Raw genomic sequence first — 72,089 nt, 5'->3', positions numbered from 1 at the left:
CACAGGTCATGGGGTCATTTTACTCATTTGTGTCAACCCCCACAGACTTTTGAGTCTGTGACTCCTTGTGTCCTCCAGCTCCTTCAATTCAGAAAAGAGGAAGCATAGACTCAGGGAAGTCTAATGAACTTGCACAAGGCCATGTGCCAGACTGGCAAAGCCAGGTCTAAAACCCCACATTCTTGCCTCTCAAGCCCCTTAAAATACACTGTATTACAACTGAGTACAAATGCTTTTATTGACAAATGAAGAGATTCCTAAGGGTCTTTTGTTCCCCTGTAAGATTTATTTATTTTAGCAGTAAGATCAAGTTTAGTGTCACAAATGAATGCAGTGTTTTACGATGGGGCTAAAATACAATTTGTCTTATTTATCCCTGTGATTAAAAGCACAATTCTGGGGTCAGACCAAACTTGGCTTTGCCATTACCTTGGGCAAGTTTCTCAGTTTTCTAATAAGTTATACATATCACACAGTGTCAGTGGTGAGGATTAAAAGAATTATTTCATGTTAAGTGCCCAGTACGATGTCTGGAATACAGTAAGCATTCTACAAATGTTGTTGAATTAAGACCTCAGAGGAATTAAAATAAATATGGCAAAATTAGCATTGTAGCTAAGTGATTTTTGCATCTGCAAACATGTATGAGTTCATAGTGACCCACACACACAAATTCAAATCCAACACCCTGGTATTTTCCTCAGCTTCTCCTCTTTTACACGTGTTCATGGACTCATTTGGTCTAACCTGCAAAACATGAAGTAGGTCCATGCAAACCTATTGGTTAAAGTTCAAGATTTATTTGGGGTAATTTTTGCCCTCGGAATGTACTTTACTAATACGCAGTCAAGGCATTATGTTCAAAAAAGACAAGTCTTGAATTAATTCCCATTGTCTGGGTGGTTGAGTTATCAAGGTGATACACAATTGGGTTAATATCTGTTCATTTTGATTTTAGGATCTGCTTTATTTCATCCATAATGGTTTCATGTTGGTTTTTCTAAAATGTTACACTTGAGTTTCAATCAGTACGTTGAACTATGTTACTGTACAGTACTGTGTTACTGGAATTAGAACAATGAAAAGGACAGATGTCTTCTAAAAGCTTAGCCAGGGCAGAAGACCAGGCATGTAAAGAGACCATTATTATAAGCAGTGTCTTGGATGTGTGCACAGAGAGCTGAAGCAGGTCTTGCCGAATGAATGAATGAATGAATACGTGAATGAGTGAATTTGTGATTCTGTTTGTCCCCTCTAGACTCTGAATTCTTTAAGGTAAAGACTCGACCTAATTCATCTCTCTAACCCAGGTTTGGCCAGAGCTAGGCCCCATCTGTGTTTTTAGAGTGGAAAGCAGTTATCTAAGGGTCTCGCATGCAGCACTAGGCCCAAATTAATTCCAAGACTGCCAAATTTTTCAGTTGCTGGAGTACTTGTCCTTTCCCGACTCTTTCTGAACTCACCACTTTCTGCCACTCCCCTCTGTTCTGCCCTTTGCTCCCATCAATGAGGAAGCAGCGTCCCTTCCTCCTCCCGGGGCCCACACTCCCAACCTCCCTCAGGCCGAGGACCGACTAACACTCTCTGGCCTCCTGGACTCTTTCCTCTGCAGAATCTCTGCCTCCGGCATGGCGTAACCGGTAAATGCGGGCAAAGCCCAATGACCTTGCACCCAAGATTCTCCTTGTCCCACCTACTCTTCAAGGTCTGAGATAATCATCTCCTCTTCAGTCCTAAACTGACCCTGACTGCTTTTTATTGTACTTCTCACGAATTGCCAAATTGCCGCTCACTAAATGCAGTTTACGCACAAGGAAAACTTACCGGGCACTAAGGACTTTGTTTCATCCTGTCTCCCTTTCACACCCTTTGGTGGAGGCATAATATGCTGTAAGTGTTTCATAGGTGAAAAAGCTGAAGCCCAGAGAAGGAAACTGCCCCAAGCCCACAGCCAGCAAACAGCAAAGGACGCGTGTGTCCGCTGCCTCCGCTCTCCACCTCCACCCCTGCAGCGTGGTGCCCCGCAGCGCCTCTCTCCCCTGCTGAGCGGACCAGTGGCGGGGGGGGGGGGGGGGGGGGGGGGGGGGGGGGGGGGTCTCCGCAGCCCATCCTCCTGAGCTCTCAGCAGGTTTTGGCACTGCTCCCCTCCTTCTCCTTGTGGAAATATAGCCACATCGGTTGGCACAGCACTACATCCTGCCGTCCAGCTCCTCCCTCCCTGGTTGTCCCTCTCCTGCCCTTCTTCCTCCCATTTCCTGGAACTGGGCAGTCCTACCAGGCTCCGTTTCTGGCTGTGCTCTCGCTGCACTCTGTTCTCTGATGATCTCAGGGGTGCTTGCTTCTGTAGAGCTCCGACCCCGGGCTCTGATCCTAAGTGGGCCTCTCCAAATGCATGTTTTTCATCTTGTCCACACCTATCACATTCAAAACCAGTCTCTTCCTTCTCTCCTCCAACGGGTAGCTCTCTTCACTCTGCCACCCCTCTGCCCATGACTGGCTGGTAACCCTTTCTGCTTTCATTGCCTCTTGCTTGGATCTCATGGCAGCACCTTTGTGGGTCTCCTCCCGCCCTCCTCGTGTCCTTTCCAGTTGACAGCAAAACACACATGACCTTGCAAAATGCTCTACCAAAAACTGCCACGCCAGGCACCGTACCAGCCTCTGGAGATTACCTGACTTGTCTGTATTAAATCATCCGTGATCCTCTTCCTGAACATTAAATGAAAGAAAACACAAATGAAAGACGATGCCAGCTTGCCAGCTGGAGGGAACTTAGAGGCCACCTTCTTTACTGATAAGAAAGCTGGAACCTATTCACTGTTTCATCTGAGAATACCTATTGAGGGCCATCTCCAGGCCAACCACTCTCTAGGCACTGGGGTTTAAGAGCAAACAAGACGGACATCCCCAGCCCTCAGGAACCTTGTACACTCTTCATTATGTATTGTACCCATGGTAAGTTTATTAATCCCTTCAACAAGCACTTCCTGAGCACCTACAGTGTGCTGGCCCTTTCCAAGGAATACTGCAATGAATAAAACTGACAGAAGTCCTTGCCCTCTTGGAGCTTCCATTCTAGTGAAGGGAGACAGAAAAGACATTAAGTATATTCGTAAATTCTCCGTCCCATGGTGCTGAGTGCACCAGGAGGCAGCCTGGCCGCGCACAGCCTCGCTCCCCACTACACGAGCTCCAGAGCTTTGGTCAAGCTACATAACTTTTCTGTACCTCGCTTCCCTCATCTACAAAAGGCAAAGCATAATAAGGCCCACATCACACGAAATGTTGTGAGAAGTAAGCAAGATACTTCGGAAGTGCTTCGGAAGGTCTCCAGCACACAGGATGCACTACAAGATTTTACGTAAGTGTACAGAGAACGGGCAGAGGGCTCTGAGATCCCTGGAGGAAGACAGTGTATGGAGGGTGGTTGAGGAAGACTGCACAGTAAGAGAGGCATTTCAGCCAAGACCAAAGAAGGGAAGAGAACTTACCATGCAGACACCTAGCGAGTGTTGCAGGAGGAGGGAGGAGCCAGCACAAGGCCCCAGCAGTGAGGAGGCCAGTGTGGTGAGAGCAGATGAACCAGGGAGAGCAAGGAGAAAAGGAAGGCAGACAGGCATGGAATGGGGGAGCCGGAGAACCCCGGGGGGCTTGGAGTCCATTTTGGCTTTCATTCTAGTGCACCAAGGAGTCTTTGGAGAGCGTTCACCTGGGGAGGGACGGGATCTGTTTTGTGTTTCAGAAGCACCATTGTAGCTGCTCTGGGGAGAGACTAACTTCAAGGGGGCAGAATCAGGACACTAGTCAAAGAGGCTTTTGCAAGAACCCAAGGAAATGAGGGGCTCGAGTAGGATGGTGAGGTGTGATTAGGATCCAGGTATATTTTGCAGGTCGATGTTCTGTAGGTTTGGGTGTGGGTTTGAGAGAAGAGTCAGGGAATGTAATAAAGGAGAAGTACTGGGCACTATGAAAGCACAAAGGAGTTTTGGGAGAGGACTGGAGAAAACAGACAGGGAGAAAGGCCCCGGGGCAGGAATTCGTAAGGGAGAGCCCTGAAATGTGGGGTCTGAGATGACCATTCCATTTAAACATCAGCCTCCTCAAGTCGGTTCTTGTTCTAATGCTTAATCCCTTGACTTCCCAGAGCGTATGGAACAGCCAAATCAAGCATGTGGATGACCTACGGTCTCTAGGAAAAATGGGCTATTGCACTAACGTAATTGTCTGTCTCCCCCTGCTGGCCATCCTTGTATTTCAGCTTACATGCTGGCTGTTATTTGCTGGGTATTCTGACGCTATGCTTACCTTGAATATTTGCCATAACTTTCTTTTACATATTCAGTTTTTGTAAGGGCATTTTAGATAGATTCAGGTTTATAAAAATTCTATTTTTGCCTTAAATTGCGAGATGTTGATCGAAAAATCATGATGTCATTATCAATGTCATCATCACCACCACCACCACACCCATCATCCACTTCTGTCCTGTGATTTTCTCTACATTTTCTCCTGCATTATCTCATTGGATCTCATATCCTCTCCGTGAGGTAGGTAAGATGTTATTCCCATTTTATACAAGAAAAAAGTGAGGCTTGGAAAGGTGGGACTTTCTGCTCCAGGACTGAGGACTGTTTTGCCATGAATCCAATCTTCTTGTCACTGGACAATGTGCCCCAGATGACTGGAGACCTTGGATAACATGAAAACCATAGACAGTCACCATCGTAACACTTCTTAAGATCTTATGTAATGTTTTCCTCAACTCCCTAATGATAGGGACTATGTATCGCCTTCTAAATCCACGCCAGGCACAGCACTAGCCGAAGGAGGTACAGGAGGCCATTTCATCCCCTCCACATTCCTATGAAGTAGCTGTCGTTACTGACTCCATTTTACACATGCACTCGGAAGAGCAGACAGGAATTGACTTGCCCGTGGTGCCTGAGCTGTTCACTAAATGTCAGAGCTGAGGTTCGAACCTAGTTCCAGAGTCTCTACCATTTTCTCCCTGTCACCCCAGCCCCAGCTTTCTCCTCCTGTCTGGACATCTGAGCCTACAACCACCTTGTCCTATATAGAGCATGACTCGGGGCATTTCCCTCTCTTTCCCCCCCTTCTCAGGAAGTGTTGCACCTCCTTCCTCCATATGGTCTTCAACTCAGAGAACTTTGAGTGTTAATTAAATGTGACCGTGGAGCCCCTGGGTGGCTCAGTCCATTAAGCCCCTGACTCTTGATCTCAGCTCAGATCTTGGTCTCAGAGTTGTGAGCTCAAGCCCCTCATGGGCATAGAGCTTATTTAATAAACAAACAAATAAATGACCTTGTGTTCACTCATGGGACTATTTAGTTTTGGTGCCTACACTGTGTTCTGAGATGTGTTATAGCTGTCAGGCAAGCAGGTAGGTGGATAAGTATGGTCCTCAAGGTAAGGAATCTGAAGCTCACGTAATTTCTGGGATATTTCTGGGAAATCTCTCTCTCTCTTCTTTGGGGGGGGAGGGAAATCTCTCTTAACTAAGCGTCAGAAGACTCACATTTAAGATCTAAATTTTGTTAATGATCTGTCTGACCTTGGACAGTTGGACAGGTCTTTCTACCTCTCTGGGCTTTTAGTTTCTCATCACAAAACAGGAACACTCATTCTAGTCACAGAGTGCTTCCGAGGACCAAAATGCATGTAAAAGCTACTGGCATCCAGAAAGTGCTGCATGGTTGACATTTTCTGTGCCCATTTATTAAGACCTTCCTACGGACTCAAATATGATTAAGCATTGGGCTTTGGAGTCTGACTTTTTGGGATCACTTCCAAGCTCCTGTGTTGGTGTTGGTATGCTTGGGTACTTTATTTAATCTTTTTTTTTTTTTTAAGATTTATTTGTGGGGGCACCTGGGTGGCTCAGTGGGTTAAAGCCTCTACCTTCTGCTCAGGTCATGATCCCAGGGTCCTGGGATCGAGCCCCGCATCAGGCTCTCTGCTCAGCAGGGAGCCTGCTTTCCCCTCTCTCTCTGCCTGCCTCTGCCTACTTGTGATCTCTGTCTCTCTGCCAAATAAATAAATAAAATCTTAAAAAAAAAGATTCATTTGTGTATTTTAGGGGGGAGGGGCAGAGGGAGAGGGAGAATCTCAAGCAAACTCTCTACTGAGTGTGGAGCCCCACAGGGGGCTCGATCTCACTACCCTGAGATCATGACCTGAGCCAAAGCCAAGAGTCGGACCCTGACCCGACTAAACCAACCAGGCACCCCTTTATTTAATCTTTCTAAGCTTTGTTCCTCCCTTTTTTCCTTTTTAGAAGGAATCACAATACCAGACACTGTGTAGGACTGTGGCAAGGATGAAGGGAAAAAATAAGACAATTGAGGAGTCAACACTGGGCAGTCCTTGCTGTTTGGTTATTATCGTCATGATTTGGATATTCTTCAAGGTCCTGTGTTGGACGACAGGAAAAGACAGAATCCCTGGAGAGGTGGCTGGACAGGGAGGAAGAAAGGGAAGGTAGCTGATTCCTAAGAACGTACTCTGTGTCATTCCTTTACCACGTGCTCTCAACTACATTATTCATCAGGATATATGGATAAGAAAACTCGGGGTGCCTGGGTGGCTCAGTGGGTTAAGCCTCTGCCTTTGGCTCAGGTCATGATCTCAGGGTCCTGGGACTGAGTCCCGCATCGGGCTCTCTGCTAGGCAGGGAGCCTGCTTCCTCCTCCCAATCTCTCTCTCTCTCTCTGCCTGCCTCGCTGCCTACTTGTGATCTCTCTCTCTGTCAAATGGGTAAAATCTTTAAAAAAAAAAAAAAAGGAAGGAAAGAAAAGAAAAGAAAAAGAAAACTTAGATTAACTGCTAAGTTTTGAAAGTAAACATTTCCATTGGCCATTAAGGAGATTTCTAAGTCATCCAAGGAAGTTTTTTGGGGACTGTGCTGTCAGCAAGAGTCTGGCTCAGAGAGCTACCAGGTCTGGGAGAGTCACCTTTGAATGGGGGAGTCTATGCTGCAGGTAGGTGACTGAATTTAACCTGAGTCACACAGAAACAGATTCTGGAGACAGAGCAAGACCAAGGGAAAACGTTTTCTTCTGAGCTCTAAGGCTGGTGCCAATTTCCAGCTTCAATATTCATCTCCCTTAAATCTGTATACTGCTTGCTACATATATACACATTTTTAAATTTTTTATTTATTTTTTCTACCAAGCTACATTAAGTTTTGTTCTCTTTTTGTTTTCTTTTTCATTTTATGTGGAGATGATGAATTTTAATCAACCACTGAGCCTTTCTGGACTTGAATAACAGTGGGAAACTGTAAAATATTGGATTTGGGAATAACAGACTTTCTCAACTATAAGTGGCCATTAATTGTTAAATGTTTCATCATTAAATAACAGCTTTTCAGAAAAGACACCAAATTTAAAATACTTTGAACTTTTGAAATGTGAAAATGTAAAATGAATGAGCTTCTTGGATTTGAAGAAATGGGTAAGAGCTTATCTTTGTTTGCATCTTAACTTTCCAGAATATTCTTATATCCAACTTCTATATACTTGGGTCACATACTCAGCCAATACTCATCCTCTTCTTTTCTGGGTTTTCATCCACTGGCCCTTACTGAAAAATAGCCATTAGTCTTCAGTAAAGAAAAGACATTTAAAAAAACAAAGCACACAGAAAACCTGACCACCTGCCCTTCAAATCAACCCCAATATTTGCAGTAGATCCAGTAAACGGCTCCCAGGATGATGCTTTTAATGACTCAGAAAATGGAAAAGCCCAAATCTCTTTCTCCAGTCTGACACTCAGCCTTGCTTCTACTGACTTTCTTGAAAATCAGATGATAGCCATGTTATAACTCAAGAACTCAAAATGGTTTTCTACAAATCCATTTAAACATCAATAGTGTTTCTTACAAATCCCCCTGATGTGACATTGAATACATTAAAAACTCAAGGATATACTACAATCCCATAACCAAACACAAGATACATTTATCACCATAATCAGATGTCAGGCTTCAGGTGGGTAATATCTCAAACTACCAAGGCTCAGAATTATCTTTTAGTAAATAGGGGAAAAGAGTCCTCGGGTTACAAGTAGCTGAGTTACAAACACCTTACATATACAAGTCAGCCAGTGCTGTAGTGGTACAGAAGACCCCATCTCATGGAACAGCAAACCATCACACTGAGTCCCTGGAAGTGAGCAGGGCTTTGATACCAGAATTCAAGGATGAGGCACTGTTTTCACCCAGCATCTTCACAACAAGCCTGAAAGAGACCAGCCTCTCTCTATATTATACTGATGAGGAAACATTCCATGAGGAAATGAAGCCTGTGCTCAAAGTCATACAACTTTAATAACAGAGCTAGGACTTAATCCCAAGGTAGGATGACCAGCAGTCCCATTCACCTGGGACTGAGGGGATTCTCCAGATGAGGGGCTGTCAGTGCTAACGTTGGAACATTCCTGGGCAAACCAAGGCAAACTGGCCAGCCTGTATACAAGTCCAGTGCTCCTCCTGCTAAAAGGGACTGCTGTGAGGTGGCCTGGTCCTCCAAGCTGTGTTAACAAAATGAGAATTGCAAATGGCTGGTTAAAAACAAAGAGGCAACCCACGGAATGGGAGAAGATATTTGCAAATGACAGAACAGACAAAAGATTGATATCCAGGATCTATAAAGAACTTCTCAAACTCAACACACACAAAACAGATAATCATATCAAAAAATGGGCAGAAGATATGAACAGACACTTCTCCAATGAAGACATACAAATGGCTATCAGACATATGAAAAAATGTTCATCATCACTAGCCATCAGGGAGATTCAAATCAAAACCACATTGAGATACCACCTTACACCAGTTAGAATGGCCAAAATTAGCAAGACAGGAAACAACGTGTGTTGGAGAGGTTGTGGAGAAAGGGGAACCCTCTTACACTCTTGGTGGGAATGCAAACTGGTGCAGCCACTTTGGAGAACAGTGTGGAGATTCCTCAGGAAATTAAAAATAGAGCTTCCCTATGACCCTGCAATTGCACTACTGGGTATTTACCCCAAAGATACAGATGTAGTGAAAAGAAGGGCCATCTGTACCCCAATGTTTATAGCAGCAATGGCCACGGTCGCCAAACTGTGGAAAGAACCAAGATGCCCTTCAATGGACGAATGGATAAGGAAGATGTGGTCCATATACACTATGGAGTATTATGCCTCCATCAGAAAGGATGAATACCCAACTTTTGTAGCAACATGGACGGGACTGGAAGAGATTATGCTAAGCAAAATAAGTCAAGCAGAGAGAGTCAAGTATCATATGGTTTCACTTATTTGTGGAGCATAACAAATAACATGGAGGACATAGGGAGATGGAGAGGAGATGGGAGTTGAGGGAAATTGGAAGGGGAGGTGAACCATGAGACACTATGGACTCTGAAAAACAATCTGAGGGTTTTGAAGGGGTGGGGGGGTGGGAGGTTGGGGGAGCCAGGTGGAGGGTATTAAGGAGAGCACATATTGCATGGAGCCCTGGATGTGGTGCAAGAACAATGAATTCTGTTATGCTGAAAAGAAATTTAAAAAAAATTCGAATATACTCAGAAAAAAAAAAAAAATCTTGTGTGCCCCTCCTCCTCAGCTAGTCCCATTATGGTGGCCCACAGCACTGCATCACAACTGGTGATACTTAACCAGTCTATGACCTAGATTTATTTTGTATATCTAATCATTACACTGGGGATTTAGAAAAGGTGCTTATTCCTAAAGGACTAATCATGGACAGAACAAAATGGCTTATACTTGAAAATCTGTGAAGATAGGAGGCTATCACATGGCAGCCCAGATGGGGTATCTATAAATTTTCTACTGACTTGCTGGATTATGACAAAGCACTGAACAGAAATAGTAATATATCCATCCCCTGACTGCAGATTTTATGAGATGGAAGAGCTATGGTAATGACCATTCAGTTGGGGCAATAAAATAAATTTATGGAGATGATTTTGCAACTTCAACTGGAAAGAATGTCTTGGTTGCTATAGACACAACTGGCATTGGCAAAACAATGCAAATCTTGCTTTCCTGAGTCAAGCCATATAATTCAAAGATGGTCAGCATTGCCAGTTTGCTGATGAAAAAGCTCCCCAAAACTATTAGATATAGGCCGCACTGTGTTAGGTATGAAATTCCAGGCTGATTTGTTGGAGAATGTGTCCTTGACCACAATTAAAACATCAAGGATTTAAATCATGTTTCTGTCATTAGCAAAACTGGAAAAGCCAAATATTAAGCCTAAATGGAGAGCTCAGGTTGGGTGGTAGAGATTGGTAACATCTGGAGTCCCATTGCCCTCACCAGTAAAATTGTCAGATGGTCATGTTCTGTGGCCATCTGCATGGTAGAGCTTTTTGCATGTACCTTCTAAGAATTTTATCATTAGAAATACCAATGGCCACCATCCTGAACTCACTCTTTGGTCTGAGCTGATAGGCTATCTGTTCCCTTTGGAGGGATTGTTGTTTGACTTATGAACAAAAAACCTTTAACAACAAAACAAAACACTTCTGTAAGAAACATTTAAAGAGAAGATATATTGCTTTATGAAATGTTTTATTAATTTTTATAGTCATGAATTCTGAAAAGAACAGGCATAATTGAACATTGTTAATTATTACACCACTTCAAAGAGTAAGAAGTAGTCAGTTTTCATATCTGACAGTGTCTAAGCAGTATTATCACAAACTGAATCATGTTTCCTGGAATTATGTTAGGAGGATTTCAGTGATATTTACTGAATTTTCTCATTTGTTGAGACTATTTCCGGTGAATCTTCTCTATGGTTCCTTTAAATATTAATCAGTATATTCCAAAAACCTTTATACATTTTGAAATTGTCAGTGCAGAATCCTTAAAGACTACCTCTTGAATCAACAACAACAAAACTTTTTTTTTTGACATTGTCCTTTGATAAGCCACACATTGAATGGCAGGGGACAGGACTAAGTGGGGCAAATGTGACACCCAGGGAATTGTAAGGTCCAGAGAGTGACACCTCCCTAAATTTTGTGCCCTCAGTGACTTTTTACTTCAGCGTCGTCCTGACTCTGCCAAGTAGAACAGATAATGGATAACACTCTTTACCTGGCCTCCATTTTTAAGTTTCTGATTGAAAATAAAGGTGTGCATGTCCAGTTGGGTAACATTGCATGAATTTAATGCCTCACTTGGGTTAAATTAACTCAAGAGGAAAACCCCATGTTGATATCTACATTTTCAAACACTTTGTCATTTATGAAGAGTTCCATCTACTTCTATCAAATTTTTTTCTTCCGTACATAATTCATTCAAATAAAATATATTCCTATAAACTATTTTTAAACTACATATTGACATTTCTATTCAATTCAAATATTAGATCCTATTTTAAACCATAATGACCAGAGATCTCTCTACCCCAATACATCCCAGTTTATAGAAATAACACAATTTTATTGATCTCTTCTGATAATTTCAAACACATGGGTGAAGCCTTTGGAGGACACCTTGAAGAATATATCTGGGTTCGCAGTCACAAGATTGCTCCTGACTACCAGGGATCAGAACAGTGGAGTGCCAGGAATGTCAGAGCTGATGGTCTTTCTCCTGAGTCCTCAGATGAGCAAAGTGTACTTAGATGGACAATAAGAATGATAACAGACATCTGTTATCCAAACATATTTACCTCCAAGCATGCACAGCCTCCCACTGCAGACAGACTCTTCTATTATAGTTTAAAAAAAAAAAATTTATCTGGGCATCTGGGTGGCTCAGTGAGTTAAAGCCTCTACCTTCGGCTCAGGTCGTGATCCCAGGGTCCTGGGATGGAGCCCCGCATCAGGATCTCTGCTCAGCGGGGAGCCTGCTTCCTCCTCTCTGTCTCTCTCTCTCTCTCTCTCTCTGTCTCTGCCTGCCTCTCTGCCTACTTGTGATCTCTGTCCATCAAATAAATAAATAAATAAAATCTTTTAAAAAAATTTTTTTAAAGATTTATTATTTACTTGAGAGACAGAGCCTATATGAGCACAGGGTAGGGGCAGAGGGAGAGGGTGAGAGAGAGAAAGTCCAAGCAGATTCTGTGCTGAGTTCAGAGCCCCATGCAGGGGTTGATCTCATGACCCTGAGATCACAACCTGAGCTGAAACCAATAGTCGGACACTTAAACAACTGAACCACTCAGGCAATCCTACTATGGTTATGCTTTTAATGGAAATAAAATAAATGTAGCAAAATAAGAGATGGACAAGCAAATTATGGTACAATTACGTGGTGCAATATTCTTTGCCAATTAAAAATGACAATGTAAAACTGTTGACTTAGGGTGATGTTTGCAACATATTAATTGAAAAATTCAGGTCACTGTAGAGTGATAACATTTCTCTAAACATGTATCTATTTCATTAGATCTCAAATGTCATCAGTTGTAAGATGGGCTTTAATTTACTCATCACTAAGAAGAAAGATACTGCCAATTAAACCATGACATGCAGCTTTCTAAGTACATTGATTCTAAGACTTACTCTGATTTCAGAAATTCAAAAATGTAAAAAAAACAAAACAAAACAAAAAAAACCTTCTTAACTGTGAATGTGTGAGTTATATGAAAAACTTGATTTATATGAAAAGTGTGTAATATATACATAAATGTAAAGAGTAGTGATTCCTGGGTGGTAAGATTATTGATTATTTTATTTTCGTTTTTTGTTATCTGTATTGCTTTACATTGAAGAGAGGGCAGCTTAGCTAATAAAACCATTTTATTTTATTTTATTTCTTTAAAGATTTATTTATTTATCTTAGAGAGCAAGAGTGAGCACATGCACGAGCTGGGGGGGAGGGGCAGAGAGAGAGGGAGAGAATCCTCAAGCAGACTTCCCACTGAGGTGAAGCCCAACACAGGGCTCAATTCCAGGGCCCCAAGATCATGAACTGAGCCGAAATCAAGAGTTGGACACTTAATGAACTGAGTCACCCAGAAAGTCACCTAAGAAAACCATTTTAAAGGAAAATTTATAGGAAAACTAATCAAACCCCCTTTGGGAGAAGCTTTCATCCTCTGCTTCCTGCCATCCAGCAATGTGCTTTTTGCTCACGGAGCACATCTGTGCTCTCGACAGTGCTAACCATCTCATCTTCAACTCTCTTGAGAAACCGGTTTCCCAGTCTGTACAGTGGGCAACTGTGAAGCAAGGCAGGGTAATGACCTCTAGACCCAAGCTGCCGCTAACAGCCTCCCCCTTGAACCCACGGGGACTAGGCTATAAGCTCCATGAAGACAGCCCTTGTCTGTTTCTGTCAATATTCCATCTCTGGCATCTGGGATAAAGAAAATGATCAACTGATAGTGGTGACTGAATGAATAAACAGTAAATCAATTGTTTAATAGTGAAGCTGAAGCAGGCAGCAAAGCCAAGTCTGGAAGAGGGAACTGAGACGCAGAAGCAAGAATCAAACAGGGTGCAAATACAGGGAGGGGGAGCCAACACTTTCTGAACTTCTATGACATGCCCAGGGTTGAGGATAAAGCAGACAAAGTTTTGCAACCTGGCATGAGGTTCATGGTGAACATGGCTGGGGATGGGGAAAGGGATTTGTTGTCCTCTGCCTGTGACTTCCATCTCTAGGTCTAAGGCTGCTCCTGGAGTTTCAGTGTCTTTCAGCAAAGGGAAGGGGGTAAAATGGAAAACTGGGGCAAGTGGCTTTGTCTCTAAGATGATCAGGCAATTATATTAATCATGTCTATTTATATCCCAGTGGTCAGACCCAGACCCAGCTGGCAATGTATTTTGTGGTCGAGAAACCATGTTCCCAGTTGATAATGGGGGTGGGAGAATACTATTGAAGAAGAGGAGGAAATAATGGACACTAGACAACAGTCAGCAATCTCCGCCATTTCCCTTTGTGGGTTCTTTGGCTTTGTGAGAAGAAAGGGAGACATCAAGGGAGGACCACCTTGACTCCTAAGCTACTGCCTACAACTCAACACCCACCCGCCATGACTCCCAGGAGAAGGACTGTTTCCTCACTTATTAAGCGAAGGCGCAGACTCACTGCTCTGCAGCAACAATGTTCCATAATTCTTTCATGATTCTGTAGTAAGTTATTACAGAAACGTCTACTTTGTTACTTTCATTGTGGAAGCATTTGACATAATAATGGTCATGGGCAACACTGAAAAAATAACCCATCTTTACAATTACTATCCTGACAGCACAGACTCAATGACTCATCCCCGTGTTCCAGAAAGCTGTCAGCAGAAGGGACACCTAACACCACCACACGGAGCTTCCTTCTTCCCCCCTCACCAGTCCAACCAAGCAGTGCCTGAAGAAGTTTCCAACTTCCATGGCCATGAGCCAGACAAAGTCAGGACACTGGGCAACACAGAGTAATCTGAGACTTAGTGGCTCCCAAAGGGGCTTTTCTCCCTCCAACAGCCAATGTGGATCTTATTCTACCCATTCAGGGAAATTCCTGGAAGGCAACTCTGAGGAACTGGACTGATTATTGTGTCATTCACAAAGGGAGATTTATTCCATTCCAAGTGAAGTCTTGGGTTGGCTATCCCATTTCTTCTCAGTCTTACCCTTTCCAGTGTTCTTTCTGTTTGCTCATTAAACAGGAGACAGCATCTACTTCCAGCACCTTTTTCCTTCTGGTTTCATCTACCAAAAAGAGCTGCACACCTTTATTATCACCAGAAAGCAAAGGTTGGGTTGGCAACACCAGAGGAGCCTGGTGAACTCCTGGTCGGCTTGAAAAATGAAAGTTACAAATGTCAAATTCTTAGACTTGAGGTTGTGTGGAGGTTGGGGGGTTCCTGTTGATATTGTTAGTCAACATCCAGCTTGGGATGGGAGAACCCTGCTGGTTGGCAAGAGGGCCATCCCTACCCTCTTCTCCATTGCCCCTGGGGTCTCAGCTTCTAAACCAAGTAGGCTTGTCAAGGAATTTCCTCCAGAATAAAAGCAGTTCCAACCTTTTTTTTTTTTTTTAATTAAAAAAAAAAAACTAGGGGTGCCTGGGTGGATCAGCGGGTTAAAGCCTCTGCCTTCGGCTCAGGTCATGATCCCAGGGTTCTGGGATCGATCCCCGAGTCGGGCTCTCTGCTCAGCAGAGCAGGAGCCTCTCTGCTCTGCCTGCTTCTCTGCCTACTTGTGATCTCTGTCTGTCAAATAAATAAATGAAATCTCAAAAAAAAAAAAACTAACCTTAATAGTGCTCTTACTATATATTAAGCACTATTCTGAGAGTTGTACACCTATCATCTTGTTCAATGCTCAAAACAACACAGACATAGGCACTATTATTCCCTCACTTTATAGGTAGAGAAGCTTAGCTCTGTTCTAAGCATTTTACATGGATCAGATCATATCACAGAGGGATCTGCACAGCCATGAACCTGAGTCTAGTTAGCCAAGGAGGCAGGTGCTGCACTTGACACACCACCCACCATGAGCCACCCACCCTGTCATCCACCATATGCCATCCATCGCACCCTCTGGTTACAGCAGAACCCCCTTACCCATGGTTTCAGTTACTCTGGTTGACCACAGTCCTGAAGCAAGTGATCCTCTTCCTCACCTATTGTCAGAAGGTCAATAATAGACCTCACTTCATCTCATTACTCAGGCATTTTGTCATCTCACATCACCGCGACAGGTGCGAGTACAATGTAATAAGGTATTTTTAGAGAGAGACCGTATTCACATAACTTTCATTATAGTATATTTATAATTATTCTATTTTACTCATAGTTATTATTGTTAATCTCTTACTGCCCTGAATTTATAAACCTTACCATAGGTACATGTAGGAAAATCATAATGGACATAGGGCTCAGTATTATCCACAATCTCAGGCATCCACTGGGGGTCTTGGAACATATCTCTCACAGAGAAGGGTGGAGAGCCTACTGTACTGCTATTCCCAAAAGCAGAACTGGCACTGACAAAGTGACAGTGAACTGTCCTCAGGGCAAGAACTCCTCCTCTATCCGACCAGTCTATGGAGTAATTTGGGGTGTTATTGGCTAAGCAGTTTCCAGTTTTCTTGCCCTCATGGAGAACCTATAAGCTGCTGATATTGTCTAGAAATTTATTTCCAGCCAGAGTTGCATTCTGTTTTTGTGGCTGAGATCACTGGCTGATGCAGTGCCTGATACAACACACATTAGTTTTCTCTTCTCTGCAGGTCTGCGTTGTGCATCAAGCCTTTAAATGCTGTTTCATATCTGTGTATCTCATTAAGAATCACACATTGCACTATGTTATCACATTAAACTCCCAGCAGGTCCCAAGGTGAGTTTTCTTCATAGAGAACAAAGGTGTTTCTCAAAGCTGAGACTCTTGCTGGAAAACAAACAGCACTATTTCTTCCTCAAGATCTCCAAGGATAAAGAGGGGTGAAGACTTTTGGCTTTTCAATAGAATGTAAGTTCAGACCATTCTGGGCATCTATTCCCACCTCCCTCTCCTACAAGACACACTCAGGATGATGATACATCCTGTTTCCAGCTGCCCAGCTCCTCTAGTCATGGGATGGGGTGTATGAGAGCACTTACTGCCTTTGGCGGTGCATCACTTACTTGATTCTCTCTTCAAACCCAGAAGTGATTGTGAGGTTTTGTCCAGCTTTATTGAGGTATGATTAACAACAACAACAAAATTGTATGTAGGGGTGCCTGGGTGGCTCTGTCAGTTAAGCAATTGCCTTTGGCTCAGGTCATGGTCTCAGGGTCCTAGGATCAAGCCCTCTATCAGGCTCCCTGCTCAGGGGGAGGCTGCTTCTCCCTCTCCCTCTGCCCCTCCTCCCTGCTTGTGCTCTCTCCCTCCCTTAACTGAATAAATACTATCTTTTAAAAAATTATATGCATTTAAGGTATACATGTGATACTTTGATATACATATGCACTGTGAAACAATTACAATTAAGCTAATTAACATATCACCTCACATAGTCGTGTGCATGTGTGTGTGATATGAACACTCGAGATCTACTCTCTTAGCAAATTTCAAGTACACAATACAGCATTACTAACTATAGCCACCATGCTGTACATTAGGTCTCCAAAACACATTTCTCCTATAACTAAAATTTGAGACCCCCCACCAGGTTTGTCTCCCTTCTCCTCCTACCTCCAGCCCCTGGCAACCACCACTCTGTTCTCTGTTATGAGTCTGACTTTTTTAGATTTCATATATACATGCAATCATCTGGTACTTGCAGAGATAACTTTTTTTTAATGATTCCACAAAGTCTTTTATTATTCTTTTATTGTTTGTGTAATTTACGTCTATCTTAAGTATATTTTAAACCTGAGATTCACAGAAGCCATGAATTTGCCCAATGGGTCAATTCCACAGTGTGGAATTAACACTGTGTGTTAATTCCATGATTTCCACTACCTTGGGCTGTTTGCCCTTCAATCAGAAGATGAATGGCACTGTACATCTATGCAAATCGAGTTCGAGGATAAACGCCTTGTCAGATACCAGTTCAAAGCCTTCTGTGTTTTGTGAGTATGAGCTGAAAGCCAGCCAACCGCTGCCTCTCGGGGCAGCACACCCAGCTACTGAGTTCCTGATGAGTTGTTTAAGAAGATGTATGTTAAAAATGACAACTCGTACTAGTATAAATAAAGTAACTGCTTTATTATTTTTGTTTTGTTTTGTTTTTTAACTGCTTTATTATTTAAAAAAAAAAACCTGTGGGAAAATGCCTGGGTTAACACTGCATTCACATAATGCCTTTCAAAGTTAGAGCATACTCTAGGTTGACTTTAACATTTTATAAACTTCATACAATTTTAATTTGCCATGCGTACATTTATCCTTGGCTTTTAAAAAAATCAACCTTCTGTGTAGTATGGATTCTAGCTAAGAAACTCAAATCACAGTCTTGGGAATTGTTTTATGGAGAAATGAGATGCCAGGAACCAAATCGAACACTGTTGCTGCTGGGTATCAAGGAGTATGCAGACACAGGTTGAGCCTGTTTCCAGCAAGAGCTATATATATATATATATATATATATATATATATATATGCGTGTGTTTAGGTGTGTCTTCAAGTATTCAAGCTAAAATTTCAGAACTGTATTTGAGTGTCTCATATATTGTAAGGTCAAGAACCACTATAGAAGGAAAACAGTGAGCTTTTGGAAGTGAGAAGGGGAACTTAGGTCCTGGGTCACAGCCTTTGGGTTATGTATGACGATGGTGGTACAAATTGGGATGGTAAGAGCATATTCTAGAGCAAGCACAAATGGAGTGGGGAGACAGGGAGCAGCAGGTTGGTGAGCAAAATATGACGCTATGAGCAGTCAGTAATTCAGTGAGGATGTCACTTATAAGAAGAGGGATATGAAGGATGTATTCGTGTATGTAGGGCAGAAAAGTCCTTAGGACTAGAAATGGCTGCATGGTCACGGTCACGCAAAGATATCCAAAGCTGCAGAGAGACAGGCAGGGACAGACATCATGGGAATGAAGATACAGAGATGACATACAAGGAAAGAGTGCCCCAGCCCCCTGATACTCCCAGAACTGGAGGGGATGCTCTGTGCACAGTGTGAAAACCCTGGGACCAGCCTCCTTTCAGTCTCCACCAGCTTTAACTTGAACATTCAAATGAGTCTTCTTAGGGAAAGCCTCTTGCAAACTGACTGCTAACTCTATCTGTTTCATCTGTGGAAGGGGGTGTAAAGAACCAAATTTTTCTGACACTTCAAGGGGTATCCTGGTCAAGAAGGAAGATACATTCAAGAATCCAGAAATCAGCAAGCAAGCCCAACCGTAAGGCAGAAAGTGTCCTGAGAGGAAAACACTCAGGTCACCCAGGGGGTCAGCAAGGATCTATCACTGAAGACATTCTGCAGGTGGATTTCACTGAGCCCTGGGGCAATCCTGAATTTGAATCAGAACTAGTCCTGAGCATCCATTTTCCTGTCCAGCCCAAACTAAAGCCTGTGAGGATGTGCCTATGTGGACATGGGTGCCAGTGAAGAATCTGTGGACTGGCCACAGTGGCTACAGCTGCCATGGCTCCTGGAGGAAACTGGATTGTCAAGATGCCCAGGTGGCTTAGATGGTAAAGCATCTTCCTTCAGCTCAGGTCATGATTCCAGGGTCCAGGGATGGAGCCCTGCATCAGGCTCCCTGCTCAGGGCAGAGCCTGCTTCTCCTTCTCCCTCTGCCATTCCCTCTACTAATGCTCTCTGACTCTATCTCTCTGTCAAATAAATAAATAAAAGCTTAAAAAAAAAAAAAAGGAAACTGGACTGCCACCCAGGGGCCAGCAGAAAGGGGCCAACCTTGGTGCCTTGGTGGAATGCTTGCTTACCAACAAAGCACAAAGCTACACTGTTCATTGCTGTCATCATTTAGTCCCACCACACCTTCAGGGGAGTAAATGATAATCCTTATTTGAGTGGCAAGGAAACCAAAGTTCAAAGAGATTAACTATTTCATTCAAGATTACAGAGCAGTGCCAAAATATGAACCCAGAAACAGCTGACTTCCAAATTTATGCTGTTTTCAACAAACCTAATGGGTTCCCTGAAAGATCCCTCAAATTAGTTTATTCTTCAACAAATCTACATTTTAAAAAAAAATCTAGAAAATCTCCAGATGTTTGAAAATTAGGCAACACATTTCTCTTCCTTTCTTTCTGCAGCAAAGCAAGGTTTATTGAGCGATAGCAAAATGATAGTAGGAAGCTCCTAAGGAGGGAGGTGACCTGAGGGCGTTGCTCTAGGCAACACATTTCTAAATAACAATTAGAAAGATTTCTAACTGAATGGTAATAAAAAGAGACACACCAAACTTAAGATCTGTAGCTAAAGCAGCACTGAGAGGAAAATTGATAGTACTAAGTGATATATTAAAAAAAAAAGAAAGTATTCTCAAAAATCAATGATCTAAGATTCCATCTTAAGAAGCTGATTAAGGGGGTGCCTGGGTGGCTCAGTGGGTTAAAGCCTCTGCCTTCGGCTCAGGTCATGATCCCAGGGTCCTGGGATGGAGCCCCACATCAGGCTCTCTGCTCAGCAGGGAGCCTGCTTCCTTCTCTCTCTCTGCCTGCCTCTCTGCCTACTTGTGATCTCTGCCTATCAAATAAATAAATAAAATCTTTAAAAAAAAAAAAAAGAAGCTGATTAAGGAAACTCAAGGAAATTAAAAGGAATTTTTATATCCCTAAAAATAAAGAGAAGAGTGCAAACCAATTAAATAGAAAGAGAAAACAAAGGTTAGTTCTTTGAAAGAGTAATAAAAGTGATAAATCCCCAAGCAAGACTAATCAAGGAAAAAAGGAGAAAAATTGCCAGTATCGGGAACAAATATGTATTTTAATGGCCTATGATATATGTAAGACACTGAGCATGAGGAAGAGGAAGAGAATGAAGAGGAAAAACAGTGTATCTGTTTTTGAAGCTTCCCAGAAAAGCTACCCAGTTCAGATTCTATTATATTCAATTTAATCCAACATGCATTTATTAGAAGGGAACATAAAGCATGTTAGCTGGTATTATAGGCCTAGAAGAGAGCATATATACTCTGGAGTCAGAACTGAGTTGAAATCCAGCCTCTACCTTGAACTAAATGTATGACTTTAGGCAAATTATATAACCTCTCCGAACTTCCATTTCTCATCTAACAAATGGGAGATAATAGTACCAACCTCACAGGGCTGTTGGAAGAGTGGGAGGTAAAGCAGGTGGGTAGCTTATATCCTACAGAATTCTTTTTCCAGCATGACCCGTGACTATAGCATTTATACTTTATTTGTAGAAAGGGTACAAAAATAGATCCTGAGACAAGGTCATTCATGAGCATTTACCATCCCTTATTTATCTGCACCAATAAGAGAGGTTTGGTATAGTCATTTTCAGTAGAAAGGATGCTACCAACATATAAACCACATAAAAGCACCTATGAAAATTAAAATGAAATAACTTAATATAAAATTTTCATTCTAATTTTATACCATAATTTTTTTGATTATTAGGAAATCAAAATAAAAACTATGGCAACAACATGTTATTTTAAAACCCTGGGGGAAAGGCTTCCAACTCTAGTGTTGGCATTATGACAGAAGATCCCCCCAAGTCCTCAGCTTCCCAACAGCGTGTCTCCCGAGTCACGTGTGCGATGGGTATGTAAGGCTGAAAGATCTGAAACAACTATGCGGATTGGCTCATACTTAAAATCTGCAAGATGAAGGCTCAGGATTTTTCACACACTGGAGAAGCCTGATAGGCCTATGACAAGAAAGAAAAAAAGAGAAAAAGAGAGATCAGTTAGCAGTACAATACATCTATGGTTCAACTGCCCAAAGCAAGTAGCCCCTTCATTAGCAACAAAAGTATGCATGGGGCACTCAGCTTCCTTTCCTGCAGTGACAACACAGAGAAAGGTCAACTCCGGGAATGAACAACTTAAAATATGGCCGGTTTGGTTTCATTTCATTTGTACAGCCACAGAAATACGGGCACCTGGGTGGCACCGTAGGTTAAGCATCTGCCTTCAGCTCAGGTCATTATCCCACAGTCCCAGCATCAAGTGGGCTCCCTGCTCAGTAAAGAGTCTTGCTTCTCCCTCTCTGTCTCTCTGCCCCTCACCCCACTCAAGTCTGCTTCTCCCTCGACTCCTTACCCAGCATGGGCTCTCTCTCAAATATATAAAAAAAAATCTTAAAAAAAAAAAAAAGCCATTGAAATAAATAGTGAGAAGGGATGTTTGATGATAATGTGTGGAGATGAAACAAATGTCTGGCTCAAACATGTCACAAATACACGCTATGAACATCAGCTGCTGATCACGACACGCAGAGGCAGCAACCTGACAGGAGGGACCTCCGCATTTTCTGTTGGTGATTTGCTCTCTTCTCTTCAGAAGCTTCCTGAGAGAGAATTGAGCCTCAGGGTCCGGGGCAGAGAGAGGGTGGAGACTCTCTACAGGATGGCTGGCAGCCTTCAGCAGGAAGACCAGAAGTCCTCTGCACAGAACAAATCCTAGATAAGAATCTAGCCAAATCTAGGTAAGAATGACTCCGTGAGTAAAAATGAGATAAGAAAGTGGCAGGGTCCAATGGGAGTGGCTGGCCTGTAGAAAAGGATGTGTAGTAAGGAATGTGGTTCATTAAACTGTAGCTGAATCTGGTTTTGCTATATTGAGTCAAGAGAGAGAGAGATCCTTAGACGCAGCTACCAGCACCCCTGGGCTTCTGGAATGGGCTATCTAAGGCTCATTTCTAGCCAACTATCATGACCAGCTGGGCACAACGGTTCTAAATGTGGACTCGCTCCATCCTCACCAATATGACAGCCTGGGATCCCCCACATGAACACTTTCCAGGGGAAAGCAATTATTAACAGCAATTACGCTGTTAAGATGATCTCTCTCCACAGATATGTAAATATTAACATCCAATGTTACAATAAAATGGACACACTTTGGGTATGTTGGATAACACACTGACAGAGAGAGAGGGAGTGTATTTTGAAGTAACATAGAGGAAGTCCACCCTTTAGGTTTTTAATAAATATGTCACAAGGGGGCACTAATGAGAAAAAAATGCTACATTTTTAAGGTCATGAAAAAAGGGCTGTTACTCTCTGTTCATTCCACTGGTTAGAACACATGTGAAGAAATTCTGTATCTATTTCACGGGGAGTATGAGCATGTGTATGGGAAAGAGGAGAAGGACTTGAAGGATATACAGCCAAATGTTAACAGCATTTGTCTCCAGGTGGGGATTTCTAAGGGGTTAACCTCAGAATCAGCAGAAGTCTAACCTATATAAATGTATTAACACTTCTGTTTGCCTATTAAACAATCACACCAAAACAGTGGGACAAAAGTTTGCTAAAATGGAAAGTGTGTCTGGCATGGAATGAGTTCACCTTTATTCTACGTCGATATCCCTGACATTCCCTTTAGGTTCCTGTGGGGACAAGCATCTTTCTTACAAAGCCACAGAACTCTTAAGATACAAAAAGGGGCCCCGAGAAGCTGGTAATTTAAAGAATCGTGTTGAATATATTACAACCTCATGGTTGGGGAAAAGGCCTAGTGATTTCAAGTATGATCCCCAGACTTAAGGTTCAGGAGCTGAGGCTCAGAATGACAGGTGTCATTGGCTTACAAATCACTTCCTTCAGTATGGACCACTGTTCAAGTCCAGATGGAAGGTATGCTTTCACAGTCTTCCCAGGTAGAGAAGAAGTGAGCTCATCTGGAGCCTGTGGTCAGCATGAATGAGGCTGACTGACGGCCATTAATGAAAGAAAGGAGAACGATTAAAATGAGGCCAAAAAAAAAAAAGAAAGAAAGGGCGGGTGGGGAGGGGAGGGGTTGAGGATAAGACCCATGTACATTCCCCAGTCTTCTCCTAGGTGTTTAGTGTTCTCTTTTCCCAACACGAGGTATCTTTGAATAACTCAGACTGGTCAGATGTCTGCAGTCTGCAATGCTTCCTTTATAGTTGTTCTTGCTCCTTTGTTCAGCTTGTTTTCCCATCTAACTGCGGTAGAAAGCTTGTGTTATTTTCTGGCAGTTTCCAGAGAGGAGCCAGCTGACTGAGGGGGAATTCAGGTCATTTTGAGACAAAAGCCCTCAGTGAATGTTCCTGGACTCTGTCCTTCTGCCTTTCTGATGGGGTTGGTGGGAGAAGGTGGTGACAGAAAGAGACAGGAAAAGGATTCTTGAATTCCAGGCTCTGTGTTCTTTGAGAAAATTTTTTCTGTCCAGATCCTTCTTCTAAGCCATCATTTATGGGCAAATCTCCAAAGATGCTTCTAGCAAGGAGTCCCTGCTACAACTACTTAAAAGTGAGTGAGGGTCCCAGTTTGGATAACAGAGTTGCATATACCATTGGGACGCCTGGGTAGCTTAGTTGGTTAAGCGGCTGCCTTCGGCTCAGGTCATGATCCCAGCGTCCTAGGATTGAGTCCCACATTGGGCTCCTTGCTCAGCAGGGAGCCTGCTTCTCCCTCTGCCTCTGCCTACCACTCTGTCTGCCAGTGCTCACTCGCTCTAACAAATATATAAATTTTTTAAAAATTAAAAAAACAAAAATATATATATATACCATCTGTAATTTTAAACTTTTCCCCAATGAATGTGTACTACTGGCAAAAAAAGAAATTAGATCTTACTTACATTGTCTAATTTATAAAAGATAAAGTTTGGTAGACATCCATGTAGCAACTTATCAAGTGTTAGGGATCTACACCGAGATCCAACTAAAGAAACCTCACATGCAAAACACCGCTGTGTCACAAGGATTTTACAAATCCTTTACATTGGACAAAACATGCTTCCACTCCCCTGAAAGCCAACAGGTTTGCAAGCCCTGGGTCAGGCGTCTCATGTGGGAAACCAGAAAATACGTTCTCAAAGGCTGGGTCTGCTTCAGAGGCAAATCAATGATCAGGGACAGGTGGAGAAGAAAGAAGAGGAAGATGGGGGAAAGGTGGCCAACAGAAGGACCCTGGCTGGAAATAGCTTGTAGGGTGGGCTGGGGGGAAGGAACGCACACCATAGGTCACCATCCCGGATCACCAACAAGGCCCAAGAGGGATTTCCACAGCCCTCCTGGCTCAGAGGAGGCCAAGGAGAGGAAAATACCTACAGTCGGCAAGACAGCCATTGCTTTTTTAAGAAGTCAATTACCCGTAATTATTCTGGCAAGAAAATGCAATACTCCTTTCCTTTAGAATCCGTTTCAGATTACTTACGGACGAACTCGAGCATGAGTCACTGGGAAAGAAAGAAAGAAAAAAGAGTTAAGTGATAAGTTTCTTGCAAACATTTCCTGATCTTAGTTTCTTCTAGGTAGCAAGCTCTGGGCCAGAGCTTGGGATGAAATGGAGCAGACGTTGTTTTTAAGAGCTCACAGGGCAGCAGGGGAGCTGAAGGTGTGAACTGCATGGGTACTTATTGTGGATATGAAACTGAGAGGTTTGGGGGACGGGCTGAATGTCCAGGGAGACCCCAGTAAGGTCCTGAGTCACTCTGTTCTCGATGCTTTCCTGTGATTGCAGCTTCCTCCACGGACCAATTCCAAAAACTACCCTGAGAACACATATGCACAAACTGGGAACATATACCTGTGAACACTTCCAATGTCATGCATCACCCAGGCCTGTAGTTGATGAACCTTCTCTGGACGCAAATTAAAGACTTCCACACGTCCAAAAGTGCTACAATAGAAGAGGCAGTGAATATTGTTAAGCCCAAACTGAATTGTTCAGCCATCCCCAGGCCTTGTCAAGAGCAAGCAGGCAGGGAACCACTGGTTAGAACCTGCCCTTTGGGATTGACCAGTGAATTGCACTAGAAACAGCCAATCTCATGCACTGTGACCCTCATTGAATACGATTCTCAAAATAAGATTCTTAATTGGTAACTCGACGGTGATTCTTTAAATACTTGCCATTCAAAGAGGGGGCCTTGCACCGCCATAATGAGCACTGGCTGAGAGATAGTTGGACCTGCAGCATCTCAGCCCATCAGCAGCTGAACCATCCCCAGATGACCCACGCTCAGTGAGGCTGGAGAGGCGCTGCTCGGAGAGCCCCTGGGGCCCTGCTCGGACACCAGCCCTCAACTCTTCCCCACTGGTCTCTGACAGCCACCCCTCCTGTTGCAAGTAGCTGGACACGGAATATCAGATTATAAAATTATGGAGTGTTAACACTTTCACCTGAAACCCTGCAAGCTTAGGGTCAAAAGAAGACAAAAGGGCAAATGCTTCTTTGCAGAATTAAATATTAAAACAGGAGAGAAGGAAAATTCATTTGGGGCATCCAGAGAGCCTGGAGCAGCCCACCAGTATCTGCCTCTCTTCTCAATCCAGCCTTTTCCAGGGAAAGACTAGAGAAAAAAGGCTCGGAAAGCATCCAATGTGCTAAAAACTAAGTATAGAAGAAGGTCAGAGAAGAAGGGCATTGGTGTGGCCAGATTCAGCACCGTGGGTTAAATGAGGAACGACAGCTGATACCCACTGAGCCCTCTCTCTGTTGTGAGGCACAGAGCTCAGCCCTTGTCATACATCATCTCAGTTAGTCTTCAAGTCACCACCACCACCTCTCCTGGTTCGTACTTCAGGGGCCCCCGGAGGTTAGGTGCCCAGCCGATGGTCACACAGGTAATATGAAATGACGGGAGCCCCCTGCTTTCAACCACTGCAATTAGTGATGGGTAATGCCTAGAACAAGATGGTGAAGGCCAAGAGCCCAGCACAGTAGTGGTTTGACATCTTGGCTGGGATGCACACTCTTCATGGAGGACGGAGGAGCCAGGCCAGATCTTCATGGATGGTGAGGATTAAACAGGTGGGCGCGGGAAGGGTGGCTGGGCAGAGGGAACAGCATGAATAAAGGCAGGAAGTTGGGAGAGCTCAGAAAATGACACCAGGCCTTGAAAAGCCAAGGGGAGGAGCTGACCACAGAGCAAGGGCCAATGGGACATTTAAAGTATTTTAAACAAAGGAGACACCGGACAAATACGCTGACTTAGATAAATCTCTCCGTAGAAAACATTCCACCTCTTTAGCCCAAATCTTCAGTACTGACCTAACCACAAAAAACATATTCTTCTAGGGATGAAATACGTTAACAGGAGGCTGCACTAACACTTGCAAATAGGTTGCAAAGAAACCAGTACCTTCTTTCATCAAAGGTGTTACTGATGGACCCATTGAGCACCACATGGACCACACCACAGGCGTCTTCGGCAAACTTAAAAGAAAAAAAAAAAAAAAAAGCCCACCATTCCTCAGCATGCAAACTTAATTGCCACACCCCAGCAGCTCCTTCTGAAACAACTCAGCATTAGCAGGTTAAAGAGGGAAGAGCCTGTATAGGGCTCCCTCAGTATTGCCAGGTGTATGTAATTTTAATCCTAAAACATTGGCAGGATTGTGCTTCAAATAAGAATTCTGGAAGCGGTTGCTCCAATCTGTGTTTGGACAACGGAGGTCAACATCATTGTTCACAAGGTTGCTAAATTGAGGGTTCAGAAGCTGAAAGTCCAGGGAGTAAGAAAAACATTGCTGGAGGAGGAAGATAAAAGCACTTTTTTGGTGTCATGTGCTGTAGACACTGCACGTTTCATTTAGTGGGGGCAGGGTGGACAATTCAAGGGCAAGGGAAAAGGGACAGGAAGAAAGGGGAAACTGAGGAGAGAAGGGGACACAGGTTTGCACTGGCACAAAAGGAAATAAGGAAGGAAGGAACAAAGGAAGGAAGGAATCACTGAGCAAGGAGTTTTATTTCTTTGTGCAATGAATACTCAGCTAGAATCTTTGCTAGGCACTGGGAAAAACAAAATGAACAAAGCAAAGCAATCTACATGTTCCTTCCAAGAGGCCCCCAGGCGCCCTGGGACCAGCTCAGGTTCAGCTCGGGTTCACTACTATGTCGTACTGCGAAGATGAGCTCCTTGTGGGTTTAGCTGCCAGTACTGAGTGTTCTTTGAGAGCCTGGCTGTTCTATGCACCACAGCCCTGAAGCCTGGAGCTGGTTTATGGCACAGAGTGGGCACCCAGAGAAAATCTACGGAGGGAAAAGAGGGAAGGAGGAAGGGAAGGAAAGAGAAGAAGTCTAAATAGTCAGTGATGGTGATTAGGAAAGAAATAGAAAAGGCATGGCAGAGGGCAACGAAAGCTAGGTCCTACAGGACAGGTAGGATCTCACCCAGGAAGGGCTGCGGCAGGTGCAAACAGAAAGGCCTAGGGGTTTGAGAAAACGGTGGTTTTGGTGAAAACCTCAGTGGATGCAGAAGTTGGGTAGAAAAAGTGAGTTCACAGAGGGCCATGAATGCTTGGCCAAGGAATCTGGCCTTTATTCTGCAGGTGATAAAACACCACTGAACCATTTGAAACCAAACTTTAAGAGTCCAGCTCAGCTTCTGTCTTTTGGCTGGGAGTGACGAACAGAGGACAGGGGCCCGATTTCTACCCATCACAAGGGCTAAGTCAATAGAGTGTTTCTGGGGCCAAGTGCTGAACCTGCCATCTATGATTCTCAAGAGCCCCCAGGAAATAAGCACTGGGTCAATTTGCCCCAAGGTCACATCACTTGGAAGCAAGGAAGTGCAAGGGGGATTCAAACGCCAAAGAGCTCTGCCTCTCTTGTCAGAAAAAGAAAAGGATCTCATCAGATAAAAACAAACTTGTCTTGGTACATCTATGAGCATTTAGCCAAAATTAAGCTGCAGCCCCAGGGTAGCTCACCACGGTAGGGCACCTTCCATCACCTTCACCAATGTGCTCCTAGCTCCAAGCTCATGCTTGACACATATGAAATGTGGCTTGTCTTTAAGAGTTGTTCACAACAGCACTGCTCCCAACACATATCAGAGAGTGAGAAAATAAGCAGGAACCTTTCTCAGGAACCGCAAGCAAGCAAACAAAAACAAGTTATATAGCGCCTCTATATGATTATACAGCGTTTAGTAGGGACTCAACATACTCATGCGGCCTCACCTGGCACATAGTAAGTGGTCTCCAAATGTTGATCACTCAGACTGATCAGGGATCTAAGTTAGGCCAATGCCTAGATCAGAGGATTAAACCAAGCTGGAGGTTCCTGGCAACCAAAGCCAAAACCTGGGTAGGAGCAGGGATTCACCAACTAGAGCCCATGGACCGTCCATGAATGCCCTAAAATTGTATGGGAAAATCTACTGTTATGTGCTTAGGTACGTTATTTTCAGGAAAGAATCCTAAACTTTTTTTCCTAAAGGATTTGTGGTGCAAAAAGGATTAAAACCAACCCCTGACTGGATGATCTCTAAAGTTCTCTGGTCTCTAAAATTCTAAGATTTCCTTTTAGTACTTACACTTTTGGATACTGCATTCCAGAATACAGAAAAAGAGTTGTTGTTGCAGTCTTCCCTCCAGTCTGGACAAGATTGATAGTTCATTTCTAAAAGACACAGGTTTTAGAAAATAATTAAAGTAGAAAAGTAAGGGTGTAATTAAGCTCTGTTTTTCCCGGGCTATTCGATCACAGCGGGGCCATATTCCAATGGCCACCACTGCCAAGATGGAGGAGGGAGAATGGACTCATCTGGACCCAATTTAACTAAATGCCCCGGCGTCCCTTCCAAGTCCTTACCTTATCCTCCAAATTCCAGAAAGGAACACAGTGACCAGCTCTGAGTCATCATACTGGGAAATTACAGCAGAAATTCATCTGGCAGAAACAAGCCCTCTTCCAAGATCCCCTCTTCCAGGAAAAACCAGGGATAAAATTGGACCCTCAGGGGCCACTCCTGCCAACTACTCCTCCACTTCCTGCCAATTCTCTCTTGCTGACAGTCTTTCTCCCTGACCTGCCTCAGTCCCCACATCCCTGGGTTCAGAGAGCCTCTGAGTCCTTCTATTCACTCTCCCCCAAGAAGACAGGCTCAGGAGTCAGTGAGATTCAGCAGATGTAGAGCACAAATACATCATCTCTGAGGTACTTCTCCCAAGCATATCCGTCTAGTGCACAAAAATGGTTTAAATTATTTTTTGAGATATAATTAACAAAATTGTAAGATATTTAAAGTATACAATGTGAGGATATATATATATACACATACGTGTGTGTGTGTGTGTGTGTGTGTGTATGGAGAGAGAGAGAGATTGTGCAAGATTCCCCCACATATGGAGTTAATTTAACACATTTATCATCTCCCGTATTGATCTTTTTATGTGTATGAGAGAACATTTAAGTTCTGCTCTCTTAGCAAATTTCAATTATATAATAATGTTAGCAAATATAATCACCATGCTGTACATTAGAACCTCAGACCTTATTCATCTTATAACCGAAAGTTTGTGCCCTTTTACCAACCTCTCCCTCATTCCCCTACCTCCCAGCCCCTGGCAACCACTTTTCTCTCTGTTTCTAGGAATTTGAGGAGTTTTTCTTCTTTTAAGATTCCACATGTAAGCGATTTCATGCACTACTTGTCTTTCTCTGTCTGGCTTATTTCACTTTGCAAGATGCCCTCAGATTTATCTATCATTGCAAATGGCAGGATTTTCTTTCTGAAAAAAGAATGAGTAATAGTCTATCATGTGTGTATATGTGTACATACTTTTGGTTTTTTCACCCACCGCACTTGACTACACAAACATTAATTGAGTGTTAGGTCCTGAGGAGAAAGAAATGAATCAGACAGAAGTCCTGTTTTCAGAAACTACGTGATCTAGAATTGAAAAGTAAAGCCAAAAGGGAGAAGGTTTTACAGCAAGCAAATTTAAAACCTGAAAGAAATAAATGAATGACTAAGAAAAGCTGACCTGCAAAATGGGAAATTTAAAATGAAAAGCAGGAAACATGGCAAAAACCATAAAATTTAGGGCCTCCTGGCTGGCTCAGTTGGTAGAACATGTGACTTTTTTTTTTTAAGATTTTATTTATTTATTTGAGAGAGCACACAAGCGGGGGTAGAGAAGGGAGAGAGGGAGAGGGAGAAGTAGGCTTTGCACTGAGCAGGGAACCCGAAGCAGGGCTCCATCCCACAAACCTTGGGATCATGACCTGAGCCAAAAGCAGATGCTTAACTGACAGAGCCACCCAGGCACTTCTCTTTTTCTTTCTTTCTTTTTTTTTTTTTTTTAAAGATTTTATATGTTTGAGAGAGATCATGAATGGGGGGAGGAGCAGAGGGAGAGGGACAAGCAGAGTCTGCGTTGAGCATGGAGCCCAGTGCAGAGCTTAATCAGAGGGCTCGATCCCAGGGTTTAACCCTGAGATCATGACCTGAGCCAAAATTGAGGGTTGGTCGCTTAATCGACAGCTACCTAATGGCTGGGCTTTTTATAACTGAGCAGTAAGTATTAGCTAATATTCTGAATTTATAAAGAACATCTATAAGTAAGGAAATAACAGGCATCCCAATAAAAACAGCTGAGATACACGAACTGCCAGTTTATAAAAGAAATAGAAATATCTACCATTAAATGACATAAATATGATCAGCCTCAGAATCAGAGCAAAGCATAACAGTCAAGGTATTATTTCCTTATCAAATTGGCCAAGATATTTTTCTAAGTATGAACCAGTACCGGCGGGAGGAATGAGCAAACAAGTAACCTCCCATATTCTGATGAGAGTATAAGCGATTACCACCTTTTGAATGACAGTATCAGCTCCTACCGCAATTTGTTCCGCACTGAAATTTCATTTGTAGAAATTTATCTTTCCAAAGCACAGATGTGCATGTGCCCATGGTATCTGTATGTGTGTCTGTATGTGTTGTACACAGTGATCTTTGCAACACTGGCAATAGCGATTATCTCCACCTAAATGTCCATCAGTCAGAAATTCATTAGATAAGTTATGCTAACACCCATAAAGGAGACAAATGAGGGCTTTTATTTATTTTTTTTTAAATGAGGGCTTTTAAAAAGAGTATGGCTGTATCTCTTTTTTTTCTTAAGATTTTATTTATTTAGGGGTGCCTGGGTGGCTCTGTCATGAGGCATCTGCCTTCAGCTCAGGTCATGAGGGTCCTGGGATCAAGCCCTGCATCAGGCTCCCTGCTTGGCGGGAGGCCTGCTTTCTCTTTGCCAGTTCCCCTGCTCATGTTCCTACTCTCGCTATATCTCTCTGTCAAATAAATAAACAAAATCTTTTTTAGAAAGATTTTTATTTATTTGAGAGAGAGAGAGAGAGAGCAGAGAGGGGAGGGGCAGAGGGAGAGGCAGAGAGAAACCCAAGCTGACTCTGCACTGAGCCTGACTGGGGCCTCGATCTCCCAACTCTGAGATCACGACCTACGCCAAAACCAAGAGACCAGTGCTCCACCGACTGGGACACCCAGGCTCCCCAATATGGCTGTATTTCTATCTACTAATTCTAGATGAATAAAGCAAAGTTGCAAAACAGTATGTGTACATTTTAATATATATGTTTATGTGAGTGAGGGACCATGTGTGGGAAGGCTTTGTACCGAACTGTTGACAACAATCCCCTTCTGAGAAATGATATAAACCTAGGAGTGGGGAAGGTACAGGGTGACCTTCATTTTTTTTACTTTTTTTTTTTTTTAAAGATTTTGTTTGTTTATTTGACAGAGAGATCACAAGTAGGCAGAGAGACAGGCAGGGCAGGGGGAGGGGTGGCAGGGGGAAGCAGTCTCCCCACTAAGCAGAGAGCCTGATGCAGGACTCGATCCCAAGACCCTAAGATCATGACCCAAGCTGAGGGCAGAGGCTTAACACACTGAGCCACCCAGAAGCCCTCATTTTTTACTTTTATACATTTCCATAATATACAAGTACTTTGCAAATAAGCATGCATCATTGTTGTAATAAGAAACAATGTAAACCTGCAATGAAGAAGTTTTATAGAAGGCTTTAAGTGCTTACTTTTTAAAATAGTCAAAAGTGGGGCACCAAGATGGCTCAGTTGGGTAAGCATCTGACTGTTGATTTCAGCTCAGGTCATATCTCGGGGTCCTGGGATCAAAACCCATGCTGGGCTCCAACCCTTAGCAAGGAGTCTGCCTGAGAGTTCCCTCTCTCTCTCTCTCTCTCTGCTCCTCTTCACTTCATGCTCTCCCTCTCTCTCTCTATCGCAAATATATAAATAAATCTTTTTTAAAAAATTTTTTTAATTTTTAATTTTTATTCTTATAGAAATAATAAAACAACATAAAGTAAAAATACGCTCAGTATAAATAAAAAGAGAAAGAAAAGAAGTGAAAACAGGCTCAATAGGATTTTCTGATTAGAAATCATCTCCCCTCAGTGCAGTGTTCTGGGTCTTTCTGGGCAAGATAAAGCGGCCTCTGAAAAATAACAGCAAAGCCCTATGCTGGCCTGAGACACAGCTGGCCTGCTGCCGTGGCTGTGGCAGTGGCCATGGCCATGGCCGGGGCCGTGGCTGTGGTGGCTCTGGGAAGGAAGGGCTTTGGCCCGGCTCCCTCTCAGGCTACATCCAGCTCTAGCACTCTTTACTCCTGAATACCGGCCTGATAGAAAGCAAAACACTGCCAATCTAGAAGCAGCTACACTTGCTCTCAGAAAGGAGGGAATCGGGGGCACCTGGGTGGCTCAGTGGGTTAAAGCCTCTGCCCTTGGCTCGGGTCATGATCTCAGGGTCCTGGGATCGAGCCCTGAATAGGGCTCTCTGGTCAGCGGGGAGGCTGCTTCCCCCTCTCTCTCTGCCTGCTTGTGATCTTTCTCTCTCTGTCAAATAAATAAATAAAATATTTTCAAAGAAAGAAAGAAAGGAGGGAATCAGGGACACAGACAACCCCAAACTCAGAAGTCAGTTTTTCCAGAAAACTGAGTTGATGTAAAGAACGGTCTTTTAGGGGCACCTGGGGGCCCCTAAAAGGCCTGCTTCCCCCTCACTCTCTGCCTGCCTCTCTGCCTACTTGTGATCTCTCTCTGTCGAAGAAAGAAAGGAAGAAAGAAAAGAAAGAACAGTCTTTTACATGAGCCTGGATCATCATTAAGGCTGGAGATGGCATCGAGGCAGGCACCTGCCAAGGCCCCTTGCAGAGCCTGGGGGCTCCTTTACCCAACACATCCCTGGGCAACCCCAAAAGGCCCTGATCCTCACCTGAAGAGCGCGGGTCTCCACACCACTTGAGGCCATCCGCCATGTAGCCCAGCAGGGTGTCCTCCAGGGTGAACAGGTCCCCCTGGACCCGCGTGTAGTCATGGGCCAGCTCGCTGGATTTGCTCCAAAAGACGGTCTAGGAAAGGAGAACAGAACCTGTCATCAAGCGCAATTCAGTAAGTCACCAAAAAAAAAAAAAAAAAAAACAAAACAAACAAAAAAAACCTCCGCATCTTTTTAAATGAAAGAAAAACAGAGTATCAGAGAAAATCACATAGAGTAATCACTGCTTTCTGTGTGTGATCCTGAGAGCATGGGGAGAGTGTGTGTGTGAGTGTGTGTGTGTGTGTGTGTGTGTGTGTGTGTGTTCTAGGTCATAATACAAAATGCCTTGTTATTTTTGGTGACAGTAAACAAAAGTCTGAAAGCCACCGATCACAATCTTACAATGAACACAGAACCGGAACACATCTGGAGCAGGCATTAGGAAATTCCTAAAGTTATCTGCAAAACCATTTTGTCTCCACGCTATTTTCTGGGAAAAGTGCTCTTTGATTCTTCACGTGCTCCATAATCTCTCTGCTGCTTTCCCTAACTCTCTCCTACCCCCACAAAGAGAAAAGAAAGGAAAATAAAAAGACAAATACTGTGAATTTTTTTGGGGGGTCCCTTGTAAAAGTGCAGAAGGTCAAATTTCAGAACAATCTTGAGCCCATGGGTCTACTCCTTCTTGACAGGAGGCAGTGGAGGGTATAGCTGGAAGTGTGGGCCCCAGAGGCCTGCCGCCCCGGGAAGTCCCCCCTGCCCAGCCCTTACAGCTGTCTGACCCCAGGCAGCCAAAACCTTGCTATGCCTCACTTTCTCTGACTATAAAATGGTACAAGTGATAAACATAAGGAACTCAGGGGCATGAGGAGATGCAATGAGACAATTGCAAATAAAGTGCTTAGTCTCACGTCTGTGGCCTCGATGCTTGTCACCGGGGGCTTGTTTACCAAGCAGACCCTCCCTGCTCAGGCAGGAGCTCTTTCCTGTCCCTGGCTCTCCATGCTGGGGTGAGCGGCTGTAACATGGGGCTGGCTCGGGGGCTTCACAAAGATGATGGGCATACACTGAATTCTCATCTTAAATGCAGACTTCAGGAAATATGTACCCATTACACACGTTTTCTGGAACAACCAATGTATAAAACCCAGGCTGCTCCGGCTCCTAATCCTGCACTATTAAACATTTCAGCTGGTCACTCTGGAGGTCTTCAGACTTGAGCCCTCACTGACCCCTGACCTCACCAAGCCTAGGTTTTCTCACTGGTAAAATGGGGGTCTTGATTCTTGACCTGTTTGTTTTACAGGGTGACTGTGATTTGTCATTAACATCATCATCATCAGAGGTCAGGGGAGAGTTGGCAATTATGTAAGGTTGGGTCATTTTTGTTTGGGTAGGGTTGGGTTGGGTTTCAGGAAAGCTCGTTTTTGCCTGATTTTTGGCCACATCTCCCTCCTCTTTCCCCATTCCCATTTCTCTCTCTTACCATCCTTCCCCAGACATCCTAAATCCTGATGAGATCCTGTTCCCCCAAAAGCCCCACAAACCATCTCGGCCAACCACCCATACATTCGAATCTTCAGATTTTCCTCTTCCCTCGTTCTGGTCAAAATGTGGTCCTATGGCCCCTTCCTTTGGCTTTTATCCTCCGTTTTAAAAACCAAGAGTCTGCCCCTGTTACCTTGTTGCAAGGGACAGTTTGAGCGGTCAGCTCTAGGAGGGGCTGGTAGTCCTGTTCAGTGCTGCTGCAAGGGTCCTTGGAAAGAAACGCAGTTGTGAATGCCTTCCCTATCTTTTGGCAGTCTTTATGTCTGCGAGATAAAACACAGAAAATAAAACAAAGCACGGAAGGTTAGATCTCAAACGTATTTCTGGAGCATAATTACCCAGTGTCACTTGGGAACACTGTCACTTCCAATGTCACTGACAATTCCCAATGTCACTTGGGAACCCCTGGCTGTGTGCCAAGTAGTTTCAGAAGCATTGTCTCATCCAATCGTGTAGTATTTTTTAGGAGATGAGCATTACCCTCCCTACACTGCGAGGCCCCTGCCTCTCCTGGAGATCACTCTGGTTAGAGAGACAGTACACAAACAAGCAAATCAGCTAACAAAATAAGTACGAATTATTCTAAGTGTTCAGAAAAATCAATGGGGAGGGGCAGCATTGCTTACTGAAGCAATGACTGATTGGGGAAGCTGGTCAGGAGACCTGAGAGTTCATTTAAATTGAGACTGAATGATGAGAAGGAGAGAGCATTCCAGACAGAGGGTACTGCAGATATAAAGGCCCTGTGGCACACAGCACAGCTGCAGCAGAAAGGAACAAATAAGAGAAGGATTAAGAAATCAGGTCAGAAATAATCAAGCGGTAGATCATTTAGACCCTTTGGACCAAAGAAACGATTTCAGATTTTATTCTAATTACAGTGGAAAGCCATTGGATGGTTTTAAGCATGAAAGTTGTCTCATCTTGGGGTGCCTGGGTGGCTTAGTCGGTTAAGCATCTGCCTTCACTCAGGTCATGATCCTGGGTCCTGGGATTGAGCCCCACATTCGGCTTCCTACTCAGTTGGGACCCTGCTTCTCCCCGCCCCTGCTCCCCCCTCCTCGTGCTCTCTCTCTCTTTCTCAAATAGATAAATAAAATCTTGTTTTTTTTTTAATGTGGTCTCATCGGATTTTTTTTTTCTTTTTGAGCCATCACTGGAAAATTCCAAGCTCGCCCATAGAAGGAGAAACGTCTCTGAAACAGAATTCCAAGTCCATGTCCCCTCCAGACATGGAGGGGAGAATGCAGGGAGAATGCTGGCAGGGAAGAAGGGTTGGAGGAATGAGGGGACCGAGGGGTGCTGGAGAAGACAGCAACTAGAACTCTACCTGCGTTTCTGGTAACAGATACACGGAAACCCATCATTTCCTTGGGACAAAGACGCGGGAGCACTCTCCTGGGAGCACTCAGTTATCATTATCTAGGTAAACTCTGGCCTTTGCAGTGGGGATCTTAGGGACAGAATACCAAGTCAGGCAACTTGCCCCAGGGGAAATAAAGAACCCCAGTTTCCCATTCCCTTCTGAGCTTCTTTTCCACTCCAGACGGTCTTCTGCTTTCCCAGCTCAGACTGGCTTCCCCCTAATAAGCCAAGGAATCAGAAAACATTAGTGAGGCACCGGCCTTTTGACACAGAAGCCCCCCTTCCCACCTGTTCTTTTTGGAAAAGGAAACGTCGGAAAACCCCTTTGTTTAGGACAAGGAGGAAAAGCCCTTGAGCTGGGCTGCCTGCCTGTGCTGTGTTCCTTGGGAAAGTCACTCAGCCTCCCTCTGCCTCTGTTTCCTCATCTGTAAAGTATCTACCTAATACAGATGTTCTGGGCTTAAATAAAGCACATGATAAATCCTTTCAGAACAGTGCCCAGCACAGAATAAAACTCACTCAACATCAGCATTCTATTTCTTTTTTTTTTTTAATGTTTTATTTCTTTTCAGCATAACAGTATTCATTGTTTTTTCACCACACCCAGTGCTCCATGCAATACCTGCCCTCCCTAATACCCACCACCTGGTTCCCCCAACCTCCCACCCCCCTGCCCCTTCGAAACCCTCAGGTTGTTTTTCAGAGTCCATAGTGTCTCATGGTTCACCTCCCCTTCCAATTTCCCTCAACTCCCTTCTCCTCTCCATCTCCCCATGTCCTCTGTGTTATTTGTTATGCTCCACAAATAAGCGAAACCATATAATACTTGACTCTCTCTGCTTGACTTATTTCACTCAGCATAATCTCTTCCAGTCCCATCCATGTTGCTACAAAAGTTGGGTCTTCGTCCTTTCTGATGGAGGCATAATACTCCATAGTGTATATGGACCACATCTTCCTTATCCATTCATCCACTGAAGGGCATCTTGGTTCTTTCCACAGTTTGGCGACCGTGGCCATTGCTGCTATAAACATTGGGGTACAGGTGGCCCTTCTTTTCACTACATCTGTATCTTTGGGGTAAATACCCAGTTAGAATGGCCAAAATTAGCAAGACAGGAAACAACATGTGCTGGAGAGGATGTGGAGAAAGGGGAACCCTCTTACACTGTTGGTGGGAATGCAAGTTGGTGCAGCCACTTTGGAGAACAGTGTGGAGATTCCTCAAGAAATTAAAAATAGAGCTTCCCTATGACCCAGCATTCTATTTCTTATCTTTCTTTTCCTGCCCCTTGCTCGGACCTCCCTGGCTATAAGCAGTCATCTGCAGCCAACAGAAGCAGGTGTGGCCCATAACTACCCAGCTAATTTAGGACTGGAGATCATGCTCACAGGTTGTGGAGGGGCACAGAGAGTCAGTATGTCCACACCTAGGGTGGTGAGACCACCACCAGCTACTAGGAGTCAGATCTAGGGTACAAAGACAACCCAGAGGGTAACACCACAGCCTATCCCCTTGGCCACAGGCATATGATTGTCTCCTTTCTCTCTCAGCTTTTGGATGGGCATGGCATCCACCCTTGCCTTAGTAAGAATCAGCCTATTAAAAAATATAATAGTTTTGATATAAAAAATATATAATAGTTTTGATATAAAACAAAAAAGGACAGAATTCCAGATAATAATAATAGTAGTAATAGTAATAATAACAATAATAAAACAATAGCAATAAAACATAGCACTTACTGGGGGCTTAATAAATATTTTACATACGCACCTCATTTAACCTCAAAACATTTCTATTAGCAAATGTATCAGGATTTGACTTGGGTTAATAAGATCTAAAACTGCAGGGACTGAAGAGAAAGCTTTATTTCTCTTACATATCACAATCTCAAGGCCAGTATCTGGGATTTCTATGACATTCCACATACCAGAGACCCATCTGCTTGGTCCAAAATGGCTGCTTCAGTTCCAGCCATCATGACTACATTCCAGCCAGCACAAAACAGTAGGGGAAAGAAAGAGGAAGAAAAAGAAGGAGGAAGAGGAGAGGGAAACAGCAACAGTGATGGGCATGTGAGCTACCTCCTAAGGACAGTACTTAGAAGATGTTCTATTTGCTCTCATTTCATTTGCTAAAATGTCACAGACCACACCTGGCTGCAAGCGAAGGTGAGAAATGCAAACTTTCACCTTGATGGCCTTTGCCCATCTAAAATCACTGTTTTGATTCTAGAGCAGAAAGAGTCTCTGTCACAGGGAGATACCACCACTGTCCCATTTTACAGATGAGGACTTTTGATGGCTGTGAATGTAAGCAAAGCATCGAGGTCACGGGAAAGCCAGATGGGTCCCGAAGGTCAGGCTCCTGCCTCACTACCGCAGCAAAGTGCTCCAGCCTCAGATTCCCCATCTGTAAAAGGGAAGTTGTAACACCTCACTCATGAAGGTCTGTGAGGATTCCATGAGCTACCACACTACATGTGTCTGGCTTCTGGGGATGGGGACGAGGGTCTCTCATGCCAAGGTCCCTCCATTCCCCAATCTGTACAGGACATTTTAACTGCATCTCAGTTGCCCTTACAAAGCTGTGCCAGGAAACTATTTTCCACCTGGCTTTCTCCATGCATCATACATTTAAAGGAAAAAAGGTTATTGCATTATGTACTTCAAAGTCAATCAAAATTTATGGGCCCCCTGACGGTGTTCATGGGAATCGTGCTTTAGTTCCATTAATCTAATGCAGTGGCCTTCTCAGAAATGTGCTGTTCCAGATTCCAACTCCCTCATATAATTCTTCAACCTTTGGCCCTAGCAGCATCTGTGGGACTTGAGACAGACAAAGGCTGAAGGAGGAGAGATGTCTTCCTAAGATGAAAAGCAAGAGAATTTTCCACTACAAAAAATCTGGCAGGAAAGAGAAAGGGATGTGTACTGAGTCCCCACTATATGCCAGATGCTTTCATGAATGTATTCTTATGTAATCACCAAAGACTCGGTGGGGTTTCCTACAGAACTCACAAACCTCCAAAATTATTTTTACATTTCTTAGGTATATAGGTCTAATTCAAGAACACTACTTTCTGGGCTCAAGAATCCCAGGCTAAAAATTTCACAGAGATCCTTGTTTAGAAAGGGCAGAGTGACGGAACATTAGAGCTGAAACAGACCTTGGAAGAGTTTATGACTCAGCTGCCTTCCCTTTCTCTGTCTCCGTGACCACAGCCTCCAAGTGCCCCGAAGTTAGAGAAAAATGAGGAGGGGCAGAGAGAGAAGTCTGGAGGCAGACATCATGAAGCTACTTTTGATCCTTGAATTCAAAAATAAACATTTCACTCTAGATGTGCAGGTCAGCATTTTTATTGGCATAAATATACAGAAATAAAAAGGCATTAGGATGGCACCATCCAGAGACGTCTGCCCAACTCATTTATACAGGTCATCACAGGAAAGAGCCTCAGCCACAAGTGCGGCTTCTTTGCAAAGGTCCCCAGGCTTCGCTTCTGTACCCCTGGGTAGAGCATGGTTCCATCAGATCCAACAGCAGCCAATGAAAGCTGTTCTCAGTCAGATGGCTGGTACAGAGAATCAGAAGGGCTCGGGAATTCCTGTGACCAGCAGAGATGGAGGTGGAGCTCTGACCAAAGCAGCAGCATGGAAAGAATATGAGCCGTTTCTGGAAGTTCAAAAAATTTTTTCTTTAAAAATGGCTCATCTGGGGAACCTGGGTGGCTCAGTGGGTTAAAGCCTCTGCTTTTGGCTCGGGTCATGATCCCAGCGTCCTGGGATCGAGTCCCACATTGGGCTCTCTGCTCGGCAGGGAGCCTGCTTCCTCCTCTCTCTCTCTGCCTGCCTCTCTGCCTAGTTGTGATCTCTGTCTGTCAAATAAATAAATAAAATCTTTAAAAAAAAATGGCTCATCTGTCCCAAAATGGTGATACTTCCAGGTAGACCTGATGCTTGTGCTGGAGACTATTATGTGGTGATTGTCACCCCGGGGGCTGTTCCCAAGGGCGGTCTGTGCTCAAACCAGACGGGCGGTTGGAAGTCATCCGGCCCTGTGGCCCTCAGCTCCTGCCACCCTTGACCAGTGTTCCAGAAACCAGAGCTGACCACTGTTCCAAAAACCAGAACTTCCAGAGTTTTGGAAAAGATACGGTGCCTGACTCCAGGCTGACCAAGTCAGAATGGGAAAAGTGGAAAAGGCCGAAGCAAGAATTTTTCAAGAGCTTCCCGTTCCCCACTCCTCCCAGCCCCTGGAAATTGCCCTCCCACTTTCCAAACCAGGGAATTAGAAACTGCGTTAGTGGAATCGCCCTGTTTGTCTTTCCCTCACTGGCTGATTTCACCCAGCACAGCGGTCCTCACAGCTCATCTGTGTTGTAGCAGGTGTCAGAATCCCCTGCCCCTTTAAGACCAAGTAACATTCCATTGTAGGTTTAACCCTCTTCCTGTTTATCCATTCATCCACCCGCTCTTTCAGTCCATAAATTCTTACCTAGGTCCTACCGAGAGCCATATCATGGTACAAGGCTGAGAAGGAACAGAACAAATTACAATCAGGGCGCTGGTGACTTGTCAAAGGCACTAAAACTTAAAAACCCAATAAATTGTATGAAGTTCTCTAATCTTTTGCTACAAAAGACAAACAGAACAAAAAAACAAAACCACTCACTCAATGATTAAGTATGAATCAGTATCCTCACTTTGAAAGTGATTTTTCTTTGTGTGCTCCCCCAGCTGTTGTGACATGCAAAATCTAACTGCATTCATAACCACTGTGGGTTTCTATCTGCCCGTGTTGTGGCTTTGCTTCCTTTGATGGGTTCTGGAGAGATTAGAGGGGCGCAGCCGATAGAAGGGGATGGATTCAAAAGGTGTCTCTGCTCAGTGGAATATAAAGTAGCCTTTGAACACTGTATTTATAAAGAGCTTGGAATCTCTTCGGGGATGTTTATTTTACATTAAGTGATGACAGTAGACCTCACCTTGTAGAAAACAGAAGATGCACATCAAACTGGCAATTGGGGTTGTCTCTCAGAAGAAAAATAAAGGCGAATTTCTACTTTCACCCCATATTTTCTGTATTATTGGCTTACAGTAAAAATGGATTCATGTATTATCCAAGCTATCTAAAATATGGGAGGGTGTTAGAACTCTCTTACACTGGTGGTGGGAATGCAAGATGGTGCTGCCACTCTGGAAAACAGTGTAGCGTTTCCTCAAAAAGTTAAAAATAGAGCTACTCTACAACCCAACAATTGCACTACTGGGTATTTATCCAAAGGATACAAACATAGTGACTCGAAGAGGCACGTGCACCACAATGTTTACAGCAGCAATGTCCACAACAGTCAAATTATGGAAAGAGCCCAGATGTCCATTGACAGATAAATGGATAAAGAAGATGTGGTGTATATCTACAATGGAATATGCCTCAGCCATCAGAAAGGATGAAATCTTGCCATTTGCAACAAACTGGGTGCAACTACAGGGCATTATGCTAAGCAAAATAAGTCGGTCGGAGAAAGATAATCACCATACGATTTCACTCATTTTGAATTTAAGAAACAAAACAGATGAACATAAGGGAAGGGAAGGAAAAAAAATCAAGGTAAAAACAGACAGAAGTCAAACCATAAGAGACTCTTAACTCTAGGGTACAAACTGAGGGTTGCTGGAGGGGAGATAAGGGAGGGATGGGGGTCACTGGGGGGATGGGGATTAAGGAGCACTTGTGATGTAATTGATCAATCACTAAACTCTACCCTGAACCTGATAACACACTATATGTTAACTAATTTGAATTTAAATATAAATACAGACAGACAGACAGACATAAAAAGGAGGGGGGCGATTCAATTTCTTTTATGCAGAGATATAGTATAATCACAACTGATCTTTAGAAACTGAAGGGGGAAAAAAGGCTCTCAATAATTAAACCATGCTTTATAAAAATAGTTACGTCTGGTTGCCCAGCGTATAAGTGTTGCTTTGCTTTGTCATCCTCCCTTCCTTATACTTCGAATTTTCCTAGAATAAACATGTATTACAATGGAGGTCATAATAAAACTTTCATTTTCTGTTTAGAGTCACTTGAGCAATTAGACCAAACGTTTGAGAATCTTGGAAAGTCCTAGGACCTGGGTTGAAAGAAAATACACGGCTTTAGGAATTCCGGTGTCCAGCAGAGATGAACATGGATTGCCACCCGGTCACCCCCCATCATTTTTGTGCCCTCCCCCATTTCTCTCAGCTACGATGTTTTTTTCTCATCTCTCCTCCAGTTAAAGACAATAGCATGTAGGGCGCCTGGGTGGCTCAGTCAGTCAGTCAGGTGTCCTGCTCTTGGCTTCGGCTCAGGTCATGATCTCAGGGTCATGCAATTGAGCCCTGAGTAGGGAGGGCTCTGCACTCAGCAAGGAGTCTGCTGGAGATGCTCACTCTCCCTCTGCCCCTCCTCTCCACCACTCTTTCTCTCTCTCTTTTGAATAAATAAATAAATCTTTTTTATTTTATTTTATTAACATATAATGTATTATTAGCCCCAGGGGTACAGGTCTGTGAATCATCAGTCTTACACACTTCACAGCACTCACCATAGCACAAACCCTCTCCAGTGTCCATCACCCAGACACCCTATCCTTCCCCCCCAATAAAAAAAAGACAAAGGCACGTAACCAGGCAAGACTCAGTGCCCCGACCCCACTTCTCGAGACCCAGTGAGGTGAAAATATGAGGAGAGGTACAGGTTAGGGCCACAGACTTTCTCCAGTGGAGCTTTCTTTCCACTTTTAAGACTTCCTTGCCTCCTTAAGCAAGACTGGGTTGTCAAATCCCTCTTCATCACAGATCATACTAAGAGTCAAAGTTTATGAATACTACTGAGGAGACAAGCAATCTGGAGGCTCAGGCAGAGCGAGGGGAGGATGGTGCTTCCTGCATAGCCTCCCGGATCCTGCCGGCCTGCTTTCCTGTATGGGACACACACTTGTTCACCCAGAAGCATGGATCGTGCCACTGACTGACCTTTTGGGTTCTGTATGGTCAGTCACGCAACTGGAAGGATTGAAATGATGAACAGCTCCTTCTTATTCCCCAGAGAGCTCCACAGCTTAAATATTTTCCAGGGACTCATGCCTCAGAGATTATGAAGTTATTTTCTCTAAGTAATCCTTTAACCAAGGACATCCTGTTAAGGGCATTTAAGAGAGAGTTCTCTTCATTCTAGCACAAACGTTTAGCCCATCTACCTGGAGGTCCAGCTAACACACTCACACACACAAAGACCAAATATCCTTGTATCGTCGCAAATACCAGTGACTGCTCCTTCTTTAACAGTGACAGCTTCGGCTTTGCTTCATGCTTCCAGCTGACAGGTAAGATTAACATACCCTATCCAAGATATCCTCATTCCGGGCAGCATCCAGGCAAAGCCAGACTCTCTTGACACTTATCCTGGATGTCATCAAACAAGCTCTAGCCCCATAAATCCTTCCTAACATCCTCACACTGAGTGCTCCCCTGCCCCCATGGGTCCTGTAGTGAGTGCTCACCCTTGCAAAGAGCCATGAAACCCATCTTGTTCAACTGCTCTGTATTCCTGGTGGTCTTGGGCTGAGGGACATTGACAGGAACCTGCAATCCTGAGTGGGATATTAAAGAATCGAAAGGGGGTGCCTGGGTGGCTCAGTGGGTTAAAGCCTCTGCCTTTGGCTCAGGCCCTGATCCCAGGGTCCTGGGATCGAGCCCCATATTGGGCTCTCTGCTCGGTGGGGAGCCTGCTTCCTCCTCTCTCTCTCTCTCTGCCTGCCTCTCTGCCTACTTGTGATCTCTATCTGTCAAATAAATAAATAAATAAATCTTTAAAAAAAAAAAAAAAAAGAATCGAAAGGCCTGGGAAAACCAGCATGCCTTAAGCAGGGTTTATGCTTGGCAGCAGCTCTAGGAATAGTTTCTGGAAGACTCAATTTGCTAATAAAGTCTGCATGTTGAGTTGCATCTTAGCCATGACAGTATTTCTCTGTTTGCCTCCTTAATTGGTGATCTGGAGGCTCTGTGCCAACCAGGCTGGGCACAAAAGTCAGGATTCAAGGTCAACAGCATGTCCTCCCCCCTTCTACCACTCTGCTCCTTCCAGTAGGAAGGACTAAAACCAAACCATGAGTGAGGAGCAGAGCTGCCGGACATTCCAAACGAGGTTCTTCCTACGGAACAATGCTGCCTCCCACAGGAAACAAAGTTGTTTCTAACAGAAATGAGGACCTAAGACCACAGAGGGGTTGTCCTTTCCCTAGATCCCACAAGAAGCTGAGGACCAGAACAGGGCATGTGTTTCCCAGGTGATGGGATAGAGCAGTGGGATCCGGGGGATGGGCAGAGAGTTAAAGTCCTATGCCAAGGTGAAAAACAGGTACATCTAGTGGTGAAATCCACATGTTGTCAGCCTACTTTACGCTTCATAACTCTGTGCTGTCACCTCTCAAGATGTGCTCCCACCCTTCCCACAAATAAGTTTTATTTCACAGTGTCCCCCTGCTCCGCAAAAGCAACATCAGCTTCTCCATGTGTTCCTCCCCCAGGGAAAGCTCTCACACCCTAAATCCTCATCCCTAAAAGCACTCAGATCACAAGTGGTAATTACACTCATTCCATGAATTTTACCGCTGTCAAGTCCTGCAGGGCACGTTGTCTGGGCCCAAGGAAAACAAGTAGGTTTAGTCTCAAATTTAAGGCTGGGAGAACCTGTAATTGAAGGTGGAGACTGCCACCTTGTGGGCGAAGAGAGCAACTGGTGAGATTCACTGAGGAAGTCAGGATTTTCCAAGTAGGGTCTTGAAGGCAGAAGATTCTTGGGGTGCCTGGCTGGCTCAGTGGGTAGGGCATAGGACTCTTGATCTCAGAGTCAGGATCAAGAAAGTTCAGAAGTCGTTAATCCCATGAAACTGGACCTATTGCCTGATATGTTCCAGAAACAGCAAAGAAGGCAGCGTGGCTCATGGCTGCAGAAAGCCAGGTGGATAGTAGACAGAGGTGAGGGCAGACTTGGGGAGCTTCCCAAACCATTGTCCAGAATTTAGCTTCCACTCATGCAGAACTAAGGAGCCACGGAGGATCCGGAGCACAGGAAGCACATGATATCACTTAAAGTTTCAAAGGATTTCTCTGACTGCCTCATTGAGAACAGCCCAAATGAGGGAAAGAGTGGAGGCACATAGACCAGGAATCTGGGTAAGTGCCAGTGGTGATCTGCACCAGGGTGGTCCAGGAAAGACGGTGAATAGTGATAAATTCCAATTCGCCTTACATTTCCTAACAGATTAGATGTGTGGTGTTAAAGAAATAAGGAGCCAATCATAATTCCAAGGTTTGTAGCCTGAGCCCCTGGAGGGATGGGGTTGCCCAGAACTGGGATGGAGAAGGCTTACGTGGAGGTGGCACTGACCAGCTCAGTTCTGAATACGCTGGATTTGAAACATGCAGTGTCTATGAGACATGCAGTGAAGCTGCGGAATAATCAGAGGGACGTATGAGTCTAAAGTTCAGGAGAACTAAAGCCATGAACTGATCTGAGATCAGCACCCAAGAGACAAAGAAGAGAAGATTTATCCTTGAGGCAATCCAACAGAAAAGGTTGGGAGAAAAAAACCAACAGACTGGAATGTGGGACAAAAAGCAGGAGAATGGGGTATTCTGGAAGCCAAAAGAAGAAAGTACACTAAGTTGGAGGAAGTGAGAAACTGTGTCAGATGCTCTCTACTGGTCCAGGCATATGAAGACTGAGAACTGATTGTATGAATCGTCACCAAAGAAGGGCTGTTTTAATTTCCAAACCAATGGGGGCTGGGGGATGCTCATCTTTTTGTTTTTGCTTCCTAGATTTGTTTTGGGTTTTGATTTTGGTTTTCTTTCTTTATGTCAAATCATGTATTTTGTGAATTTACTTGAGGGAAGATCTTGGAAAATACTGCCTATATCTAAATATTTTATACATGTATTGTTAAGAAAGCAATATCTCTGAATCTATCTTTCTATATGCTCACCTTTCATGCCCATATCAAGCCTGAGCATGTCTTCTCCTATAATTTTTTTTTAAGTGCAAAAGGTGGTTTTATTAAAGCACGGGATGGACCTGTGGGCAGAAAGAGCTGCTTCTCCTAGAATATTAAGCAAGCCAGTTCCTTACTAATCAATCACCTGTTGGAATGACAATTTTCCTAAAACTGTAAAGCAAAACAGATTAGAAGATAGAGTTAATGTTGAGGTTTGAGTCATTCTGTGACAGTCACTTCTTATAATCCCTTAGTTTAAATTTTTGGACTCATCAAGATCTATTATCATTACCGTAATATCCAAGTGTTATAAACATAAACTTATAAGATACTCATATTAAAAATTATTTATATTTTGTATTCTTTTGACCAGTTAATGCAGAGCACCATGCAGAGTATTAGGTATACTCTTAGAAAAGAGCAGCTAACAAGACACACAGCACTCCTAACCGCCAAAGCTTTTGGTCCATAGGGAATTAGCTATTAAACAGGAGATAACCATAAAGTGAAATGTGTGGTCACTAAGGAAATGTATCACTTTGGGACTTGCTCTTGTGTAAGGTTGGATCTTTCTGGACTATATTTAAGAAAAAATGTCAAATGCCTGTACCTTCATAACTGTGTCATCTCTGACTACCTCTGACCTAAAATGGTTCACTTCTGCCCTTCATCTGCTAGGTGCCAAAACTGTTGTATTTCTCAAACATGTCAAACTTGTTGCTGTCTAAAAATTGTGGATATAATACCAACATTCAAAACTTGAACCACCAGAAAACATTTTTCAAAAATGTTAACTGACACCCAGGATTGTAGTCAGTAGAATCCAGGATGTGGGAAGCTGGATATCAGGTGATGCCTGTCATAGATGGATGATGTGCACAAGGGAGGTTGTTGCATTATTTGCTCTGCCTTTGGGAATGTGTGAAAACTGAATAATAAAGGCTTAAAAATTAAAAAAAAATTAAAAAGAAAGCATTTTTCAAATTATATATATATGTATGTATGTATATACACATATATACTTATTATATAAACACACATATATATTCTACTTTGATGTAATAGCAATAAAGCTGTAAGTCCCAAAATAGAAACTATTGAGTCATAAATTTAACAAAATATATGCAAGATGAGTGGTCTGAAAACAAAATATTGCTGAGAGAAATTTTAAAACGCCTGAAGAAACAAAAGTGTACCATATTCATGGCTTGGAAGGCTCCCTATCAAGATGTTAACTATTGCTAAAATGTATCTGTAGATTTCACAGATCACAAATCAAAATTTCTGCACACTTTGTTAATATTGACAAAAAAATTCTAAAATAATTTTACCCACTTTTTATTTTTATTCATTTTTATTTTTTATTATGTTTAGTTAGCCACTGTATAGTACATAATTCGTCCTTAATGCAGTGTTCAATGATTCATTAGTTAAGTATAAAACCCAGTGCTCATCGCAGCACGTGCCGTCCTCAACACCCAACACGCTGTTACCCCTCCCCCACCTTTCTCTCCTCCAAAACCCCGATTGTTTCTCAGGGTCCAGAGTTTCTCATGGTTCAGCTCTCTCTCTGATTTCTCCCCCTTTGGATTTCCCTCCCTTCCCCTGTGGTCCTCCGTGCTATTGCTTATGTTCCACATGTGAGTGAAACCATATGATAATTATCTTTCTCTGCTTGACTTACTTCACTTAACATAATCCCCTCCAGTTCCATCCATGTGGATGCAAACGGTGATTCAAAAAATGATTCTAAAATTTATGTGAAAATAGAAACAACCTCGCCAAAGTAATCAAAAGGAGAAAAGCTGGAAAACTTACATTACCTGACTTGAAGACTTACTAAAGAGCCAGGGGCGCCTGGGGGGCTCAGTCGGTTAAGCATCTGTCTTCAGCTCAGGTCATGATCCCAGGGTCCTGGGATAGTCCTGCATCAGGCTCCCTGCTTGGCAGGGTGAAAACCTAATTCAATAAGCCTGTGAGATGATGTTCAACATCATCATTAGTCATGAGGGAAATGAAAAATTAAAAACACTATAAAAATACCACTACAAACCCATTAAAATGGCTAAGGTATAAAAGTCTGACGATATCAAGTGTCATTAAGAATGTGTAGCAACTATAATATTCGTATACTGACCATAAACATGTAAAATCACACGATTACCTTGTAAAACCATTTAATAGTTTCTTCATTAGCTTTTTAAAGCTTGTGGCTCTGCTACTTCAATTCCGGGTATTCAACGAAGAGAAACGAAACACAGTATTCACACAATAACCTTGTCCATGGGAGATTTATTGGTAATATCCAAAAAGGGATTCAAGCTGCATGTCCGTCAAAAGATGAATGGAGAAACAAACTGGGGTACACAGCCACACAATGGACTACTACGCAACAATAAAAGGGAGCAATCTACAGCAGACACACACGACAGGGATGAATTTCAAAAACATCAAGGCAAAGACATTAAAGGAGCCAAACACAAAAGAGTACAGGGCATATGATTCTGTTTCTTTTTTTAAAAAGATTTTATTTATTTATATTAGAGAGAGAGAGAGAGCAAGCACAAGTGCGGGGTAGAGAAAGAGGGAGAAGCAGGCTCCCCGTCGAGCTCCCAAGAGCCTGGGATCATGACCTGAGCCAAAGGCAGACCTCAACCAACTGAGCCACCCAAGCGCCCTATGATTCTGTTTCTCTAAGTACTTCCAAAATATGTAAACTAATGTCTAGCAACAGAAAATGGACCATCCCTGCTGGATATCAAGACATTAGTAATTTAAACAATGTGGTAATTATTCAGGGATAAACAGATTATAAAGCAGATTAGGGAATCCCATAACTAACTAATGAACTTGAAGTGCAACAGAAGTGGCATTATAAAGCCTCTGGTAAAGGTTGGATTATTTGATATATAGTATTCACTCAACTGATTATCCATCTGTGAGGAAAAAATGAAATTCGGTCCCTACGTTACACCATACACAGAGACAAATTCCAAATGGATAAAAAGAGTTCATTGCAAAAGGCAAAAATTCAAAGGAATATATGTGACCTTTATTGTGACCTCTGATTAAAAAAATAGTAAGTTCTTAAATAAGGTACAAAACGCACAGCCATAAAAGAAAAACACATTAATCACATCAAAATCATCAGCAATACAAGGGATCCAATAAAGTCAAGAGTCAAGACACAGACTGGGGGTCGCCTGCGTGGCTCAGTGGGTTAAGCCTCTGCCTTCGGCTTAGGTCATGATCTCAGGGTCCTAGGATCGAGCCCCGCATAGGGCTCTCTGCTGAACGGGGAGCCTTTTTTCCCTTCTCTCTCTGCCTGCCTCTCTGCCTACTTGTGATCTCTCTCTGTCTGTCAAATAAATAAATAAAATCTTAAAAAAAAAAAAAAAGACACAGACTGGGAGGACATATTTGCAATCCGTGTAACCGACCAAAAAAATTAAAATCTTGAATGTATATAGAAGACATACAATTCAGCATAAAAACAAGCAAAAACCAAAAATAGGCACTTCACAGAAGAACCAGAATGGCCAATAAACACACAAAAGGATGGTTAATTGTGTTAGTAATCAGGGAAGCAAAAATTAAAGCCACAAAGAGATAGGCAAAAATTGTTCCAAGCCATGGTAAGGATGCCTAGCAACAAGGATCTTCAGATTCCTTTTCTGAAAAGTAAGCTGACACCACAAATTTGGAGACCAGTTTGGGCAAACATTATATGGCAGACACTTGGTTCCTAACCCAAATAGACTTTGCTCGCTCTTCTTCCCTCTTGGCAAGCATGACTCCTATCACATTGATCCAAAATATCAAATACTCAGTTTACAAGCCTCCTTTCCAAAGAAAGAAGAAAAGGGAATTGTGGAGATAGAGACTTTGATTTTACCTGTCACGTGTTATTTCTGTAAAACCTACAAAAGGGGCACCTGGGTGGCTCAGTCTGGTGAGCATCCGACCCTTGATCTCAGCTCAGGTCTTGATCTCAGGATCTCAGGGTTGCAAGTTCAAACTCACCGAGACTCAAATTCAAAAGCAAACAAACAAACAAACAAAAAAACCCTAGGAAAAAAGATCTAAAGCAAACATGTTACACCTGTTAACTCTGTATGATGAGTAGATAGGTATCTGTAATATTATTCCCTAGACATTTCAGTGCATTCAAAATGTTCATAATTTAACATCTTCGGTTTAAAAAAAAAAAAGACAAATGGAGAGCAGATACTGACATGAGAATAAGGAATATTGAAGAAGGAAAAAGACATGGCAAATACAAAGAGGACAGTTCTCAGTAGTAAACTGATGTGTTCCCATCCAGAGGTTCAAAAGTCCCCTTGAAAAAATTGAATCTAGAGACAAGTACTAAAACAGGGAGAAAGTTCCCCAAAATGTGATCCACTGTCTTTGATCCAAGTTTCAAACATTCCTTTGTAATTTTAAATCTCTCACAGTTTGTTTTCAGTCTTTCTTTGCTCTTGAAGAATTCCCAAGGAGATATAATTACTAACTTTGACACTGCTCTGGGTTAAGTTAATTCATCAACAAACTCTTACTCCCAGGAACTGACATAATGAGGAAAGTATGTTTATTATGAATTTCGCAATAAAACAATAAAACTATGAGGTGCCAAACACAGCAATGGCTCCATAATATTTGCTGGATAGTCATAATAAAAGTAACATTTGAATGGTATTGAGGCAAGTACAGATGGAGGCCAAGTAAAAATAAGTCTTAGGGAATTACTCATGGCCCTTCAAATTAGACTTCATTGCTTCAAAACATCCAAGGACCAAAGACCTAGATAACTGTCTACTATGTGGATGCATCATGTTTGATACATTCTACTAAGAAGTAGAAAACCGAGCTTAGTGATTTTCCTAAATGTCATATTATAAAAGACATTTGAATTATTATCTATAAAATGTATATGCTGAGGGTCCTGGGATCGAGCCCCACATTGGGCTCCCTGCTCACCAGGGAGCCTGCTTCTCCTTCTCCTGCTCCCCCTGCATGTGCACCTAATCTCTGTCAAATAATATTTTTTTTTAATTACATATACTGAAACCATCCATTTAAACAGCTCTGTATCTTCCTTTTGTGAATCTACTATTTTGCGGGGGAGGGCAATTGTGGCATTCATCACTACTTAGAATTCCACTTTGGGGGTCAAGTGATTTTGTATTCTTCTATTTTTGTTTTTTCTCAATGTCCTCCAATGGCTTTTTTTTTTTTTAAGATTTTATTTATTTATCCGACAGAGAGAGACCACAGGTAGGCAGAGAGGCAGGCAGAGAGAGATTGGGGGAAGCAGGCTGAGCAGAAAGCCTGATGCGGGACTCGATCCCAGGACCCTGAGATCATGACCTGAGCCGAAGGCAGCGGCTTAACCCACTGAGCCACCAAGGTGCCCCACTTGTTTTATTTTTGTAATTAGAAAAAGTAAGAGTCACTGCAAAGAGAAAATAAAAAGATATTCTCTTGCTCCATTTATTCGTCAAATTTCTGACCTCAGCTTTGACGTTTTTGTCTTCAAAACAAGAGTCTCATCATCCCCACGCTCCACAGTAGATACTTACTGGGAAGATTTTGTTTAAAAATACAATCCCCACTCACACCAACTACAAAAATCCACAAACATAATTCTATCTCCCCTAGCAAACCCTGAATCCTTGAAAGACCCACGAGTACACGCACATACACACACACACGTGCACAAAATCAACTCTTGATTTTATCTCATTCACTTTCCTGTTCCGTTCTGTCTTGGGGCAGCCCTCTGGCTCAGTCAGAAGAGCATCCAACTCTTGACCCCAGGGTGGTGGGTTTGAGCCCCACCTTGGGCGTGGAGCCTACTTAAAAAACAAAAAAACAAAAAACTTTGTCTTGGTAATTTTCTGTTCCTTAATGGCAAGAAAAAAATACCTGACCACATCTCAATTCACTTTTATTGCAAAACTCTTACCTGACCCCCATCTCCGTGACTCTCTGTATTCACCAACAGTATCCATTCTCTCTGCATAATTAATAGGCTGCTGGCTGCCACACCCAACTTAGTTGTTTATTTATCTATTTGTAAATATGCTTATACCTGTTGTCTTAATTATATAATTTAATTAAATTATACGTAAAATGGGTAAGTGCAACAAGAAAAACCTTTCAAAAAAAAAACCTATGAAAACCAAGTTGAATGGCTTGGTAAAAATGATCATAAGTGATTTATTTTTTAAATGTTACAGACCTGACTAGGTGAGTGCTGTGAAGTGTGTAAACCTGGCGATTTACAGACCTGTACCCCTGGGGCTAATAATACATTATATGTTAATAAAAAATTTTTTCTTAATATTTTATTTATTTATTTTTAAGATTTTATTTATTTATTTGACAGAGACAAAGATCACAAGTAGGCAGAGAGGCAGGCAGAAGAGAGAGGGGGAAGCAGGCTCCCTGCTGAGTAGAGAGCCTGATGCAGGGCTCCACCCCAGGACCCTGAGATCATGACCTGAGCCGAAGGCAGAGGCTTAACCCACTGAGCCACCCAGGTGCCCCAATATTTTATTTATTTATTTGAGAGAGAGACAGTGAGAGAGAGCATGAGTGAGGAGAAGGTCTGAGGGAGAAGCAGAAGGTTTGAGGGAGAAGCAGACTCCCTGTGGAGCTGGGAGCCCTATGCGGGACTCGATCCCGGGACTCCAGGATCATGACCAGAGCTGAAGGCAGTCGCTTAACCAACTGAGCCACCCAAGCGCCCATATGTTAACAAAAAATTAAAAAAAAAAAAAGTTACATATCTGAAACCAGGTATGGTCATCTCTAGACATTGATAGGGCATTAACCCATTATTCTGTAAACTGATCAATAAGGAAAAAGAATCAAGCATCTATCCTACCTTTCTTTTATGGACTGTATTTCAAGGCATCCAAGTGGTGGATGAGAGAAAGGCTTCTGTTTAGATGAATCAGAGTAAATAAATGCAGAAAGTGTCTTAAAATTATAAAATATCCATTGTATAGCCCCTATGGACATAATCAATCTTGGCAATAATCCCCGAATTGTGCCAAACTAATTAAATGAAAAGCTGTTGAAGAACTTTATAATAGATGAATCAAGCAGATAATACCCAATTCTGTTAACCCCCTAAATGTGGGGTGTTGTGACATTACGTCCCTCCTGCTGCAACTGATGCCCAAAGAATTCCATGGTTCCTTCTGGAATGCATTACTGCCTACCCTCAAATCCAATCCGTCTCCCCAGTCTCTTCAAAATTAACAGGCATTAAAAAATGAAGAAGGAAAAATGGCTAGGAGTTAAAGGATGCTTAAGAGGGGCACCGGGCTGGCTCAGTGAGTGGACCATATGACTCCTGCTCTTGAGGTCATGAGTGCAACGTGAGCCCTATGTTGAGTGCAGAGAATACATTAAGAATAAGATTTTTTTTTTAAAAAGGATGCTTAAGATATCCTTTAAGATATTACTTAAAGGATAAAGTAGCCTCATGCAACGTGTGGATTTTTGTTTGAACAAATCCATCATAAAACCGCATTTTTAAGAAACTCATGAAAAAATAAACAGGGTGGATACAGGTAATATTGAAGAATTAGTCTGAGTTTTGTCAGGTTTGACAATGGTATGTCAAATGTGTTTTTTTAATGTTATTTTTTGTTAGAGATACGAACTGAAGAATTGACAGACAAAATGATATGAAGTCAGGAATTTGCTTTAAAGTACTTTAGGGGAGGGGCACCTGGGTGAGCACCTGACTTGAGCTCAGCTCAGGTCTTGATCTCGGGCCATGAGTTCAAGACCCACACTGGGCTCCATACTGTGTGTGGAGACTGCTTTAAAAATAAGTGAATAGGGGCGCCTGGGTGGCTCAGTGGGTTAAAGCCTCTGCCTTCGGCTCAGGTCATGATCCCAGGGTCCTGGGATTGAGCCCCGCATAGGGCTCTCTGCTCAGCAGGGAGCCTGTTTCCTCCTCTCTCTCTCTGCCTGTCTCTCTGCCTACTTGTGATCTCTGTCCAATAAATAAATTAAAAAAAAATAAAAATAAAAATAAGTAAGTAAATAGGGGTGCCTGGGGGGCACAGTCGGTTAAGCATGTAACTCTTGGTTTCAACTCAAGTCATGATCTCAGGGTCATGGGATTGGCCTGGAGCTGGATGCAGAATCTGCTTAAACATCCTCTCTTCCCAAATGAAACAGACGGGATCCGGAGGGAGACAAACCATAAGAGACTCAATCTCACAAAACAAACTGAGGGCTGCTGGGGGGGCACGGGGGGGATGGGACAGGGGCGGGTAGGGAGAGGGTGGCTGGATTATAGACATTGGGGAGGGTATGTGCTATGGTAAGTGCTATGAAATGTGTAAGCCTGATAATTCACAGACCTGTACCCCTGGGGCAGATAATACATTATATGTTAATAACAATAATTTAAAAAAAAAAAGATTCTCTCTTCCCCTCCCTCTGCCCCTCCCTGCCAGATTGTTTCTTTCTCTCAAATAAATAAATAAATCTTAAAAATAAAATGGTTTAAATAAGTGAAGTTCTGAATTAGGGGGAAAAAGTGAGGAGATAGATGAAATTAAGAGCAGAATGCTAATTATCGACAATGGGGTTTAGGTAAAGGGGGTTAACTATTTTGTCTAGTTTTGCATTTTTTAAAGTATTTCCCTAACAGAAGATCCAATCATAGTGTTCTTGTTGCTTCCCTGTGCCTTTGTCTTTGTTCTTCCGTTCGCCCAGGAGGCTCTCCCAGATGTTTCTAGGTTTGCTCTCCCTCTTTATTCAGATCTTTGCTAAAATGTCAGCTTTCAGTGAAGCCTTTCTTATTTATTATTGTACTTAACACCTTAAGACTACTGCTGAGTACTCTTTTTAGCACTTTCCACCATCTGCCATACTGTGTATTTTCCTGTTTTATCCACTATACTCCAATCCCACTAGAATAAAAGATCCATGTAAACAAGAACCTAGTCTGTTTTGTTCACTGTTATATGCCCGGGATCTAGAAGAGTTTGTGGGACATAAAAGGAGCTTGAGAAACACTTACTGAATAAATGTGTTACAAAAACACTTACCATCTGGAAATAAGGCAAAAAGGTGGGCAGAATGTCCTTTCAGTATCTTACAAAGACATTGACAGGTTGCCCCTAGAAATATTTAATCATGTAGCAGAATGTGTCTTTGCCTTTTCTATTTACTATCAAAGTTTATGAAGTTAGATGCTAACAATATACATGTGTTTGGTTAAAGATGCAAATAATTTCTGTCTGATAGAAAAGATATACCCCAAAGGTTATGGCTTTTAATTAACTTGTGCAACATTAACCAGTTTTATATCTAACCTATCAGCCTAATTCTAATATTCTATTTTGACTATCTATAAATACTTAGTGCTCCCAAGGTGTTCTTTATACTGACTTTATCATTTCATTGATTCCTCCATAAAGGAGTAAATAAATCTTTGGCATGTGCTGATTTTGTATGTTAATGAAAGTCAAGCTCTTAACTTTTTGAAACTTCTACTCTGACAAATGAACTCAAATTGTGATGAACTGTGCAACTGTTGGCTGTTATTCTTGACTTTTTGCTATCTGAGGCTTTGAGTCGGCCTTATAGAGAGAAAAACACAACACACACCCGGGCATCAGGACTATCCCTTGACCAGTAGAGACCACTTGGTCATCGATACTCTGTCCCATCAGATTCCTCCAAGCCAAGCTGCCCGAGACCCTTGAACTTTGTGATCCAGCTGCTTCTCCTCCTGCTGCCCGTTCCTTACGACCTCTTCACTTGTTAGTCACCTTTGAACTTAAGCACCCAGGACTGAAAATGGATAGGATGACTGTGACTATCCCCAGGTGGGATTAAAAAGTACTTTACAGGGGCTCTCGGGTGACTCAATCAGTTAAGCATCCAACTCTTGATGTCAGCTCAGGTCTTGATCTCAGGTCATAAGTTCAGGTCCCAGTGTGGAGCCTACTTAAAAAAAAAAAAAAAAGTACTTAAACTTACCTATCTAGGCTAACAAACAGCATGATTCTGACACAGAATCACAAACAGATGTCATCTCTTGGAACAGGTCCAACGAATGGATAGCATCTACCCGGCCTGCTGTGTAGACAATGTGGAGGCTGGGCCAGGCCCACCCAGTGAAATGTGATCAATCAGCAATGCCTTCTACAGGCACAGGATTAGGAGTGCAGAGTGTGCCCTACATCTTTCCAGACCAAGCTCTGGGAGGCGATGGCTCAACAGGAGAGATAAGCCACAAAGAAAATGGCTTGGCCACCAGGCAGGACTGGGCATTCTGCTGCTTTACCTGAGCAGTCCATAATAGCTTCTGGAGTACAGAGACAAAGCTCTGGGCTCAAGGACCTTGCTTCCCTAAAAGGAGGAGCCCAAGGACCTCACAATGCAGCCTCATGACTCATCTTTGAGACAGAGGAAGTAACAGATACCTCCATCTGGAGACTTTACAAATGCTCCTATCTTTGGAATGGGTTGCCTCAGGCCATGAGATGTGCTGAGAACACACTCTTTTGGAGACTTATGATGTGATGGCTGTAGGCAGTCATCAGTCAGTTCAAAAACCACCTCTACCACTTACCAGCTCTGGTCCTTAGCAACAACAACGAAAACAACAACCAAAAATCACTTCATGCCTCAGTCTTCCCATCAATCTAATGGGTCTGATGACACCAAGAATGGAAAGAGATGGGTTTCTGCTACTTACTAACTACGAAGCCAACTTCACAGGCCTCTGACCAATGCAGTCACATGGGGTCCTGGGCTCAGGTCCAGGAGTGTAATGTTCTGCAGTTGCTGTCCAGAAATTCTCAATAATTTTATCTTTGTTTTGTGTCTTGTGAGACAAGGTCAATGGAGTGCTGGAGCCTGCACTGGGGGCTTCATGCCTTGGCTCACATCTCCCTGGGATGGGTTCTCAGGCTGCCACACCCCACCCCCTGCAGGAGCTGAGTGCAGCTGGGTGGGATCAGGGGCACCTTCCCCATGTCCCAAGTTGTGGAGAGCAGCTCCAGGCACTTGTGAGGGTCAACTGTGTCCCTGCAGGACTCCTGGTGCCCAAGGGGACTCAACATTAAAAAGCAAGTGAAAACCATCCAGCTGGTGACAAGACCTCAGAGGAAAGTAAAAGCTTTTTCCTACTTTTTGAACAATGAGTCCCACATTTTCATTTTCACTGGGCCCCACAAATTACCCAGCCTGCTCTGACCAACTGCAGGAGAAGCGAAATTATTTAACCTCGCTCAGGCTTCATTTCCTCCACCACAGGATGTGTCCTGAGACTTTTCTGACAGGATTCTGATAACAGAACCAACTATGTAAGGTTCTGAGTACATTACCAACAACCCATAAACATTGATTCTCAACCTTTCTCTTTTCAAAATTTCTAAACGGACTTTTGGCAACAATTTTCCAAGGGCTTTCTCTCCAAAGAGGAAAGGGGGAAGCAGAGAAGTCATGAGCGTTCGTTGCGATAAAGAACAAAAGTTTTCTCCAGGCAGACCACCACCACTTCCCTTGGCTGTTAATAATGATACCAGAACCAGAAGCATGGGCGTGACATTAGCAGTGAGCGCTCCTGACCTTTCTAGGAACTTCTGAAGTGAAACACAGAAGTAGCATCTTTCCTTTTCCATCTCCTCTCATCTCTGCTTTCCCCCACTCAGCCATCTGGGGTGCTCCCAGGTCTTTCAAGTAGCCTTTCCTTCTAGAAGATTCTATCCCACAGCTACATTCTCTCAGGTGTCCTGATAGCATCTCAAGCCTCGCAGTTTTGTTTACTTGCCTGTGTACTCCACCCTTCCTTTCAAAGATAATTCAGCCCTGTGGTCCGACTTCCCCATATACAATCACAGCTGCACCCACGTCCCACCCTTGGAAAACCAGTTTCGCTTTCCCTATTTGACCCTCCCCATTCAGTCAGGTGCATCTAAGACTCTGGCCACTGATGTGCCTTAGAACACCAACATGAAAGATGGGGTTAAAGGAAGCCTGACAACCATAGTCCTAAGCATTGAGGACACACAGGTGAATGTGAGGCCGTCAACTTGACTCTGCCCTAATGAGGTTCGGGGTCTCATTGGAAATACAGATACTGAGCAGAAAGTCATTCCACCACCCACAGGGAAAACATGCTATACAATTCTGTCCTGTTCAAATATGGTCATGCTCATACTCTCTCACACACTGAGAAGGTCCACGTTGTGGGTGGGCTAACATGAGGTCCTCACCCTCTCACCAGCAGGAGCTTGTCAAAGTCCCATAAAGAGTTTTGATCCAACCATTGGCCAGTCTTTCCCCAGGAGTAGCAGCTTATCTGTCTCCCAGATTCATTTAATAGGTTAACACACACTGTTCAGAAAACCCTTTGCTGAAATTCCATCGTCAAAGGAAGACCTCATATGCTACTTCTCTAGTGGGATCCTTCCTGACTGTTCCATCAGGCAGGTGGTGCTCATTTGTGAATCTCTGTGGTGTGGTGCAGGAACTTGGCTCACAGCAATTCATATATTTTCTTATCTGATGGGTATCTGAGTACCTCTTACACTGCCCTACAGAATCTAACAAAGGTCTTGGAGAACAGAAACCAGTCTGCCCTCCACAGGGCCCCTCTTGCCCATGGACATAGCCGTGAGCCATTACAGATCACCCTGCCCTGCACAGTGCTGTTTCCAGGCTGTTGTCCCAGACCTCCCTGCAGGACCCTGGGCAGCAGGACTGGTGTCTTCTTCCTCTCTGAAGCGCCCCACCCCCCATCCCACAGTGGCCCTAGCACCAGGCACACAGCGAGTCTCTACCATGTGTTTGTAGGAATTTGCTATGTTGTACATTTTGAACTCACGAATTTTACTGAGTAGACGTGAATAAAATGCTAAAGGCATTGAAATGGGAGGCCTGGGGTAGTGGAAATGAAGAACTGGCCCCTGAAAAATCTTGCTAGAAATTTTGAAGAGGAAGGAGAAGCAGAAGGAAATTGAGAAGTGAAGAAAAAGAATCAGAAACGACAGTCAGTACAGGCCCAGTGTAGATGATGCAGCTGTCTGTGATCAACAGCAAGCAGAATAAAACGGATGAAGAATGTCCTCTATGAAGTGTCTCACGGTGTATGTTTATGCTTCCACCAGCATGACGGGGACCTGACTGAGTTCAGCTTAACAAGCATCTACTAAGGGACTGTAATGTGATGAGCAATGTCCCAGAGGACAGGGGTGCAGGGGTGAATAGAAGTGTCTCTCCCTTTGGGAACCCCACTTGTATGGAGAAGGGATGAAGAGAGCTGTCTGAGGAATGCCCACTCCTGTCCCTCAACAGCCAGCAGCTATCACTGATGGCCAAAATTTATGGGGAGGGTTGGCATTCCCCAAGGCAAGAAGCTTCCTGGAACTGTAATGTACCTGTAAGTGCCTCTCTGAGCCCAGTCCGTCTCTGGATGTGGTGGCTTTCCATTTCCTCCTGCAGACTGTACCCCATCTTCCCACATCCCCTGGCTCCCAACTACTGCCTGGACAGGTGACACTCTCCCACAGTATCAAGAGCACTAGGCATCTGCTAACACTCTAGGGAGTCTCAGCTGCGTATCTCTCAGGTCTCACAAGCCAAGGGCCATCTCAGGATGGACTGCAGCTCCTGAATGTGATCTTGAGACATCAGAACCACGTGTCATCTGCATTTAATGCTCCTGGCTGAACTTAAGAAAGTCCCAGCTCAACAAGCAGGGACAAGTTTCAATGCTCGCCAACCCACACTCAAAGACTGGCAAAAAGTGACTTCTAGGGGGGGTCAGAGGCTTTGGAAAAGGAAAACGAAGGAAAAGGAATATATGAAAATGGAGTCCTAAGATCCACAAAGAAATATTGAGAAGCTATTTACATAAAAGAAAAATCAACACCCTAAAAGCCAAAATAGAGATTGATGGATTTGGGAGTAATGGTATGGAAAAGTTTGTTGGAGAAGTTTATTTATTATAGCTTTATTTGTTTCTTATTATTTGCAATATACTGGCTTCTATACCATTCGTTTAATTCAATGAACTATTTTTGCTTATTATATTGCAGGCACCATTTTAGGTCCTCGACATCTATAACTCAATAAAAAATTTCTATACTCAATGAGCTTATATTCAAGGAGGCATGTATCAGATTTCTATCATTATTAAATCTAGTTAATAAAAGATAATAATGTGTAAATAGCAATAGATGTAACAAAAGAACAAAAGAAACAAGAAGGAAATAAACGTTTAAAAGCTAATGTAAAGACACACGGTTAAAGCCACCCACAAAATTTTTGTTACTCTTCTCATCACGGGGTAGGGCTTGTTTTCTGTCTTGAAGCTGGACAGGCCTGGTGACTGTTCTAACCTTTAGAATGTGGGAGAAGGGATGCTGTGTTAGCTATGGGTGCTAGCTAACTTTGAGAAGGCCCTTCCAGAATCAGAGAAAGACAATTATCATATGACCCCACTCATATGTGGCATTTAAGAAACAAAAGAGAGGATCATAGGGGAAGACCAGACAAAATAAAACAAGATGAAGTCAGAGAGGGAGACAAACCATAAGAGACTCTTAATCGTAGGAAACAAACTGAGGGTTGCTGGAAGGGAGAGGGTGGGGGATGGGGTAACTGGGGGATGGGTATTCAGGAGGACACAGGATGTGATGAGCACTGGGTGTTACATATGACTGATGAATCACTGAACTCTACCCCCAAAACGAATAATACATTATATGTTAATTAATTGCATTGAATTTTTTTTTTTTTAAAGAAGGCCTGCCAGACTTCACTTTAAAGAGTTTATGAACTCTGAAGAAATTGAGGAGAGGCCCTGAGAGGACACAGAAAAAGCAGCCCAGCCATCCCCGCAAAACCCAGGCCCCATTACATAAGTACAACGTTTGGGGGGTTCCAGTCAAGTCAACCCCCCAGATGAATGAATACAGCTGACATCAGTGAAAAGACCTTCCAACTGATCTTAGACAACACACGATTGTAAAAGATATTAAATGGCTGTCATTTTCCATCACCACAGTTTAGGGTAGTTTATCAGCAATCAAGAACCAACACAGAAAGTGGTATCCAGAAGTGACATGTTTTGTCTGGAGAACCTAAAACATGTGCACGATGGTTCATTCTCCATGCCAACATGGCAGGACCTAAGGTACACACCTATTTGGTCACACACACAGGTGCATGTCATATTTAAATGAATGGACTCTGAGTTAAGGCATGTTACCCTCCATAACGATGGTTCCCATTCATCAGCCGTATGCCTTTAAGAAAAGACTGACCTCTCCAAAGGAAAAGAGACTTCTGTCTGCAAATAACCTTCAGACACAAGCTGCAACATCAACTCTTCCCTAGGTCTCTAGCCTGTCTGCCCAACCCTTCAGATTTTGGACCTGTTGACCACCACAAGCATGGGAGTCAATGCCTTAAAATAAACCTCTCCTCTTCCCCCATTTCTGCCCTTCCCCACCTCTCTGTGTCTCCCTGGAGAGCCCTGGATACCACAATGTGGCATCAGGATTGGAAGTGAGTTGCAGGCTGAGCTCAGAAATACCTCAAGGAGACTATTCATGAAGGCTGGACAGGCACGGAGGACATTGTTACTGTTATTATTTTTTTTTTTTTAGATTTTTATTTATTTGAAAGAGAGAGAGTGTGTGCATGCACAAGTGCAAAGGGAGGGGTGGGGGCAGGAGAGAGAGCAACTCAAGCAGACTCCCTGCTGAGCATGGAGCCCAACTCAGGAGTCTCATCCGAGGACCCTGAGATCACGACCTGAGCCGAAGTCAAGAGTGGAAAGCTTAACCAACTGAGCCACCCAGGTGCCCCCGAGAAAAGATTTCTGATGTTAAGAGGGTATGACTAGAAGAGAAAACATCAGCATGCCAGACTTGCAACAACATAGAAGGAAACAGATGACTAGAAGAGAAAACATCAGCATGCCAGACTTGCAACAACATAGAAGGAAACAGATGATTGATCAAAGAGTCATAACCTTGAAGTTCAAGTCTGGGGCGGGGTGCGGTTTGCACAACAGAAATCACAAGGGTTCCAAGGACAGTGACCAGAGAAGAAGAAAATATCATATATAGGATCTTCAATATATAACAAACTGCCCTAAAAAGAAATAAATAAGCAACTCAGTGGAGATTAGCAGGGGTCTGAACAGAAAATTCACAGATAAAAATATAAGTGACCAGTTACTATATACAACATGCTGAGACCCTCTGATAATCAGAGAACAGTTAGGAGCTATTTTTCTCATAAGTAAAAAAAAAAAAAAAAAAAAAAAAAAATTTGATACTGTTGAGCAATGGAAAGCATGTCCTGTGATAGATGGTAATGGAAGCCTAAAATGGTACTGTTATTTTGGAGGGATTTAGAAATTCTTATCAAAATTTAAAATATGCATGATCTGCCCTTTGACCCAGCCATTCCACCACCAAAAACCCATCCTACAAAAACACTTCTGTAAATGCACAAAAATATATATACAAAGATGTTCACGGAAGCATGTGACTCCCAACGGGAATGAAAGTTTCCTGAGCAGGAAGTCTGTCTTCCACTCCGGCGTTGTCGGTAGAAGTAGATCGCTGCCTGGCACTTAGTAGACACTTAGCAAGTATCTGCTGAATGAATGAACAGGCCTGAAAATTGGTAACTAAATTCTCTGTCCAAACAGTTTACCTCTACCTGGTAGGATACCATGAGCTGTTAAAAAGAATGTGGTAAATCTACATGTACTAATACTGAAAGATCTCCAAGGCCATGTGCTTAATTAAAAAACAAGATCAGCTGAAGGGATAAAGAAGATGTATCTACAATGGAATACCATGCAGCCATCAAAAGAAATGAAATCTTGCCATTTGCGATAACGTGGATGGAACTAGAGGGTATTATGCTTAGCGAAATAAGTCAATCAGAGAAAGACAATTATATGATCTCCCTGATATGAGGAAGTTGAGAGGCAATGTGGGGGTTAGGAAAAGTAGGAAAAGAATAAATGAAACAAGATGGGATCGGGAGGGAGACAAACCACAAGAGACACTTAATCTCACAAAACAAACTGAGCTCAATGTGAGACAGGAATCCATCAGAATCCTCGAGGAGAACATAGGCAGTAACCTCTTTGATATCAGCCACAGCAACTTCTTTCAAGATATGTCTCCAAAGGCGAAGGAAACAAAAGCAAAAATGAACTTTTGGGACTTCATCAAGATCAAAAGCTTCTGCACAGCAAAAGAAACAGTCAACAAAACAAAGAGGCAACCCACGGAATGGGAGAAGATATTTGCAAATGACAGTACAGACAAAAGTTTGATATCCAGGATCTATAAAGAACTCCTCAAACTCAACACACACAAAACAGACAATCATATTAAAAAATGGGCAGAAGATATGAACAGACACTTCTCCAATGAAGACATACAAATGGCTACCAGACACATGAAAAAATGTTCATCATCACTAGCCATCAGGGAGATTCAAATCAAAACCACATTGAGATACCACCTTACACCAGTTAGAATGGCCAAAATTAGCAAGACAGGAAACAACGTGTGTTGGAGAGGTTGTGGAGAAAGGGGAACCCTCTTACACTCTTGGTGGGAATGCAAACTGGTGCAGCCACTTTGGAGAACAGTGTGGAGATTCCTCAGGAAATTAAAAATAGAGCTTCCCTATGACCCTGCAATTGCACTGCTGGGTATTTACCCCAAAGATACAGATGTAGTGAAAAGAAGGGCCATCTGTACCCAATGTTTATAGCAGCAATGGCCATGGTCGCCAAACTGTGGAAAGAACCAAGATGCCCTTCAACAGATGAATGGATAAGGAAGATGTGGTCCATATACACTATGGAGTATTATGCCTCCATCAGAAAGGACGAATACCCAACTTTTGTAGCAACATGGACAGGACTGGAAGAGATTATGCTGAGTGAAATAAGTCAAACAGAGAGAGTCAAGGTATCATATGGTTTCACTTATTTGTGGAGCATAACAAATAATATAGAGGACAAGGGTAGATGGAGAGGAGAAGGGAGTTGAGGGAAACTGGAAGGGGAGGTGAACCATGAGAGACTACAGACTCTGAAAAACAACCTGAGGGTTTTGAAGGGGCGGGGGGGTGGGAGGTTGGGGGAACCAGGTGGTGTGTATTAGGGAGGGCACAGATTGCATGGAGCACTGGGTGTGGTGAAAAAACAATGAATACTGTTATGCTGAAAATAAATTAAAAAATAATAATAAATTTTAAAAAGGCAAAAAAATATATACATAGACAAAGGAATATCACTCAGTCATAAAAAAGAATGAGATCTTGATTTTTGCAACAACATGAGTGGACCTAGAATGTATTATGCTAAGTGAATTAAGTCAGAGAAAGACAAATGCTATATGATTTCACTTACATGTGGATCTAAAAAATAAAGCAAATAAATAAAAACAAAAACAAACAAACAAAAAAAAACCCTGAGGATTGCTGGGGGGGAGGGAGTTGGGAGAGGGGGGTGGGGTTATGGACATTGGGGAAGGTATGTGCTATGGTGAGTGCTGTGAAGTGTGTAAACCTGGCAATTCACAGACCTGTACCCCTGTGGTTAATAATACATTGTATGTTAATAAAAAAATAAAAAATTATTTTAAAAAAAGGAAAAAAAAACAAAATCAGTTTAAAAAATTAGAAACAACGTAAATTCCATCACTGGAGGACTGATTTACTGGATTGTGATCTCAATAAATTTTTTTTAAAGATTTTATTTATTTATTTGACAGTGAGAGACACAGTGAGAGACGGAACACAAGCAGGGGGAGTGGGAGAGGGAGAAGCAGGCTCCCCGCTGAGCAGGGAGCCCAACGCAGGGCCCGGATCCCAGGACCCCAGGACCATGACCCGAGCAGAAGGCAGACACCCAACGACCGAGCCACCCAGGCGCCCCTGTGATCTCAATAAATTTAATACTAGCTATCCATTTTGATGTTGGCCTTGATCTGTATTTATCACTGTTGAAAGATGTCTGTGATACTGCAATTCTGAAAACAATAGCATTATGACTCACTACATTATCAGGATTGTCCCTCCTGATCCTCAGAATTCCCACATGTGGTGGGTACCCTCATTCCATTTTACAGCTGAGAGCAGTGCAGCACAGAGAAAGTAAGTAATCTGCCCAAAATTACACTGTGACAGAGCCAGGTCTTAAATCCAAGCAGCAGGATTCCTAGTTTGTGCTCTTAAACCACCCAAGGATAAAGTGATCACATATTCTAGTTTAAGTCTACTGAGTCCGTATAATTAACAGCATCCCCTTTCTTTTCAAAAGTCCCACGCATGGTCAATACATTTGATGGTCACTCTACTTACAGACCATCTATAAGCAGCACAGGCATAGTGTAGAGGCTGAGTTCAGTCTCTGGAGCCAAAATCTGGGCAATTTACTCACACTCTCCCCTTTAGTTTGTTCATATGTAAAATAGGGATGGCCGTAGTTAAGTGCGTCAAAGAGTTGTTGAAGGACTCAATGACTGGGTATTTCTTAAGCGCCTGGCATGCAGGACCGTATTAACTACTAACCCATTTATACAGTGCGCGTATGTGCATGTATTGTGAGATATCTGGAAGGGTGCTCAAGAAATATTAACAACAGATATCTTCTTCTGTTATTTTTGAACATACACACAAATACATATGTATGTACATGTCGATATACCTGCGTGTGTATGCTGGAGATCTGTATCTTTATCTATATATATTTGTGTGTTAATGTGTGTGCTTAATAGTGAGCGAGTGCCCTGACAAACACTAGCAAGCCATGTGGCTTCTGTGGTGCATCTGGCTTGCTAGTCCGTGGTGATAATCTCACCAATAGTGTAAATTTACCAAAGATGATTGAGCAACAACAAAATTTTAGAACTGTTACACTAAGATGAAAATTAAAAGACGGTATTTATCATTACATGTCAGATCGGACAGCGCTCGATTTTATTGCTACTTTAAGTGTAACCTGAAAGAACGGCTCAACTTCTGGTTTCTCAATTAACTATATATTACTCAGAAACAAAGCACTTAAGGGACCCTGGCAATCTTTGGCCTTGAAAAATGTGCAAGCGAGACCTCCGCTATCTGCCTTAGGATCGGTGGCCTGAGAACGCGCCCGGGAAGGGGGAATGCGGATTTAACCTGAATTTCCGGTGTTCGCGACCGGAATTAAGTGTGCAATTTCAAAAATCACAGCACGAGCCCAGTGGCTCCCAGTGCTCGCCTTGGGCAGTCTGAGGGATAGGTCTTACTTCTGGCTGGTTCAGCTTCAAAAGTGAGTTCTCTGGGTGAAACCAAATCCTGAGACTGGAGTCAAGAAAGCGAGCAGTCCCCTTTGGCGGAGATTAGGAACTAGGTGGCAGGAGGAACGAGGAACCGTCCGGAAAGGTTCCACAGACTTTTCAGGGTCTGTACAGATCCATCGAACCGATGCACCTTACAGTGTGAATTTTATCTCAATTTTTAAAAGTTGTTATTGTTTTGGTTTTGTTACTGAGTTTCCTGGTCCGCTATATCTCTGGGCGCGCAAGAAGTACTGTTTTATACTCACGAAAAAAAAAAACGCACTTTAATGGTCTGGCCCCTCTTAAGCTCCCCCACCCCCTGCAGCCTTCGCAAGCCACTTAACCAGGTATCAGCCCTAACTGTCCGGGCACGTTGGGGCCAGAGACAGCGAACAGAAATCCCATTCAAAGGAGAAAACGCTAGCGATCCCCCAGGACAGACACACACACACACACGCACACGCACGCACACACACACCTACCAGTTACCTTCGCGCTGGTAGCTCGGGACCCGCCCGACTCCGTGCACCTTGCGCAGAAGGCGGGCTTCTCCGCTGGGGTTTCGCCGCCGAGCCCGCTGGGCCAGCGAGCCCCGCGCTCCCCTTCCGCTCGCTCGCTCGCTCAGGGCCAACGCCAGGCGCTCTGGCGAGTGGCACGGAGTCGCGAGGCCAGCACTCCCTGCTCAGCGCTGGCCAGCGGGCTCTCTGCTGACCCGGAATAGAAGATGCTTTGTTTCGCGCGCGGTGCCCAGCTGTGCCCAGCTGTGCCCAGCTGTGCCCAGCTGTGCCCAGCCGCGCCCAGCTGCGCGCCACGGCCGCCGACTCACCCCAGCTCAGGTCGCACGATTTGAGTATAGGTGTAGCACCGTCCCAGGAGGATCTCGTAAAAATGGGCAGTGGTGCCCTTCCCCTTCCACTCCTTGAGCGGATGGCGCCACAGCAGGATACCGACCGGCACCGCGATGGTCACCGCGATCAGGAGACCAAAAAAGACGCAGAGACAGATCTTGGTTTTCTTGGAAATGTCGCAGCAGGGTTCCTCCCCAGACACTGAACGGAATCTGTGGTTGGCCATTGGGGTCCACGGAGGAGGTCTGCCGGGCGAAGTTGGAGGAGAGACCCGCCAGACGCCGCTCAGGCAGAGAGAAGAGAACTGGCGCGGTTCGGAAACTGCACTTCCCCTTTATCTTGCACTTGCCTTTTCTCGGCTTCCTTTCCCACCCCCCATCCCCTCCTCCAATGTTCCCAGGCCGGCCGGACCAATAAGGACTTAAAGAACTTGAAAGACCTCTACTACTACAGCCGCTCACTTCCAGCTTCCTAATCAAACACCAGACTTTGTATTTCCAGGGAAAAGCCGCCTTAAGGGTTCTCTGCAGGTGTTGGGAAAATCGACAATATTTCTTTGTACTTCTCTGCCAGCTCCCTTTATCAGCCTTGTTCTTTACACTTTAGCCACCCCTGATCCTGGAAAGTGTCAAGGCTGGCTACCTGGGCACCTGCCTACAAGCAGTGTCTGCTGCCTGGGAGAAGATCTCTACTGCTACTTCTTAGCTTTGACAAATGCCTGCTCAGCCCCCTTCAAAAACTCCACTCAAGCCTCACCCCTTATCCCTTAACTCAAGTGACATCAGTAGTTAAGCCTGGGTTCAAACCCAGCTCCACTACCCACTACTGGTGTGATATGGGGCAAGTTACTTGACATCTCTGTGCTTTAGCTGTAAAGCAGGGATCTTAGCACTACCTATTTCATGGGGTATGATAAGGATTAAGAGAGGTCATATTTACAATGTGTTTAGCACAAGGCCTGGCACATGCTAAGTATTCAACAAATATTAGCTACTACTACCTGCTCTGTGAGGCTAGAGATGTAATTCTAGAATCCATGGGATATGCTTGGAAAAGTGTCTGGCATGCAGCAAGCACTCTAAGTGATGGTTCAATAAATAATCCAGTGGCTAGTCTCAGACATCCCCTGCACTCTCTCAAGTTTCCTTAGCACTAGGACCCTCTGTGACATTCAGCAGAGACCTAAAGAAAGCGAAAAATCAAGCCACAGGACTTCCTGGGGCAAAAGTTTTCCAGATGGAAGGAATAGCAGAAATCATGGCCGAAGCAAAACAAAACAAAACAAAAAACTCTGGGGAGAAAGAAATGAGGAGTGAGAGCAAGGAAGGAAGGAGAAGGAAAGAAAGAAAGAAAATGAGAGAGAGAAAGAGAGAAAGAGAAAGAAAAAGAGAGGATAGGAGGAAGGAAGGAAGGGAAGGAGGGAGAAAGGGAGGGAGGGAGGGAGGGAGGAAGGGAGAGAGAGAAGGAAAGGAAAGGAGAGGAGAGGAGAGGAGGAAGGAAGGAAGGAAAAAGAAAAGAAGGAAGGAAGGAAGGAAAGAAAGAAAGAAAGAAAGACAGAAAGAGAAAGAAAGAAAGAAAGAAAAGCTCTTGGCCAGTTTTGGGAGCAGCAAGGAGGCCATTGGAACTGGAATTCAGGGTTAAGGGAGGCAGAACAGGAAAGTTCTGAGGGTAGCAGAGGGCCAGATGACTATCAGCCCTGTAGGACAAGATAAGGACTTTTTGGACAGGGAATTTTATTTTTAACCTATTCAAGGTCACTGGGTGACCTGATCAAGCATGACATTTTATAAGCTCCATCTGGCTTCTGCATTGAGAATAAATTGTAGGAAAGCAAGGATGGAAAGGCCGAGACCATTTATGGTGACTTTAAACAGGGAAGTAGTAATAAAAGTGGCAAAGAAAACAAGCAGTTGGATTCTGAAAACATTTTGAAAATAGAAGCAACAAGGTTTGCTGTTGAGTTGGATGTGGGGTTTGCAAGAAAGAGGAGTCGAAGAGGACTCCAAGAATTTTGGTCTGAGTAACTGACCAAAGGAAAGACAGCATTGCCATTTAGAGTGATGGGAAGACCGGGGATGAAGATTTGGTTTGGTAGAAAAGTCACCAAACAAAAATTTGGTTTGGGAGGCAAGTTTAGGATGCCTATTACACCCCCAGGAGGAGACATCAAGTAGCTACTTGGGTATAAATATCTGGAATCCAAGGAGTCAGTGCTGGAAACATTAAATATGGGAGGCTTTATCATGCAGATAGTTTTTAAAGCCAAGAGGATAAATAAGATCACATAGAGAGTGTGTGCAGAAACAACAGTTTCAGAGACTCAATGGGGGGGGGGGCGGTGGGGAAGAGGGTGTGCCTGTAGCAGAGGTCAGAGGGTTGAGAAGAGCTCCAGCAAAGGGACGTGGTCAGAGTGACCCCTGAGACTAGAAGCTGAGACCAGACAGGGAGCTATTGGTGCTCTTGACAAGAACAGTTTTTGGAGAGGTGCCTGGGTGGCTCAGTGGGTTAAAGCCTCTGCCTTCGGCTCAGGTCATGATCCCAGGCTCCTGGGATGGAGCCCCATATCGGGCTCTCTGCTCAGCGGGGAGCCTGCTTCCCTCTCTCTGCCTGCCTCTCTGCCTACTTGTGATCACTGTCTGTCAAGTAAGTGAATAAAATCTTTAAAAAAAAAAAAAAAGAACAGTTTTTGGAGGAATATGGAGGACAAAGCCTGATGAAGTAGGTTCATGAGAGTGTGTGTGAAGAGACCGGTGTCCCTAAGAGAGATGACTTGTTTTGAAGAGTTTTCGGTCAAAAGAGTAGAGAAATAAGGATATAGCAAGAGGACAACTTGTAGTCTCTCTCTCTTAGGAGAGACCTATAGCATTATGTCTGTAGGATGACTGGAAAGCACAAGAGACAGGCTACAGCTGATAATGCAGAAGAGGGGGAAATTGCTGGAAAAAAACTTAAAACTTGTGAAGAGCTCATGTGTACGTAAGAGGGACCCGAGGCACTGGGATGTGTGTGTGGAAGCTCTGCTACCTCACAGAAGGAAGGTAGAGACCATGGTTTCAGGCGTTATGTTAGTGGGTTGGCAGACAGTGACCTATGGGCATCCTCTTTTGACTGCTTGTCAGTGAAATGAGGTCATCCATCTACTGAGAGAGGATGAGGGTTGGTAGAATTGCAGGAGACCAGCAGAGTGGACAAAGCAGGGAAACCAGAGAGGTTCTCAGGGTATCATGAAGTAGTCAGGAATTTAAAGAAAGGCCAGTCAATGAGGGAGTGCTCTTTTGTCTGGCTACTCCCCACTGCCTAGGAAAAAGGGCAAAAGTAGGCAGAGAGTGGGATTTGAGGAGGTTGGGGTTTGCTGGATTTGCCAGGGCCAACATAATAAAGCCATACATTCTGTTGTGGTTCAGCCAACAGAAATTTATTGTCTCCCAGTTCTAGAAGCTGACATCAAGATATCCAAGGGGCTGATATCCTCTGAGTCCTCTCTCCTTGGCTTGTAGATGGCTACCTTCTCTCTGTGTCCTCACATGCTCTTCCCTTTGTGTGTCCACATATCTCCATTCCAATTTCTTTTTTTTTTTAATGCTTTTTATTTCTTTTTAGTCGGGGGGAGGGGTGGAGAAAAAGGGAGACAGAGAGAATCTTAAGCAGACTTCATGCCCAGCGCAGAGCCCTGAGACCATGATCTGAGATGAAATCAAGAGTCAGATGCTTAACGGACTGAGCCACTCAGGTGCCCCTCTCCATTTCAATTTCTTCTTCTTATAAGGACACTAGCTTTATCAGATTAGTCCCACCCTATTGACCTCATTGTAACTTAATTACCTCTTTTAAGGCCCTGTCTCCAAATCTGGTCACATTCTGAAGTACTGGGGGTGAGGACTTCAACATATGAATGGGGGAGGGGACAATATTCAGCCCAACACACCTGGTAAGTACAATGGAGTAAGAAAAAAGGAAGCAAGGAAGCAAAGGTGGGATTTTAATAATGGACCATCACACCAAAGTCCACACAAACTAAAGGAAGGGCAGAAGGAGGATCTGAGACACTGAAAAGATCAGAACCCATCTCACTAGAATGTTGCTAGAGGAGGGAACATCTCCACTTAAATATCACTCCATCCCAAACTCAACTGTTAATCTTTCTCCTTCAAACCAGCTTGTTTTCTCTTTGTTCATTTGTTTTAATAAACTCTGTGTCCAATGTCGGGTTGGAACTCATGACCCTGAGATCAAAAATCTCATGCTCTACTGATGGAGCCATCCAGGGACCC

General features: G+C 43.5%; 1 protein-coding gene across 1 annotated transcript; it reads right to left on the bottom strand.

The window, feature by feature from the left end:
* Positions 1 to 20,782: 20,782 nt before the first annotated feature.
* CD38 (CD38 molecule) lies at positions 20,783 to 68,152 on the bottom strand. Its single transcript, XM_080797625.1, has 8 exons — positions 67,797 to 68,152; positions 35,327 to 35,456; positions 33,601 to 33,736; positions 28,874 to 28,959; positions 26,696 to 26,769; positions 25,138 to 25,230; positions 24,701 to 24,787; positions 20,783 to 21,285 (listed from the first exon to the last, which is right to left on the bottom strand). Exons 1-8 carry the CDS (start codon positions 68,042 to 68,044, stop codon positions 21,228 to 21,230), a joined length of 912 nt encoding a protein of 303 aa, XP_080653751.1. The 5' UTR covers positions 68,045 to 68,152; the 3' UTR covers positions 20,783 to 21,227.
* Positions 68,153 to 72,089: the final 3,937 nt, after the last annotated feature.

Source organism: Martes martes, assembly GCF_963455335.1.
Source record: "Martes martes genome assembly, chromosome: 2".
Taxonomy (NCBI): Eukaryota; Metazoa; Chordata; class Mammalia; order Carnivora; family Mustelidae; genus Martes; species Martes martes.
This window is presented reverse-complemented; position numbering and strand designations above follow the sequence as displayed.

Coding starts and splice junctions, on each gene's coding strand:
- CD38 (XM_080797625.1), bottom strand. CDS start 68,044: ATGGCCAACCACAGATTCCGTTCAGTGTCTGGGGAGGAACCCTGCTGC. Junction 33,737..35,326: donor AAACTGTCCCTTGCAACAAG/GTAACAGGGGCA, acceptor CTCCTTTCCTAG/ACCGTCTTTTGGAGCAAATC. Junction 26,770..28,873: donor GGAATGCAGTATCCAAAAGT/GTAAGTACTAAA, acceptor TTTTCTTTTAAG/TTTGCCGAAGACGCCTGTGG.